General features: G+C 38.5%; 4 protein-coding genes and 2 pseudogenes across 7 annotated transcripts in view; 3 read left to right on the top strand and 3 right to left on the bottom strand.

Annotated features, from left to right (window-relative positions):
• The first annotated feature begins 14,426 nt into the window (after nt 1-14,426).
• Nucleotides 14,427-31,652, top strand: LOC111346602 (adhesion G protein-coupled receptor L4-like; annotated as a pseudogene). Its single transcript, XR_015997038.1, has 19 exons — nt 14,427-14,670; nt 19,469-19,501; nt 19,923-20,228; nt 22,481-22,533; nt 22,983-23,181; nt 24,319-24,423; nt 24,818-24,905; nt 24,975-25,065; nt 26,487-26,536; nt 26,750-26,879; nt 27,043-27,170; nt 27,596-27,698; nt 27,994-28,144; nt 28,771-28,852; nt 29,339-29,405; nt 30,029-30,111; nt 30,392-30,512; nt 31,037-31,078; nt 31,170-31,652. The product of XR_015997038.1 is annotated as an adhesion G protein-coupled receptor L4-like (transcript).
• Nucleotides 15,789-17,548, top strand: LOC111333002 (uncharacterized; annotated as a pseudogene).
• Nucleotides 31,653-34,772: 3,120 nt separating the features above from the next.
• Nucleotides 34,773-49,241, top strand: LOC111346600 (adhesion G protein-coupled receptor L4). The gene is made up of 17 exons (XM_088747074.1): nt 34,773-34,803; nt 38,482-38,547; nt 38,984-39,155; nt 39,690-39,803; nt 40,211-40,295; nt 40,637-40,730; nt 41,891-41,940; nt 42,088-42,232; nt 42,948-43,042; nt 43,897-43,999; nt 44,265-44,415; nt 44,860-44,941; nt 45,208-45,274; nt 45,794-45,876; nt 46,073-46,193; nt 46,671-46,712; nt 48,050-49,241. The coding sequence occupies exons 3-17, from the start codon at nt 38,996-38,998 to the stop codon at nt 48,170-48,172; spliced, it is 1,515 nt and encodes a 504-aa protein (XP_088603200.1). The 5' UTR covers nt 34,773-34,803; nt 38,482-38,547; nt 38,984-38,995; the 3' UTR covers nt 48,173-49,241.
• A 785-nt stretch (nt 49,242-50,026) lies between these two features.
• On the bottom strand, nt 50,027-54,701 carry LOC148736720 (skeletal aspartic acid-rich protein 2-like). Its single transcript, XM_088747085.1, has 4 exons — nt 54,349-54,701; nt 52,483-52,904; nt 51,346-51,570; nt 50,027-51,021 (listed from the first exon to the last, which is right to left on the bottom strand). Exons 1-4 carry the CDS (start codon nt 54,389-54,391, stop codon nt 50,695-50,697), a joined length of 1,017 nt encoding a protein of 338 aa, XP_088603211.1. The 5' UTR covers nt 54,392-54,701; the 3' UTR covers nt 50,027-50,694.
• A 548-nt stretch (nt 54,702-55,249) lies between these two features.
• On the bottom strand, nt 55,250-63,082 carry LOC148736719 (skeletal aspartic acid-rich protein 1-like). 2 transcript variants are annotated; one of them, XM_088747090.1, is made up of 4 exons: nt 62,926-63,082; nt 59,206-59,621; nt 57,567-57,779; nt 55,250-57,255 (listed from the first exon to the last, which is right to left on the bottom strand). In XM_088747090.1, exons 1-4 carry the CDS (start codon nt 62,972-62,974, stop codon nt 56,977-56,979), a joined length of 957 nt encoding a protein of 318 aa, XP_088603216.1. In that variant the 5' UTR covers nt 62,975-63,082; the 3' UTR covers nt 55,250-56,976. The 2 variants fall into 2 exon arrangements, with proteins under 2 accessions (XP_088603216.1, XP_088603217.1); XM_088747091.1 differs by lacking the exon at nt 62,926-63,082 and adding an exon at nt 62,101-62,278.
• Nucleotides 63,083-70,172: 7,090 nt separating this feature from the next.
• Nucleotides 70,173-71,386, bottom strand: part of LOC148736718 (uncharacterized) — a 3,390-nt gene continuing 2,176 nt past the window's right edge. For both annotated transcript variants that reach the window (XM_088748632.1, XM_088748633.1), the window contains exon 4: nt 70,173-70,853. In XM_088748632.1, the coding sequence (XP_088604758.1) occupies nt 70,683-70,853 (171 nt within the window). In that variant the 3' untranslated portion in view covers nt 70,173-70,682. The remainder of the gene's footprint in view (nt 70,854-71,386) is intronic.

Here is a 71,386-nt window from a genome sequence, read left to right as displayed (position 1 = left end):
GTCAATAATTTATCTCCTATAAACAAAATAACAGCATATTTTTGTGGCGTCCTACCTTCAACCTGAAAAGTGGCGTTCTGGCGTCTGCGACGTGACCACGCGAACGTCATGACATGCGCAGTATGTACATAGGTCCTCTAATGACTTCCGGCTGGCGTTCGAGACCTCAAGAACGTCTGGTGCTTAAGCTCTCTATTCTCCTCAAATTACAAACTTCACGCGCGTGTCGTGGGGCTGCTTAGAACCACGCTGGGGGTCCCAGTTGACTATTGACCCAGGCCTTAATTTACCTGAGCATATTTAATAGAGATATGAAAATCAACATACGAACAATGTGAAAAAAAAAAATTCGTTCACTTAGTAGAATAACAATACACTGAAAAAGAGCGCTGTGAACTGCATCAACCAGATGTTTAGGGTCAAGATTCAAAATGTCAACTACAAAATTTAAATCTCAAAAGAAAGGTACAGCTTGACGGTGCTTTAGGTGAAAAGAATTTTCTCATGATTATTGCAAAAACAAGTAAAAGAAACAAGATCCTATTTCGGATGACAATAAAACCATTGAATAAGCTTTTCCTTTAGATCAATCCGCTATTTGAATACGTCAAGCTTCGCAATTATGAAAATACTGATTCAATGCCAAGATGGCGAACATCTTGGATGTAAATAAAATATTGAAATTTGTGCAAGCTATATCATCGACGCAGTAGCTTTTTTTTCACGTTATCAGTTTAATGTTATTTTTTCGATATAAGAGCTTGGTACAAGAAAAAGATCAAATAAAGAATTATAATTCTAGGATACATGCTCGAGAGCGGAAGTCTCGATATACTCTCAGGTATTACTTTTATACTCATGAGTAAAAGAGGCAACTGATACTCAATAATTTTTTGTTTCTGAGACAACAGTGTTAAAAGCATGTTTATCAAACTGGAACCATAGGCTTCGCGTTAGTTCAGGGTAGCTCCGAATAAAAACTCTGAAACGAACAACTCGTTCCACTGCTGCATAAGTATGAAATTTACTGTTTCTACTTACTGTGCTAACTGTAAGCTTTATCGACCAATTATTTACTCTTTTTTTTTTATCCACAACTATCATCTTTGCTTTTATATTTATTGTGTTTGACGTAGCGGGTAGGCAAACTACCCGTGTCGCTTCTCTCTGGATGCCGTGCAGTTTCATGGTTTTGGCGCCATCTTAGACTCGCTGACCACTAGCTTCAATTTTATACGAAAGCTTTGAGTCCCGCGCGTTGGCTGAATAAATTGAAGTCCCCCGATTTGACTCTGTTCAATTTGGAACATATGTAAATTGTAACCAGTTAACCATACGAAATGAGTTACAGGAGGCTACTCAAGAGAAACAGTCACTTCACAAGCTTTACTTTTACTAGTTTATCAGGTTGGACGGCTAGGAATAGATTAACTGATTACAAGTATTTTTAAGTTGAGAGGAAATTGAATGTTTTGTTGTATTATAGTTTCTTATTTAGTTTGAAATGTGTCTTAGTATAATCATAAGTTGGCTAGATACTATTTTGTTAAGTACACGACCCACAAGCTTTTTAGCTTTAATTTTTATCGTGTATAAATAAAGATTCTACCACTACTACTACTACTTGGTGTGGATAGTGACTGTAAACATAAAGTATTATCGAGAAATTTCTAGAAAGTCGAGTCATCCTAAGTTGCTTATATGAATGATGTGATGAACGACATGTTCGTTCATCACATTATTCAAAATCAGACCCGAAAAAAATCAGGCCTTTTTTTCGGGTCTGATTTTCGCTATTGCTTAAATAGCGCTATCTACTGCGAGGATCGTGCATCATATGTATCTAATACCGCAGTACAAAATATATGAACTTCATCTATTTCATTGTATCTCATTTATCACTTTCACGGGTTTATTACGAATCAACTTAACGGCCTGCTCCCAGTTGGCTTGTTGGCTCAATTGGTAGAGCGCTGCACTAGTATCGCAGAGGTCAGTGGTTCGAATCCCGTACAGGCCTGATTTTTTTCAGGTCTGATCTTCGCTATTGCTTAAATAGCGCTATCTACTGCGAGGATCGTGCATCACATGTAAAGCCACCTTAGTTTCGTTTAAAACTGTACTCCTTTGCTCGTCCTTATCACTCCGCGAGACGAGGGAGGGTCTTCAGGTAATGGTTTCGAAACGAGCGACGCGCTCGTTTTGAAACACGCAATTTAAAAATTGAATACCAAATTTTGATAGAAATAAGAAAATCAACATACGAATTATTTGATGAAAAATAGTTTTAGAAGCGGTCGATATAATTTTTCGTTCGCTTTTTAGAATAACAATAAACTGAAGGAAAGCGCTTTGAACTGTATCAACCAGTTGTTTAGGTTCGAGCTTTAAAACGTCAACTAAAAAATGTCAAACTTGAATTAGGGTACAGTTTAACGAAGCGTTAGGTAGAAAAAATTTCCTAGTGATGAAGAGAAAAAAAGGCAGAGAACAACATTTCCTTTTCGCATGGCAATAAACCAACGAATGAGCTCTATGCTTAATATAAATCCGCTATTTAAAAACGCGGAACTTGGTGGAATTCTAAATCTAATTCATTGCAAGATGGCAGGCCTCTTGAATGTAATCAAAAACTGAAATATGCGCAAACTATAAGATTTACGCATCAACTATTTTTTCATGTCATCAACTGGATCCTATTTTTTGATAAAAGTGTTTCTTTCGGAAAAAGATAGAAACCAAGAATTATTATTCTAGGATATATGCTCTAAGCCTTGATATAGATATCTTCAGGTATAACGTATATTTTTATGAGTAAAAGAGGTAATTGATATTCAATACTAACTCTCATATATCAAACCGGGTTAGAGCGCCGGACTGTTGTGCGTGAGGTCGAGGGTTCGAGCCCCAGCCGGACCAACGATATCCGCCGCTTTCGCCCCCTATCGAGTTCGCCCCTTCGAGTTCGCCCCCTACTTATACAGTGATCGCCCCTACACTTTTCGAGTTCGACCCCACTAAGTCGAGTTCGCCCCCAGATTAAGTATTGTCTACTTTTTTTTCCAAAATTGCAAACAAGTTAAAACCAATGAATAAAGGCTGATAGTTTCTAAAGAAACTGTTTAGGGCTGCGTCGATAGGGGTAACGAAATAATTTGGATATATCAACAAAGTTGAAATGGTAAATTGGCCACCGTACGATTCTAAAAGCTGACGTTACGAGCGTTGGCCCTTCGTCGGAGCGAATAGAGGAATTTTGGGCTGTGTGTGGGTTGTGGGTTGTGTGTGGGTTGTGGTGGGAACATGACAACGAGAAAAACACAAGTAATTTAATGGAATGAAAAGCGCTCGTTGATCCCTGTTGGATTTAGACTGCCGGTTTGAAAGATGAGCTTTTGTTCAAGAGTTTTACGGCTTTCCGTGCTACCTAAGTGTAAGGAAAGACCGCAGATTGGCTTGGTAATCCAAAAACCACGACTAACTTTACACTGTTTCGGCCTTCTGGGCCTCATCAGTGCAGTGCTGATGCTAGGATGGGGGAGAACCGATATGGATCTCTAAACGAACCCACACTTGGGCTATCGTCTAAGCCATGCCAGAGTGCTCAGACTAAAAGAGTCTAGTGAGCTATGCAGAATGCTAGCGGCGATGACTTGTCCCACAGTGCTCAATTTGGACATGAAAGCAGAGCTCTTTGGCATTACAAAGCTCTGCTTTTATGTTCAAATCGAGCACTCTACTAGGATGAGTCATGTCGTGCAATTGTGCGAAGCTCACTAGTTTTTAGTTTGAGCACTTTGGCAAGGCTTAAATGGTACCACAAATGTGGAATCATTTGAAGTGGCGTTATAGCTTCACCCCATCCTATGATCAGCAATCCACTGATGAGGCCCAGAAGGCCGAAACAATGTAAAGTTGGTCGTGGTTTTGGATTACCAAGGCAATCTTCTAACAAGAGGTTAGTTTTCCCTTTGGGCCTTCATTTACTTGCTTTTGATTATGGAATCTACTGCGAATTTAGAAGGGATTATCGAAGAAATTTTGAACGCCGCGGATGAAAATGCCGGAAACTCGTCTATTATCAATGGGGAATCCTATGCGTCAAGAGCTGCCCGTACTTTTGGCACAAGTTCCATGATTAGAGAACAACACGTGTAGCCTGTAGAGAATAACATGCCACAGCGGCCGAGAACCGCTTTCTTTACTCCAAAAAAATTAACGACTTGCCGCTCTGTATTCGACGCGCTGGCACTTTCGAGGGTCGACCCGACTGACATCCAATGTTTGCAAAGAAAACTCAACGGCGAAGTGGTTGTTACTTTTAAGTCCATAACTGCCAAGGTAAACTTCCTTCGTTTAAATTCCCTGCACATTAATACGGAAAATTGCACCCTTCAAGATGTGGACAAGCTCTTAACTTTCCTGACGATTTACGATGCACCGTTTGAGCTGTCAGATTTGGCTATAATCAAACGACTGTCACCTCACAGCGAAGTGCTACATTACCGCCGTGATAAACATTCCTACACCCCTAATATCTATAACGGCCTACGTCATTATCGTGTGCGTGTGTGCAAGCCCATCCCGAGTTTTCTTCGCTTCGGCAAATTTCAAATCTTTGTCAAGTACAGCAGCCAGATTCCTAACTGCCGTAAATGCAATTGCCCCGGTCATTTTGCTAATGTATGCCCGAATAAAATATGCTTCGATTGCGATGTTACCGGACACGAAGCGCGGGAGTGCCCAAGCCCAACTATTTGTGGTATTTGCAAGCAAGAAGGACACTATGGTGTTAATTGCCGATGCTCATGGGTCTCTCCAGCGGTCCATGGCTTCGCAACGGATGAATTGGAAGACGTACACATCGACACGTCTGATAACCAACGATCAATTGATGAAAATCTTCCACTCGCTTCCGCTCTTCTGCCCAGGAAATCCAGTAGCGAAAATGTTACGCTCGAAAATCCACCGACGAAAATTTTACGCCCGAAAATCTTCCATCCAGCGACGAAAATCTTGCGTCCGAAAATCTTCCATCCACCTACGAGAATCTTACGCCTGAAAATCTACCATCCACCGGTCACCCTTACCTACTGACAAAAACCTTCCGTTCGACCAATCCACCGATTCTTTGCCTGCCTCCTCAGAATTATCGCCAACACCACCTATTTCCTCTAATTCGCCGATCCTGGACCCTCAAGGCCTTAGTACCTCAACTAAACCCTCTAAACCGCCATCTCGCCGTACAGCTGCCCGTCTCTCGCCTGTTCCAGAAAACCAACTACTCCGACTCTTGTCACCGGAAAACCTTGCTCTGCGATACCTGTCCCAACCTCAACATCTATCTCTTCTTTAGACACCCATGAAAACGACATGGAAACTACACACGACCTGAAGCGAAAATCCTCCGACCTCTCTCCGTTTTGCAAAGAAACCCCTACCCCTGGAAAGAAAAAAGGAAAAAATTGAAACTCAAAGAAATCAAAGTAGGTCCTTTAATTTTTTTTCTTAAGTGAGTCTTTCTTCCTAAACATCTTCCAAATTATTAACTATCAATGCGAGGGGCATGGGGAATCCCCTCACCCACAACTATTTATTTGATTTAGTTGAAAAGATGTCTTGTGATTTTTGCTTTGTAGAAGAGACGTTTATTAGTTCTGAGTCTCTGATCAAGGCCTTGTCTCATCGATGGTTGGGACGTAGTTTCTGGTCCCCTGCCATCGGCCGACAAGGCGGAGTAGCAACTTTGTTTTCCCCTAGAATTTCAGATGAAGTCATATTTTGGAAGAAAGACTCGCACGGTCGTATCGTCAGTATCCTGATCATGACCAACGATGTTGATCTGAACTTAGTAAATATTTGCGCTCCCACCAATCCATCTTAACGAAAAGTGTTTTTCGACTCTCCATATGACTTTTTTATTCCATCCTCGGCGACTATTGGCGGGGATTTTAACTGTTATGATGACGCTCTAGACAAATTTGAGGGCAACATCTCTATTCATAAAGATTACGAGTCATCAAAAAGTGTTTTCACTCTTATCGATGTATGACGTAAATTGCACCCTAATCAAAGGCAATTTACGTGGTTCAATTCCACCTCAACAATTGCGAGCAGACTCGATAAACTTCTCATCTCCAAGGATTTGCTCTCCCCTGAGACGAAGTGTGATATCTTTCCTTGTTCATTTTCTGATCATGACTTTGTCTCCCTTGTTTATGAGTTTCCTAGTAGCATAAAACGGTGTATGGGATTTTAACAACTCCCTTTCGAAAGACAAAGATTTCGTTTGCATCCAGGATTGGTGGGAGGTTCTAAAACGATCCGTTAAGGAAGAAGCGATCTCCTTTTACCGTAAGAAACGGAGACGGTTACATAGAGATGAGGTTTTCTTAACCAATAAATTAACTCCACTTCGGCAACGTCTAGTTAATTGTGACACAACCGTCTCCGATTCTATATCCAATGCGGAATGTCGCCTGAAAGCTGTCCGTACCAAAACAGTAGAAGGAATTATGATTCGTAGTCGTGCCAAATGGTTAGAAGAGGGCGAATGCCCTAGCCGATATTTCTTTAATTTACAGCAACGTAAAGCGCAAAGATCGCACATCTCTTCAGTGTACGATTCAGACGGCAATGAGGTCTTCTCTCAAGAGGAAATTGCGAAAGCGCATGTAGATTTTTACTCTCGACTCTTCTCTGAAGAGCCGGTAGATGTCGCGATGCAAACCGATCTTTTATCTTCCTTGTCTCGTCAACTCACGTCCGATCAGGCATCCTCTTGTGAAGGTGACTTGACGCTCGAGGAAATCACTGTCGCTCTGAATAAAACTACCACAAACAAAGCTCTCGACCCTGAGGGCCTTTCAGTCGAGTTTTACTCGAGCTTTTTGGACCGTTTGGGTCCACATCTGTGCCAGGTATTCAATGCATGCTCCCAAGCTGGAGAGATGTGCGAGTCTATGAAAACAAGTAATACTCGAGTCATTTTCAAGAAAGGGGATCGAAAAGATCTTAAGAATTGGAGACAAATTTCCTTACTAAATGTCGATTATAAGATATGTTCTAAGTCTCTTTCTCTCCGTCTCTCTAGAGTTTTACAGTTTATCGTTGATCCTGATCAAACCTGCTCTGTGCCCGGTCGAAAAATTACGTCAAACCTACACCTATTGCGGGATATTTTAGACCATATTAAGCGCACTAACGAAATTGGCATTCTACTCAACCTCGATCAAGAGAAAGCCTTCGATCGAGTTAATCGCACCTTTTTATTGAATCTCTTAAACCGTTTTGGCTTTGTTTCATCATTCTGCCACTGAGTTAGCACACTACATAATGGTGCTAACATGCAAGTCATCGTTAATGAATGGTTAACTGAAGCGATACCTTTGTCTCGCGGAGTGAGACAGGGGGATTCCCCATCACCTTTGTTGTATATTTTATGTGTTGAAACTCTCGCCAGTAAAATCCGAAACAATCCTGCCATAGAAGGCTTTCTCTTACCCGGCGCAAGCGAAATAAGATATAAAGTTAGGGTATATACTGATGATACGACCTGTATTGTTAAATCTACTCATTCGCCGGGATCTCTCTTTCATACCATTAATATTTATGAGCGCGGTTCTGGAGCGCGCCTAAATGTCGCAAAACGGAGGCCATGTGGTTGGGCGCGTGGCGTACAAGGAGCGATCAACCATATGGCCTCAGGTGGTTGACCAAGATAAAAATCTTAGGGGGTGTTTTCGGCAATGATACTGAAGTGGATAATTGGCAACCAAAACTTGAGAAGTTGGAAAAACATCTCAATCTCGGCAAATCTCGTTCTCTCTCGCTCATTGGCAAATCTCTTTTGGTCAGTGTCTTAGGAATCAGTAAACTACTCTATCTGTCTTCGGTTCTGTGCGTCCCTCGATGGGTTATTTGTAAAGTAAATTCGCTAATTTGGCCTTTTGTTTGGGGCTCTCGCATTGAGACAGTAAGTCGAATGACGTGCCACCAGCCCTTTAACAAAGGTAGCCTTGGAATTTTCAATTTCCAAATCAAAGGTGACTCCTTAAAGTTAGCCTCTCTAGTGTCAAATCTCTCTAACCCCGAATCAAAGTCCTTTTACATAACCAAATACTTACTAGGATTTAGACTTGCTTCTTTTCGGCCGGGGTGGCATTCTCTTCGCGACAATTCCACTCCGAGTTCGTATGACTCCACACCATATTACGAGAAATTTTTTTCGGCGCTTGCCACTCTTCGCGGGATTTTGTCCCGCAAAGAGTGGTAATACTTTGATTTTACCTCTTAGAAATGCTATCAGGCCCTGTTAATAGAGAATTCTGCTTCCCCGATTCTTCACTGTCTTTGGTCCCCCTTTCTTCCTTTCGATTTCAAACTTGACAATATCTGGAAATTGGTTCGAGATTACTTTTCTGAAAACTACAAGAGTGATGTGTTGTGGTCAGTTGTTTTTCGGGCCATTAAAGTCCGCGATTCCCTAAAGCATTGGTGCTATATTGATTCTGATAAATGTGCCTACTGCTCTCGGAAAGAAACAATTGCTCACTGTTTTCTAAATTGTTCCCGTGCTAAAAAAGTGTGGTCGTATTTTTCTCCTGTGATCTCCTCTCTCCTTGGTAATTTCTCCCCCTCTTGTAATTCTGTTTTCTTTTTTCAGTGGGCTCTAGCCAGCCCAAAAAATACGCGATTGGCCCGTTTTCTTATCAAAACGATCTTGTATGGCATTTGGAAGTTTCGTAATAATGCTACTTTTCGCAATGGAAAGGGAAATCATGAGGGTATAATCCGTTATATCCTCAATGATATCAAGAAGAGAATTCTCTGTGACCACTTTCGTCTCTGTTTATCTGACTTTAAAAATTTGTGGAAAGCTCCAGCACTGTGTCAAGTAGGCAATACTACTATTAAAATTCTCGGTAAATAATTAATAGTTGATTTAGTAACTATATTAATAAATAGATTAATTGTTAGTTACTTTTAGGTTTCTTTAAATTATCCCTAGATCAATGTTAGCGTTATTTGAATTACATTTATTCGTAACTTAGAACTATCTTAGGAGTATAAATATAAGACTATCTTTAGTTATATCATTATTCTTCGCAATTTACGCCTTTTTTTATTAGTTCAACTTAGAATTATCATTCCTTGTAGCTAAGAATTATCCTACTTTAAATTACCACTCCCTTTAGATATATAAACTTTATCTTCGGACTTTGAATACTTTTGCGTCCTAGTATTTAGTTAGGGCCAAGCCCATGTGCTGTCTCCACTTTTATTCTGTAATTAGTGATTTATTGAAAATAAATCCTTTTCAAAACTTAAAAAAAATTGTCTGCAGTTATATATATATATATATTGTGGGAGGAAAAAGACAAGTAAACGACAAGTTCATCCCTACAAGCCTGTTTCGTGGTCGCCCACTCATCAGGCGATTTAACGAGAATAAACTTTACCATTGCTTAAATACAATATAATTTGTATGATCTAACTAGTCTAATTTATGCAGCGCGAAATTGACAGTTTAGTTGTTGCGTAGGAGGGCTTTGCTTCTGTGGCGGCATGAAGACACGAGTTCATTACGTTTGTTTAGTGTTGATAGTTCGGACCGGCAGATGATTAGGAATTTTTCTTTGAGGCAGAGGTTACATCTTTTAGTTGAGCTGTTATACGGTGAGTGCGATGAGAGAATGCGCCAGGAAATAAAGTGATCGATGTTGTTGTCTTTGAGGGTCCAGATGTGCTTGCTGAGTTGGGTAGAGTTTCTGTGTTTAACGTGGCGGAATGATGCGGTGTGGTTTCTGTATCTTGTTTTGAAGTCATTCTCTGTGAGTCCGATGTACGTTTCTGTCGAGTTGTTGTCTTTGCGTGTAACGGAGGCTTGGTAGATTAATGATGGTTGCAGGCAGTTTCCGTCGAGCGGGCATGTGTTCTTTTGTCGGCAGTTGCATGTCTTGTTATTATCAGTGGTAGTGGCGGTGGCGGCGGCGCCCACAAAGCAAAAGCGATTGATCACGACAGGCTACGAAACACCCTATGTTAATAGGAATTACGCCACTTGCGCTTGATTAACGAAAGCTTTTCGTGTTTTGTGAAATATATGGCTTATTACAACCTTTAGGTAAAATCTGAAACAGCATTAATATGTCTAGACAAATTGTTGCTAGCTTCACAACAACTCTTAATTCAGTCTAGTAACAGTTTAGCTTTACGCAAACTTTAAACTAAACGCAGATCTGGCTCTTCAGCTTCACGAGAGCTTTACGAGAGCATTACGCGTCTTTACGAACATTCTAAAACTAGCTTAAAGTTACTTAACGAACTTTACGCAGATTTAAGCAACTTTAATTTTGCGTCAATCTCCTTTTTCATGTTGTGCATCACCTCCAGCATTATGTCCAAAATATTTATAAGTATTTATAACTTTCAATTTAAACTTAGATTTTTATTCTTCCTTCATTTCCGCTGGAGGGGAAAGAGATAAGAATTCAGAAGAAAGCCTTTGTCATTTGGTCTATTACAGGCTGGGCATCCGTGCATGCGTCGTGTTAGCTCCGTTGGTCGGTGTCACATGGCTGATTGGCTTCCTTTTGCTACCATGACAGGACGGAAAATGCGTGCACTGTAGGTACCTCCTGTTTTCCCACACTAAGCTTTAGAAAAGTTTTCTAAGGCTTTGCTTGGAACAACGAGAGGTACTTACAGTGCACGCTTTTTCCAACCTGTCATGAAACATAGCCTGCTCCTACCTTTTTGTAATCCTTAACTCTACTCAGGCAAAGTACTATAAAGCTTTATAGCAGTTTGCTTTTCACTGGATGAGATAAGGGGGTCCTTCTGATAAGATGAGCGTCAGAAATACTTAAAAGCGTCTCCATATCTAAGGATAACTCAGATTCACTTTTAGACATCAGGCCCACCCTTGAATGAATGAAAGCCTTTATTTAAAGAGGGTAGCCCTTAATAGCCGGAGGCTAATGAACTTGTGGCCCTCACAGATTACACAACTATATAGAATCAGATAAATACGTAAGCTAAAATATGTAAACATTTAAAATAAGCATTTAAAATAAGACAATCCCGAAAAGACTATCTCAGACGTCCTTTCGCACTTCTCTTTTTATCTTCAAAGCCTTATCTCTGCAATAATAACGGAGTCATCGTGAATCTGTTAAGTATGACGGATAGGGTTGTATTCTGAAAAATAACCCTTAGGCGAGCGAACGATCGGAGACAGAAAGAGAGAAAAGAAGATCTTTGGCTAAGCTGTTAGGACACAACCCTACATTCGCTGCGAAAAATAAGGTGTAATGCTCTTGGTTGCTACCATACGATAAAAGCGACGTCCTCGGCTTTTTTTATTTGTGCATCTATTTGTTTATTTTTTTATTTATAAACTGATAAAGTTAAATCTCTAGTGTTTTCTTTTTTGAGGGAATCTCTGCTTTCTTCTTTCACAGCTTGAGAAACAGTGAGGTACATGTAAATTTTGATTTTTCGTGATAAATATCCAGAAAAACTGGTAGCAAAGATGGGTACCTCTAGTTTCCTTATACTTCCCTTCTAGATAAAAGGGCCTTTCAAAAGGAGATTCCGAAGAATCCACCCAAGTACATTATGTAACCGCTGAATCGATCGGTTAATTTTAGAGTCTTTTAATCCAGGTTCATCGAAATAGAAGGCATACAAATATGTTTCTGAAAGTAGAATTACACAATCGAAACTTGCAAACGCGAAGCAAAATAAAGACAAAATGAAAGTATACAAAGCCCAAAGAAACCAAAATATCAAACACTTACAAACAATCTGAGGGTTCCTTCTCATAATAACTGAAAAATGCTCGTCGAAATCGATAGGATGAAAACGATTCACATTCACAATCTTCAGAAAAAAATCCTCATACACATGGCCGAACAAGATCACTCGCTCGGCCTGGTAACAACTAGGAGTTGTGTCATGTTAAAATCATGAAATGTCCGTTCGGAACCTACGCATTAAACCATATGCATGGGCAAGCTGACAACACAAAGAAGTCTTAGACCCATTAGAGTCACGCTAACGCTGGGATTCTTTAGGAGGATCGAGAGTACACTTTCAACTCATACCTTCTTTTCCTGGGCGAAAAACTCGAGGGTGGTAACCGTCATTTTGAGAATTTCTCAGTTTGACACTCAATTTTATTCGGGTATATGAGAAGCATAAGAAAGATTATTGATGGGTTTCGAAATGAGCAGACTTAGGAGTCTGGCCTTAAGCGTGAATCGTATCAAAGATGGCGGACCGACTGTTAAATATTCAGATCAGTTGAAGAGGACTCTTGTGAGCTGAAGGCTAAAATCTGTCTTCTGGAATCAAAATATCATGCCTTTTAGTACAATCCTTTTATATTACCTTGTGCACAGTTTATCCACCAGTTTTTTTAACTACTGGTAATTCTGATTCCGTTGTCGGCGATCTCTTTGAGTCCGCCGAATGGTCTTCTTTGGAGGAACTTCGTCTTACTCAATTTTTTTTTTTCCTTTTTTTCGTAAAGGAGAGTTGATTTTATACTCAGTAATTTTTTTGTAAAACTATGTTTGTAAAGTTAAAGGATATCCTGAAAGATCAATTCGCACTACGTTTCGATTTCCACCGGTACCAAGCTTGTTAGCATGCGGTATATTATTGCAAAGTTACCAACTGATCCCTTTCGGGACAGACAGGTAATGCGGATTTTTTCTTCGAAACACGCGGATGCATTACTTCGTTACCTATACTTCGTTGGGAACGAAAAGTAATTTAAATTCACTGCCCAATATTGTTTAAGCGCCATGAGATCAGGATGGCACTGAAAAAATAAACAGCTGGCGATATCTGGCGGCAAATGAAAATTTACCTTCTGCATTGACGAAACATGGCTTGAAGAAAAACTATCATCTCAAGGTTGGGTGTACATATATCCCAAGCTTTAAATTACGAAAAACCTTTCTTATACGTTGGCAGTTGGTGCAGTTTAGTTCATGACAGTCATTTCAGGTGAGGGGGATATCATTCTTTCATTTGACTTATTTAATTACTTAATTCAAGCCCATAGCTAACAGTCTATTGACAAGAAGCTGCTCCTTTAGGTTAAAAACCCCCTCAAAACCACAAAAAAAATTAATAAACGTATAAAATGGATGACCTGTGGCATTAAACATGCGTATTTCCAGCAGTTTTTCTTAGAGAACAAGTTTACTTTTTTCCGTACGTATTCCCTAGGTGTAAAAAGCAGTATTTTTAGAACGATTTCACTAAAAAATAAAAGTCAGCAGACTAGATCGGGTTATTACTACCTTTGGGATAAAAGAAATCTGTAACACCGATCTCTGTTGTAGGCACTTGAACGTAAGGGTATACGACATGGCAAATATTGCACAAAACTCAATGACATCAATCTCTGAGCAAGATAAGTGTTATTCTTCACAAGAATTTCCATCTACATGACAATGTATATGACCTTTTACGAAACAGCCACTAAACGGATCGCATTGCATTTTCGTCATAATAGCTCGAACTCTTTTCAAGCTGGAGGCACCGCTTAAAGCGGTCCAAAATAGAAGAATCAGATGAATTAGACAATAAGAATAAAACTTTAACACGATGTATCTTTTTGATCTGTAATTATATATGGCAGACCCCGTTATATGTGGCAGACCCTTGCCATTTAAGTTGACCTTTATTTTACCTCTGCGACAAAGGTACAAAGTACTTTATTTCAACGGGTAACTGTCTAAGACTTGAACATAACAATTAATTTAGGATTACGTCGCGTTGCGGCGTAAGAAGTTGCCGGAGTTGCATAATTTTTCATTATTTCACGTAGAGGGGAGGGGGCAGTTGCCATCTAGCTGTATTTTGAGCTTTTCGATTTTTCGGAGAAAGCAAAGCACGATGTATTATTATGGTTTTTAGGAGTAGTCTATAGAAATTTTTAGTCAAATTAGTATTATAAACATAAGTTTCACTGTTACGATTATAATCATTATCATTATTATTTATTCGACTCTGTATTTTTTAATATTTTTAATAAGCATTTACTCGATAGCTATCTATAGCAAAGTTTAATATTATTTGATTTTGAAATACAACATTAGTTGACTTGAGAGGCTTGTAGAAAAGTAAGCTCTAACTGAAAATAACAAAACAATGCAGCAAGGAAAAACCTGAAGGATTCTGGTAATTGTAGCCATATGCTGCTATCTTGCAGATGACATAATACGACTGTTACCCCTCAGGCGGCTTTTTTTTTTTCTTTGAACCATCTAGCTTGCACCAGACTATATCCCTAAGTCTTTCTGCTCTTAAACTCTTAAACAAAAACTCATTAATAAGTCAATGGGTCACTAATGACAAACTGTATTTAAAATATTAAGTAATGCATTGCGTGCTAAATTGTAGAGCAGGTGATAACCAGTAACATAACTGGGATGACATATGGATAAAAACACACTGGATGAATCATTAGCTCCTCGAGTGAATACATATATATATATATAGTTTCGTCATATTTGATTCATTGGGAGTGGATCAATTGAGAGGAGTTTCATCTATTGATAGAGTCTTTTCATCGAGTGCAAACAGGAGGGATAATCAAAATGCTATCTGGTTTGGCGAGCACATTTAAGGCTGCGACGTTCATTCTAGGTGAGTAACGTCATACGCTGATCAAAATTATCACGAGAGGCAACTTGCCTTGTCATTAGAACGTCAAAGAAAAACCCCAAAAAAGTCTTTACTTTCTTAATACCTTTGTCAAATTTTGTCACTTACCGACAGAAACCGTATTCTAATTTCAATTAAAGTCTCTTTAACTAAAAAAATTAAATATACAGATATACTAGGAAAACTATGTTTTTATGGGTCAGTAATTCCCTTAAGAATCAATTAATGGCGAAAGGCACTGTCAAAATATTTTAAAAAGTGATGGCAGTTTTTTTTTTGCGATCATGATCAAAGCGGAAATGCTATCAAAACGGAACTTGCAGCAGTTTATCAAAACACCCCTTCAAACAAAAAAGTTAAAATGTGTTTTAGTTTTGCGACTTATTTCTAATTGAATAATGATTGGCCTATACCAGAATTTTTATAAAAGGATACAACGCCATCTTCATATTGCTTCAAAGTGTATTCAGATAATCGCCTTTCTCGCTCCGATTTCCTTCGATTTGAAACACGCGCTTCCATATTTGATAGAAACAAGAAAATCAACATGCAACTTATTTGAAAAAAATTTAACTCGTTCGCTTATTAGAATAACAATACACTGAAAAATAGCGCTACGAAATACATCAAACCAGATGTTTAGGGTCGAGCTTCAAAACGTCAACTAAAAAATTTAAAAGAGAAAGGTAGAGCCTAACGGTGCTTTAAGTCAAAAGAATTTCCTCGTGATTATTACGAAAAAAGTGATAGAAAAAAGATCCTATTTCGGATGCCAATAAAAGCGACGAATAAGCTTTTTGCTCTAGATCAATGCACTATTTACATACGTCATCCTTCGCAATTTTAAATTTGATTCAATAAGATAAGGTACATCTTGAATGTGAATATTCAAAGATTGAAACTTGCACAAACTACACCATTAGCGCGTCAGCTTTTTTTCACGGGATCAAGTTAATGCTACATTTTTTAACAGAAAAGTTCAGTTAAAAAAAATGTATAGATATAAAGCTAAGAATCATAATTGTAGGATATATGCTAGAAAGCGGAAGTCTCCGTCGATATATTTTCGGGTATTGAATTTATTCTCAGGAGTAAAAGAGCCCATGGCGTCGCGCACTATTTCTAAAAATAGATTTCGTCTTCTGAGACCCCCGCGTGACTCAGACAAACATTGCGATCCGCCATAAGCGAATGTATGCCGGTTGGCGACAGTATGTGAACAAAAATTGTTAAAAGTCGAGCAAATCGCGGTCTGTACTTCCTCGGAGGAAGAAAAATGGTTGGTACAAAGGATTGCCGTTGGGGTAATTGCAAAACCGACTCAAGGTACCCGGAGAAATAGCCAAAATCGCTCAAAGAGTTGGAGGAGTCCGGAAAGAAAGCTTTCATCCCATTTCCTAAACCGACTCAAAATATCGAGAGGTGCAGAAGATGGTTAGTGGCTTGTTCGAGGGAATTCTCTAACGAAAAGAATATCTCAAGAAATACGAACATTTGTGCCCTTCGTTAACTCGGCGAAAAAGGCCCCACAGAGGAACATCCTGATCCTCGAAAGGGAAATCTAAAGCCAGCAGAAGCCAGTCGTGCACGTGCTCGAAAGCGAAAGGCACCAAAACCAAGATCAGAGCCAGTAAGAAAGAAAGAATTGCTTCTTGAGGATAAGTGTGAAAAGTAATTAGACGTTTCTTTGCCGATCGACGAACTAGAGGAAACTAAGTATTCTATCACGCCTGTAACCGATTCAACAGTAGTAACTAAAGATAATGTCTGTGTTCACGTGTATGCAAACCCTGTGACTGGAAGTTTGGTCGCTGATCAAGGCTCACAGACTGCATGTTCCAAGTACATTCTTTCTGCCAAGGTTGACACAATAATTTTGAAGAACGAAGTCGCCCTGAAGAGACCACATTATCAGGCTCCCAAGATCGTAAGTAGTCTGTCTTACGAAAACATTGTGAAAAATTTATCCCTCATGAAACATTTCGTTGGCCTCACATCTTCACAGTTTAAAGCTCTCCATATTTTCTTTGACCATGTTTCTCCGTTAAATAAGTTTGTAAGGCTTCCTCTGCGATGGAAAAGCAAACAAGGGTCCAAATTGCCAGCTTTCAACAAGAGAGCAACTATTTATGTGCCTAGTAAGACTGAGGAGAGGTTTTTCTCTCAGGAATTTGGCAGTTCTTCTCAGCACTCCGGACAGGGATATAGAGCAAACCCAGCTGCGAAAGATATTCATTACACTCAGCTGATGTCTAAAACATTTAGAGACATGCACAGTGATATGTTTCCGCAGAGATCACAACTCAGGAAGTTCCTGCCTAAGGTTTTCAAAATTAGGGAGAACATAAGGTGTGCTGTGGAATGTACAGAATTTTCAGTTGAATGTTCCAGAAACTTTGCCAGGCAGGGTAACACCTTCTCTTCGTACAAAAACACCAACATATTCAAATGTCTCATCGCAGTGACCCCAGATGGTGGTGCCTGCTTTCTGTCTGATTTGTTTGAAGGGGATATTGATGATGTCCAAATCTTCAAGGAAGAGTGGTATCACGAGGTACCTGAAACCTAATGACTTAGGGTTGGCTGATCGTGGTTTCACAGTGCGTGAGCTCCTGAATCCTGTACAAGTGGAACTGAAAATCCCTCCATTTTTGAAAGGGAGGAAAAGTCTCAGTGTTGCAGAAAAACTGGAAACCCGTCGGATTGCCAAAGCTAGAATTCATGTGTAACGATTTAATCAGCGCCTTAAGGAGTTCAAACTTGTAGGCAGGAAAATTCCTTTAAATTCGGCCTCTCTTGCTACCCAGATGGTATTAGTTGCTGCCGCCTAGTTAACTTTCAGGAAACCCTTTGTAAGTAAACTCTTACACCGAATTAGGGAGGTTTTGCACCCAATCATATTTGCACTCCACATTTTGAGTACACTCCAAGATGTAGGATATAAGGGAAAATCTTGCGTCGTGTCTGAAGAAAAAAGAAATAGTCAATCTTTTCATTCTCTGGTAGTTCAGGATATGTTTTTATTACATAAAGATACTTAGAGGGGGAAGTGAACTCACTCAAACCTAGGGGTGAAATCGATTTACCTCAGAAAACTTTGGTAACAGCTCATTCCAAATCGGGTGGGTGCAAAGCCTGCCATTAACATTATTCCAGGTTAGTAGATGTAACACTGATAAAGGTTTTAACTCAACTACTTCCTTATAGGACCCTGTAATTAACAGGCATTGAGTGCTGTATGTATATTCCAAACCCAATGTATATTTCACTTTTCAGAGAGAACAAATAGTTTAACCTTGCTCTTTATCAGTTTTATATTGGGGGTAGGCTCAGCTCTCTACAATGTCTCAATAACACCTGAACAATGACATCTAATTCTGAAAAATGTTGGGATGGGACTGTAAGAAGCTGTGTGCTAACTGAAGTCTTGCGGTGGTTCACTTCTGCTGTTAGGTTCATTTTGTATACCACAATCATCAAATTAATTGAGTCCGACTTAACGAGAACGCATTCTATCCGTGTTGCTTCTTTCTGGATACGGTGGAATTTCAGGGTTTGGGTGTCATCTTGGACTCGCTTACCACTAGCCTCTATTTTATGCGATAACTTTGAGTCCCGCGTGCTTTTTAGATGAAGTCCTGCGATTTGACTCTATTAATCTGGATACCATGGGACAATATGCAAATAAATTGTAACTATTTAACCATATGAAATGAGTTACCAGTCGTGGATAGTGACTGTATAAATAAGTATCTAGAAATTCTTAGAATGCCGAGTCATGCTGACTGACATACATAAACTTTCCATGGAGCTTTCTGGAACAGTTGTATCAAATTATGTAGCTACGATATAATACTACCAAACTAGTTGTGTCATAAGCTTCTGGAATGTTCTGAAATATTTTGTAAAGATATATTAGGACTCGGTCGTGTAGCAGGAGTTGTTTGCCGTTGTCGGGAGGGACCAACTGTTTGGAATGCTATACCAAGAGAGAGCTATTATAGAAGATCTTTCATTTTAAGGAAATTTGCAGACAACTGTTTGTGAATAAAGGCTGATAGTTTCGAAAAAATCTGTTTGGGGCTGCGTCGGTGGAAGTAAGGAGATAATTGGATATATCAACAAAGTTGAAATGGTAAATTGGTCACCGCAATGATTACAAAAGCTGACGTTTCGAGCGTTAGCCCTTCGTCGGAGTGAATAGAGGAATTGTGGGTTGTGTGTGCTTTTAAAGGCCGAAAATGGAGCTACGTTATTGGTGGGAGCATGGCACACACAGTCCACATATTCCTCTATTCGCTCCGACGAAGGGCTAACGCTCGAAACGTCAGCTTTTGTAATCGTTACGGTGGCCAATTTACCATTTCAACTTTGTTGATATATCCAAACTGTATGTGAATGTGTGTCAGTAGTCAGCTAAGTATAAAGTGTAGTAGGCATAAGTAAGTTTAATTAGGATAGTTGCTGTAATGCGTTTTGGAGTAGCTCCATGGTAATAGTGTTACAAGTCTTTTAAAAGAGTAGTTGAGTTCGTGGAAGTAGCATTTCTCTGTCGGTTTGAATTATACTGTAACATACTACAAATTGGAACTGTGCGTTTCACAACCATTGAATATTCGTGGGCTTAACTACACCCTGGAGTTTTGTAACGCCGCGACAAAAATCCCACTCCTAAGCTAGATCGATGGTTATATAGTTAACAATAATTATTGCTTTGGTTGTTATTAGAATTATTTTCTTTTAAAAACACGGTTCCTTTCTCTTTATTTTTAACCCGCAGTTGTGCAAAGCTGCTTGACAAGAGCGGAACAAAGTAAGTAATTTATTATCAGCTAACTTAGCAAAGTTAAAACAAGATGAATGAACAGAAAACAACCTCTAGATAATTAATACAGTTCCTATATGAGAATGATCCCCAGAAATTTGATTTTGCTCAAACTATGCGATGCACTGATGTGTAATCAATTCTCACGCTTCCAACTTTTATCCATCAAGAAACGAATCCAGACAGTCATGCAATAACAATGAGCGTCAATGGTAACTTTTCAATAAAAAAAAAACAGAATTATACTTACGTATTCTCTTTTACTAAAAATACAATGCAATTGAAGAACAATTTTTTTCTTATATTCTCAAAATTGATTAAAGTTCTATTACCATTCATTTCATGCCACTTTGTCTGAGAGATGATTGATTATCTGTTTTCTTTTGCTGCAATTTTTGTTGTACTGCAGATGATAAGTGTGCGACTGACCCATCATTGAAGCAAAGTGAATGTAATGGATTGAGCTGTGGAGGATTTCTCATGGAAACATGGCGCAAGATAAAATGCCTTCCGTCTTCCTCAAGCGGTAGCAGAGGCTTAAGGTGCGATGGAATTAACTCCTTTTTTCTTGGAGGAGGGACATGGAATCTGTCTTGCTTTGAAGTGTTTAAAAGTTCTTCAAATCAAATCTGTAACCCGAGCAGCACCGAGAATTCAATCTTTGAAGTAGAACACTGCAAATGTTTTGAAATTGTCATTGGAGTGAAATACCCAAGTACGTTTATTTACGAAAGAAAAAATCTCTGTTTTTTTCTTTTGACTTTTCTTCTCTTCTTCTTCCTCTTGTAATTGTTGTTATTATATTGTTGTGTTCTTTTCATTATTATGATCATCGCAGTATACACTTCTGAATGCTTCAGATTACAAATAAAATTGATATAGGGTGCCAAAGGCGTAGCCTATTCAATTTTCACTACTACATAGATAAAGCTAAACTTAAAAAAAAAAATTGATTTCCTAAAAGGAAATAAATGTTCCATCAGCCTTTTAAAACTATGCTTGAACCTAATGTCGTTTAAGGAACTTAGTCCCATAGGACCTTACAGGTCCAGACAAAGAAATTCTAAAATGTTATACCCATAGACCCTAAAATGGAGATAAATGCTTTAAAAACTATACTTAAAACTGACGTCGTTGGAAGAACTTAGTCCGATAGGACTTTGAAAGTCCTAGCAATTTCAAGGGAGCTAGAGACTACCGCTTTCTGAATGTTCCTTAGCACTGAGTGACATCGGCCACTTCAACCAGTTGGCGTATGCTTTCCTTGACCCTTCGCGAGCTCCCTCCAAGTGCGTCTATCATGATGCTATGCTGCTCAATCTTGTACTCTGGGCATCTCCTTCGTAATTCGTGCCGCAGTGGGGCGTAGTTGTTCGTCTTCTCAGCACATTTGATCTCTCTATTACTGACCCATGGACAGCTCATTTCAAGTAACACGACTTTCTTCCTCTCCTTGTCTATAACCGTACAGTCTATCCTGTTGTTTCCCACCTCCGCGTGCTCTGCATATATTGTTATTATTATGCAGTAAAAACGGCTGTATGCAATATACAATAAATGCAACATGAGGCGCCGCAGCGTAGCCCATGAGCTAATCAGTGAATAAAATAGAAGCAAAATCTAACATTATAACTAAAAACTAACACCATCGTTATAAAACCTATTATAACCGATAATATGTATATATATATATATATACATAAGTTGAAGAATCAAACAGGACGCATCGATTCTCTGTTACTCTGAGTTTCGCGCCGAAGCACTCGTCAGACAGAATTATTCTGTCTGACGAGCGCTTCGGCGCGAAACTCAGAGTAACAGAGAATCGATGCGTCCTCTTTGATTCCTCAACTAATGTACATATATATATATAAATTCTGTATACGAGGGAAACCCTGACCCTGTACACCCCAAATAATCATACTTAAATACAATAAATGTTAGAAAAGAAAATTTACCCTGAGCGGGATTTAAACCCACGTCCCCCTGTTAAATATATTAGATTTTCCTTCTTTCCAGAGTTCGCCTACGAGTTAAATTATCACTTTAAAAGTGCGCGCAGTATTTAGAGTTCCTGATAGACACGCCTTCTGCATCTTCTTAAGCACACCTTTAGCTCTGCTACCTACTAGCTTCTGTAGAGTGATATCCAAGTCCTTGGACCATCCCCAGAGTACATCTAAGATGATATTGCACTGGTTGATCTCGTACCCTGGGTATCTCTGCTTTAATTCCCATCTGAATGGCACATACTTCATGGTCTTCTCAGAAGTCTTCTTGTCGCGGTTGCTCATCCAGGGGGCAACTCATCTCCAAGGCTATCACTTGCTTATCTCTGTTGTTAACGATCCTAGCGTCCACTCTATTTGCTCTGAACTCTTAGTACTCTTCACATACCGAAACATCCCAATACGCCCGTACGTTTGCTGTTTCAAAGACTGACTGTGGCTTGATAGGTGAATACCACGGTCAAAAATGATCTCGAAGAACAGGACCTTCAAGACGGCGTCATGTCTCGCAAGGTACTTGGTTTGTGCAAGCGCAGGGCAGGCAGATAAGATGGGATTGTTATTTTTGTTATTATTATTATTGTTATTATTATTATTAGTTATTACTATTATCATTCTTACTATTATTATGATTATTTGGTAACTTATTTATAGATTTCCGCATTGAGATAAAATAGGGTGAAATAAGCTAGTAAAAGTACCAATTCCGCTCTCCTTCAGCACATTATAACTGTTCAGCGATGCTAGTAGTGTAACGTGTTTTTGCAACATGTTATTATTCGAGAGAAGCCATGAAGACAGCAAACTATTCTATGGTCCACTGTCTCTGTGCAATTTCCGCTGAACTGGGTAGACTTGGGTAAACCTCTGATATATAATAGGCATAATACTTAAATTCAAAACTATCGTATGAGATAATTGTAATTGTGCGCTTTTTATCTTCTTGGCTTTGGTTTAGATGGCAGCTGGCTCAGCAGACATACAGGGCGTCCAACCAAAATTAGTATTGAGGTAAGATGTTCAATGAATAGTCAATATATATACTTAACTCTGATGATGACGTCCGCACAGGTTGTCGAAACGTCAGTCACCACCGTCGACAACTCTCCTTCTCAGGGCTACTCTCACCCGGACGATCGCACCACACTTTTACATGTTACCCCCGGGTTCAAACCATCTACTGTATTACGTAGTCGTGTTTTACGTGGTGGGTCTGTCAATTTGCAAGTTTGCTATCCTAAGTTTTTGACAGTGGGAATGTTTGCTCATTTTTTTGGGCTGTTCTCTCTTACTCTGTGTGTCTTAAATGCGACAATGGCGACAAGCCAATATATGTAAGTTAACCAGAAAAATCGTGTATCAAACGGGTAGTGTTGTTCCCATCACTCTCCGAAAAGGTAACTTACATGTACCATTAGCTACTTTTCAAAACTCATTTAATAGTACCTCTTCTCGTCAAGGACGCAAAAAAACAATTTAGAGCTTCAATCCGAAGTACATGGGTCAGCAGTTCACCAAGGGACTTTGATTCATCAAAGGATCAAAAACTGGCGGATACCATTTTTGCTGCGTTTATCTTTGAAGACACTTTATTAAGCTTTGGCAGAAATGAGCTGGAGGCGACACGTCCCAAATTAATTGACATCGATGAAGATCTGAGTAAGTGCAGTATAGTCTCTCTTCCCTTTTTTGGAAAAGAGCTTTATCCTGTATAAGTTCTGGCGAGCATTTCGTGTACACTGATTTAGAGCCAGCATCACTATTCTTTATGCATCAACTAAAGAAAATTCTAACTTATTTTCGTTGGCAAGATCGAAAGCATTGACTGTTATTTGCAATTGTAGAATTCGGGAAATTATCGGCGTGCGAAGTCATAAATTTGGGGAGGTACGACTGGATAAAATTTAATTTGAATTTATCAACAAAGTTGAAATGGTAAATTGGCCACAGTTACGATTATAAAAGCTGACGTTTCGAGCGTTAGCCCTTCGTCGGAGCAAATAGAGGAATTGTGGGTTGTGTGTGCTTTTAAAGGCAGAAAATGGAGCTACGTTATTGGTGGGAACATGGCAACAAGAAAAACACGAATAAATTTGTGGAATGAAAAGCGTTCGTTAATACCTGGGGGATTTAGACTGCCGCCTTGCAAGATGAGCTTTTGTTCAAGAGTTTTACGGCTTTCCGTGCTACCTAAGTGCAAGGAAAGACCGCAGATTGCCATATGTTGCTTAGAATGATTAGTTAAATTAAAATGTCTAGCAACTGGTTTCGATGTGTCCTTGTCATTCCTCTCCACGTCGCGAAGGTGTTCTCGGAATCGGTTACCTAGTCTTCTGCCTGTTTCGCCGATGTAAATCTTTTTGCAATAAGTGCAAGTTATGCAATAGATTAAATTGGCGTAGGTGCAGTGAAGTGATCGGTGATCTTAATGGATCGTTTGGATCCCGATATTTTCTCAGTGTTGTGAATAAAAGGACACGTTTTGCATCGCGTACGAGCGCATTTGAAGGTGCCTGGTTGGTCATTAGTCTGAAAATAACTTCTGACCAAAAAATTGCCTATGTTTTTGTCGCGTTTGAATGAAATGAGCGGAGGCTGCGAAAAGATAGTGCTTGTCTCTGGATCGTTTTGAAGTAATTTAAAGTTTTTAAGAATGATGGATTTAATTATTAATGATGTATAAAAATTTAGTTGTGCAGGTCGTAGAGTATTCTAGGTACACACATGCCGTTAGACTGTTTAGACGGGTGAAAATGTATGTCGGTACTGCACCACTTTTTATATTTATCAATCTAGGTTTTCAAGTCAGATACAATGTCCTCGAGAAAGGAAATGACTTTTTGTTTAATGGAAGCAATGGGGAGAACTTTATCAACATTTCCCAAGCTAATATGGATCCATGTAAGTACCTTTATTTGTTTTGAATATTTGCTTTCAAGACAATTGTCCTCCATTTCCTGGCCAATTCGTCAGTGTATCTGTTCTCCAAATTTGCAATTAATATGCAGGTAGTTTACACTTAATACAGTGAGTTTTTCTTTTTCTTTTTCCCTCCTTAGTCTGAATCGGTTTTCGTTTTGGAATTTCTCGACTCTCTCTTTATTGTTGGGCGTCACAATATGAAGAAACTTTATGCTTTTTCAATAGTACTAGATATTGTACTTTTCCATTAATCACCTGCCTGTAATGACACCAAGGCCCTGATTATTTATGAGTGATAATCGTATTTCCAAAAACTAAAACTCAAAATTTTGGAAACCAAAACCAATGCAGTTCTCGTTTCCTTGTTAAACAGACACGGTAGTACTTGGAGTGGCATATAACAAGCTATATGACTTTATATCAAACTACTCAGCTGAAACTGAGGAGGATAAAGAAACAAGGTACGTGTATTTGGTTTGAATAGCTGAGGATAGACTGGTTTTGCGATGATATAATTTGTTTTATTTCAGGATACTTGACAGTATAATTATGTCCGCCGTGATTGACCCTCAGCCTAAACTTCTAACAGAAAATGTCACATTGGTTTTTAAGAACATGAAGGTATCTATGTCGATCTTTCGTTGTGTGCGCACTCTTTTTTTAATTTAGTTGGATTTTGCTTGTTTTTTTGTTTGTTTTAAAAAAGGGGGACACCAACAGTTTATTCATCCTTCTTGTGAGCGAACATTATGTCGCCTTTTACCCCAATTCAAATTGAGATTTGATAACCAGCCCATAATTTTAAGATTTTCCAAGACCTGAAATGTAAATCAGCATTGCATCCCATTAGGCACTGCGACATTTACAAATTTTGTCATCTTAAACCTCTCACAAAGGGGGAGAGTATTAGATACCGGGGGCTTTCCACAATTTCACATCCGAGACTTTTCTGAATTAGAATTATTAAAAACGAAACATCTGGCGAAAACAAATTCGCTCTTTCTGAATAACAAACTAAAACTTCATTAATGGAGAAGTTCCAGAAACCTTCATGTCGAGGGTTACTACATGATCTAATTTGGAGGGTTACACTGATATCCTATAACTATGACGCCTTTACTAGTCTGCTACTAGTAAGGCATCACTAAGGCGAGCACTGAAGCCCTGATATATTATTCCTTCAATCATAACCATTATAACCTCCTCAAATGTGTTTTGTGCATTAGCTGCTTTATTCTGTAGAGTTGTAATCGGACAGTTTCATCGAACAGTTGGATATAATCGGACACTTTTAATCAGACGGTTAAAGCAGCCAATCATACCAAGTCCACTCAACTAAATTTATGGATTAATTAATTAATTAATTAGCAACCATCACAACTGGGAAACTTCCAAAATGGAGGAATTAGGTAATTGGGACCTTGTCTCTATTTTTCCCTAATGTATTTTTTTTTCTTTCTGGAAAATTATAATGGTTATGATTAAGAGCCACTGACCATAAATATCGAGAATCCGCCGACAGTTGCAAAATGCCTTAATTCATTTGATTTTTCCTAAAGGACGACCCTTTTGATGGAACGTTCTCAAAAATTATATCAAAGTTCCATCCCGCTATTCTTTCTCCGGAAAATCGAAAGTTCAAAATACACCTGAATAGCTGCCCCCCCCCCCCCGTCCCACTCGCAAATCAATGAAAAACTATGCAAATTCAGCAACTTCGTACACCACAACGCGATGTAGTCCCGCTTTTAAATTTCCTTTTGTGTGCTAGCATATGGTTCTTTTATCCCTTTGAAAATACAAGTTTCTTGTTATTTTGTTACGTTTAACTCTGAATAGTGACCCGTTGAAATAAAGTAACCAAATTTTGCAACTGTCGGCGGATTCTCGATATCTATGGTCAGTGGCTCTTAATTGGTAACAGAACGGTCTGTAGTCATACTCGTAATTAACAAACCGACTTGTTGACTACAGACCAAGTTGGACTCCACACGGTCCCATCACCGTCATGAATCACCATAATTGATTATTTTTTCTCCTAGGTGAATCGTAAAAAAAGAATATGTGTATTCTGGAACTTCTCCGAAGACAAGTAAGTACCATAGTTACAAAACTGTTGTTAACGTGAATTGTTACAGCTCTCATAGGAGCCAAAACTATCTGAATGGAAGCTTAAAGTATCAGAAAGCCCGTTTGAGAAATAAGTGGAATGCGTTGAACACTTTTCCATTATAGGGGGAAAGGGTTTGCAATAGAATAAGTAATTTTGAATCCTGTCTGTCCTTGTCTCTTCCTTTTTTTACAGCTGTGGGAGTTGGTCAAGTGAAGGATGTCAAACAAACATGATATCAGATAAACAAACGGAATGCGTTTGCAATCACTTGACCCACTTCGCTGTGCTCATGGACTTTACCGACAATAGTGCTAACGGAAAGGTGAATATACATACATATATTTTTCTTCCAAAAAATAAAATCATATAAATCTCAAAAGCCACATATGGTTATAACAGGTATTGCAATTGCCTATATTTATTGTTATAGACAATGTAATAGACAACATTTTCTTTGATCCAAATCAAATTATTATCGATATCACTTTTTCAATCAAGATGAAACTCGTTCGTCAGATGAACATGACAAAATACTGACAATCCTCACTCAAGTAGGGATGATGTTATCTCTCACTGGAGTCGTACTCACAATTATCAGCTATATTCAGCTCACGTAAGTAAATTCAATAAACACGCAGTGATATCTAACTGAATTCTGGGGGGTTATCGCCGTTTATCAAGTTATCAGACTAGTTCCTTGGCGCGTCTGGAAAAGAAATTGGACCTTCTGAGACTAATTTTCTTTGAAAAAAATTCGCCAAGGAGTTAAAATAGCTTCAAACAAATTGTTAGTAAAAGAAAAACCTCCTCGTAAATATGCTTGTATACAATCGTTATTTACCAAATAATTTATTTAAAAAAAAAGGATAGTCTCAGCACACGTATGTCTTTTTTTTGCTTGATTATTTACCGTTGTATTTCTGATGATTTCCTTCCCAATTCATTGGCCTAAGTTTTGTATTTGTCTTGCCGCTTAATCAGTCTCATTAAGTTGCTATTTAACGACTTGTTTGTTTTTATTTATTCTGTGCCCTTCAGAGACAGACATTCACCTTTGTGTCACATTCGGGTTAGTCTGACCTCCTGCATTGGAGCAGGACATATCATATTTTTTGCTGGAATAGATGCCACAGAAAACAAGGTGACTTGTTAAACTCTTCCTTCTTGTTGCTTATTTAGTTGTTCTTGTGCTTGTTTGTTTAATTGTTTTTCTATTTGGTTTAGCTTCTTATTATTTGACTGATTGATTTCAGACTGAGTGATCGATCGAGTAATTCTCTTTTCCAGTTTGTTTGTCCGTTTGCATGTTTTCTATTTTGTAGTTTTCATTTGTTTGTTCTGTTTTGTTGCCTTTCTCTTTTTTTAATTCGTGTTCGGATTATTATCTCGAAAAATGGCAAATTATTACATTTTTATGGATTATCTATTCCCTGCAGGCTGGTTGTGTAGCTGGAGCAGCTCTTTTGCAGTATTTCCTGATGGCCTCCTGTTGCTGGATGCTTGTCGAGGGCATTTATATCTACTTATTTGTTGTAAAGGTGTACAACATCACCGATAAAATTTATCTTTATCATGGCTTTTGCTGGGGTAAGGTGCACTACCAGTCACAGATGGGATTGTACCTATAAAATTAATGTACTTAGCAGGATATCTTGATTCTGATTGGCTTAAAACCAATGCAGAAGTAGGTATTAGAGTTAAAATAGAGGTTATAAGCGTGAAAAGATAGTTGCCATGAAAACATTGAGAGAACTCTAAATTTGAACACACTTTCTTGTAATGGCCATATCTTTTACGTCTTCAAATGAATACGCGTGCTGTTTGAAAATCATTGGATCGTCTTGATTGATAACTAAAGAGGGCGTATAGTATTTTTGGAGCCAGTTAGACTTGGTTTTATGCAGAATGTCACCGGCGTTGATCTTAATGGCCAAAAAACGAAGCAGTTTTGTAATTAGATGCGTTTTAGTAACGTTATACCCACAAACAAAAGGTTTCAAGGATGAACAATATAAAAATCACATTGAAACTTCATATTTTCGCAGATAACAAAGAGGCGTCGGTTTATTCAAATCCTCAACTTGTACAGTCATTGGCTGAGGCGGATGTAATAGCCCTAGATCTCGGTTATTCTTGCTGTCTTGTCCTACATAAACCAGTAGCTTTTAATTACTGATCTAAAATGGCGTTTTCTATTGTTTGTTTTGCTTCAGGACTTCCTACAATCATAGTTACTGCATCTCTAGGTATTGCCGCAGGAAAAGATGGAAAAGAAACTTATGTCACCGATAAAAGGTGAAGTTTGAATGTTTTCTAATTTTATCAACCGTTTAAAAAGTAGAGAGGGCCTGGAAATGTGAACCTGAAAAAGACAAGGGGCGAGGGTGTCAATTTCCCCTTTACCTGCCTCCTGATATTGGTAAATCATTATCAAGGACTCAGGGAAGACAAGAACGGGTACTAATTTTTACGAAACTTGATACCAGCAGCCCCCCCTCCCTGGCCTTCTAAAATGGCCTTTACCCCACCCTTTTCACTAGGTACCTCCTTCTTTCAAACTGTGGATCAGTCTCTTCGTGTGCTAGACCAGGAAGCTATTTAAGTTATCATCCAGAATGATGTTTTTCGTAATTTTGCAAAGTAATATAAAGGCATCGTGCTGCCCCATCCTTTGGGTTTTCATTTCACATTCTGACATGAAATATCCCCTAATTCTTTTATTTAAACGGACAAAACGAAATTGAAAGCTAGACCTGTGCACTTTATTGTTTTGATTATAAGATGCTGGATGTCCTCCTCTAACAATATCATCTGGATATTTGTTTCCTTTGTTAGACTAATCACAATTGTAAGTTGCCATAGATTGAATTTTCTCAATGAATATGGGCTCAGTCATCTAGATACATTTGTTTTAACATTGATTTCAACAGTATTTTGACAGCCATAAATTTTCTTAATGGATCTTTGAAAGTCCTCTTCCCAAAACTTATGGCAGAAGCTAGAGAGAAGAAAACATCGATCGTTCTTTTTTTTCTCTTTTCTTACTTTGGTCACAGTGAATATATGAAGTTCATATATTTGAACTGGGGTTGTAGATACGTATGATGCACGATCCTCGCAGTAGAAAGCGCTATTTATGTAATAGCGAGAATCAGAACTGAAAAAAATCAGGCCTGTACGGGATTCGAACCACTGACCTATATATGAACTTCATATATTCATTGTATCTGATTTATCATCACGGGTTTAATTCGAATCAACTTAATGGCCTGCTCCCAGTTGGCTTGTTAGCTCAACTGGTAGAGCACTGCACTAGTATCGCAGAGGTCAGTGGTTCGAATCCCGTACAGGCCTGATTTTTTTCAGGTCTGATTTTCGCTATTACATAAATAGCGCTTTCTACTGCGAGGATCGTGCATCATACGTACTTTTCTTACTTTATTTTTATTTTTTCCTTTTAAATCCCTGAAGATGAACATGGTAATCCTTGTGCGAGTTATCAAGGAAATGACAACAATCCAACAGGTGAAGGATAACCAGACTGAGCAGATCAGGTGGGATGATAAGAGATGTGTCTCCCTGTAATGTCTTTATAAAGCTAATTATTTTAGTGGAGAGGTAAGACTTCAAATAGTCTCGCATAATACCTTGTTGTTTATAAATTGCGTTTTCGATGGACAGCCTTCAAACTGCTTCTTGTGTCGCCCCCACCATTATGTCCAGTGTATTTATAACTTTCAGTTTAAACTTAGATTGTTAGTCTTCCATTATTTCCGCTGAAGGGGAAAAAGATAAGAATTCAGATGAAAACCTATGTCATTTGGTCTATTACAGGCTGGGCATCCGTGCATGCGTCGTGTTAGCTCCGTTGCTGGGTGTTACATGGCTGATTGGCCTTCTTTTGCCACTACACATCGCCTTCTCCTACATTTTTGTAATCCTTAACTCTACTCAGGTAAAGTGCTATTAAGCTTTAAGGCAGTTTGCTTTTCACTGGATAAAATAAGGGCGTACTTCTGATAAGATGAGCCTTAGAAATACTTTAAGTGTCTCCATATCTAAGGATGACTCAGATTCACTTTTAGACACCAGACCCACCATTCCATTCTGAAAAGATTATCTAAGACGCCCTTTCGCACTTTTATTTTTATCTCCAAAGCCTTAGCTCTGCTAAACATTAATAATGGGGTCACAATGAGTCTATTAAATCTGAAGGATAGAGATGTATTCTGAAAAATAACTCTTAGGCGAGTGAACGATAGAAGACATTTAAGAAACAATAGAAGAGCTCTGGCTGAGTTGTTAGGACACAGCCCTACATTCGTGACAAAAAAAAAGTGTAATGCTTTTGGTTGCTACCATACGATAAAAGGACCAAGCCGATTTAAGCTTTTTTTTTTATTTTTGCATCTATTTGTTTATTTGTATATTTATAAACTGATCGATTTAAATCTCCACTGCTTTTTTTTTTTTCTGAAGGGACTCTCTATTTTCTTCTTTCACTGCCTGAGAAATAGTGAGGTATATATGAGTTTTGAATCTTCGTGATCTATATCCAGAAAAACCGGTAACAAAGATGGGTACCTCTAATTTCCTTATACCTCTTTTCTAGATAAAAGGGAGTTTTAAAAGAAGATTCCAAGAATATCAACCCAAGTGCATCAAATCATAGGCAAGCTGACAACACAAAGAACTCTCAGACCCATCAGAGTCACGCTAACGCTGGGATTCCTCAGGAGGATCGAGAGTAGACTTTGAACTTATATCTTCCCCTAGAATTGAGCGAATACTGTATGCATTTATTACCAGTTTCACTTATGTTGCTTAGACTATAGCTTATGAGCTCTATAGCAAATTGAAACATTTTTGTCCAGCTGCTGGGTAACCTCCTTAACCACAGATTTAGGTTATATGATCAAGTGGAATCATTTCTTAGAATCAAATTGCCAGAGAAGACCGCTTTAAAATATATCATGATGAATCATTTAAAATGTAATCAGTCAGTATCTAAATGAATTAATCTTGGCGCAATTGATATTGATAATTAGAAAAAAGTTTGTAGTAGACTTCAAATAAAGACATAATGGAAACTTTATTAGACTACAACACTTCATAGCCGATGAAGGGAACATTGTTCAAACCAACCAGAACGCGACAGTTACTACGCGATACCGCGTGGTATTATGGTAGCTATTCCATCATGATGAGGTCGCACAATCTATCTAAACCAAGATAGACTTGAAAATTTAATCTCAATATACCCTAGTTAAAATTTGCGAAGTGCACGCCCCCTTTCCACCTCTTTACCATTTACCACAGGTGCCAAAGAGAAAGCTGGTTCGTCATTATCGTTCTCGTCTTCACCATTTTCATTCCTGTCACTGTTTGATCAAACTCGACGCTTTGCTAAAAGTTAGCGAGCGCTCGGAATGCAAGCGTATATGTAATTTCCACTTTCGAGAGCCTTGCTACTACTCTAAGAGTTGGTGAATTTGAAAAATAAAAGGAAAGATCATTTAAATTCATCCTTATTGTTTTTCGGTTCCCTTGTCTCCACCCTTCCTCTGGTTTTCTCTCCCCTGCCAATCCTTACACCTTTACAACACTTTGATTATAGCTATATTTGACAGCGTAACTAAAGCTGGTAAAAAATTTCTTCTCATGGACAAAACTTTCAACCTTGTAAACCACCATTTTGAGAATTGCTCATAAACGATAACGCATCTTTTTGTTCACGGATATGAGACGCATAAGCAAGAGCAATGATGGGATGCGAATTAAAAATTTCGTAGCGTTCAGAGCAGCCTTAGAACTCTGGAGCAAGCATGGGTCTTATTAAAGATGGCGGACCCTTTCCTAAATATGTCGGATCTATTGGGGAGGACTCTTGTGGGTTGACGGCTTACATCTACCTCTGAAATAAAATGATAATGGATTTTATTACATGTACAATCACTGTATATTCTAATTACATTGCGCACAGTTTATCCACGGGTTCACCATGTACAGTTAAGGTCATTTTGATTCCGTTCTCGGCGATCCATTTGAGTCCACAGGTAATATGTGGACCTTGCATTGTGCCTCCCTTTCTCTAGATTTGTTGAAATATATAGGTTTTTTTTTTTCAAGAGGCGAGTAGATGTTCTTCTTATTAAATCTTGGGTACTACCATGGTATGTAAAGTTAAAGAATTTACTAACAGATGATTTTTGCATTATGATTTGATTTCCATCGGCAGTATGCTTCTTAGCATGTGGTATCATAAGGAGAAGTTGGAAATTGATTCTTTCCCGGACTCTAAAATCCCAAACGTAGGCAGAAAAGGTACTCCGCTTTTTTTCTTCGAGGCACCCGGATGTATTACCACGTTAACCATTCTTTGTTCAAGACGTAAAATTCACTGGCCAATGGTCTGTCAGCTGAGAGATAAAATACACAGCTGGCAATATCTGGCGTTAATTAAAAAAGGATCTACTTCCTCCATCGTTGAATTTAAAGTGGATTTAGGAATAGAAAACTCCACAGTGTATCTCAAGCTTGGAATGATGAAAGCGTTTTCTTATGCGCCCGCATTTGGCGCAGTTTACTTGATGACAGTCATTCTAGGTGAGTTGCATATCATCTTTAATGTTACATCTCTAAATACATGGTTGCTCCTAAGAGTTAAAACGGATGACATGTTTCATTAGATATGCGTATTCCCTGCAGAATTTTCGTATGCAAGTTAATTTTTTCGTCCATATTCCTTAGGTGGAAAACGCTATACGGACAACTTTGGAAAAAAAAACACACACACAAACAAAGCATAATGATACTAAAATAGTAAAATTTTATTTGAAAGAAACAGCAGATTATAGTGGATTATTGCTACCACGATCTCTGTGATACTATAGATACTTGGGAGTGACGATATACGACAGGGCAAATATTTCATAAAACTCATGCCAAATTATTTTGCATTTTAGAATTCCCGTCTCATTAGTTACGTCGTGTATACTGCTGAATTCAAACTGGCTTTGTTTCACAACTATTTAAATTGTCAGATGGGTTCTTTCAACCTGGTTTGAGATATACAGCTATTGCTGTCGATTAATCATCAATAAACAGAAAAACATTTCCTAAATTTTTCGACCTCTCGTGGTGGCTCACTTTTATTAAATCACAAAGAAAGAAAATGCGCTTTAAGTTAGAAATATACTATTTTTTTCAAAATATGCAAACACCGTGACCAAATGTCCGTGGCAGGTTTCGATTTTGAAGGAAAATCATCGCTCTCTCGCCTCTGTTTTATCAGAAAAGAATTGCGCTGGCATGGATATGAGGAACTTGTAACTTTATGTTTGATTTACCAAGAAATTTGTTCTAAAAATATACTGAAAATCGGTGGTAACTTTATTGTAAAATTGGCATCTCGTAATGGTCTCGAAATATTGCAACGTTTGCCGGCGCGCTGCGGAAGCGGTTTCGTGTGACCTGAACATGCGTGTAAATGGGATCTAGTAAGAACAGCTGCTTCAGCTCTTTGAACAGTTTCGTTTTCAGGGCACAGTTAAATCTGGCATAGCAAGAGGGAGGATGTTAACAAATAGAAGCTTGGTGTGTCACAAAAAACAAACACTTGATTTTCAGCTTTTCAAAACAGACAACCTTGCTTCAGCTTCATCCATCCACTCCTTCTGGTGAGATAAAAGAGATCTATCAGGAAGCTTTTTTCGTCACTATTTTTTTTTCTTTTTTTTTTTTCTTGTTGTTTATAGCTCTCCAGAGTCAAAAAACGCAGGGTGAGTTCATTTCCATTCTGACTGAAGCAGTAGAAGCAATTCCGTGGTGTTGTCATTTTAGATGTCCAAAAAGAGCTCTGCTTTTCTCTTTGCACTGAGACCTACCACTTCTATATGCTTATTTTGCAGAGGCCGGATACAAATGTACCCACTTTACAGAGCTCGGACTCGAGATAGAGACAGAGTGTGAGAAACTGATAAGAAATGACTTTCTAAGCCGGTGGAATTGGATATCTTGTGGCCCCTCTTATGGTATTGCTACTTGCTCCTCCTCCTCCTGTAAAGAGTTTGAGCGGTGTTTTGAACTAAAATTTTTCAATGAAACAAATTGTTGTGAAAGTTGTGAACGGCATCAATGCTTTACAGTTAAGAACAAAACAGGGATATGGAGCATTGATATCATACCCTGCCTAGGTACCCCAGAAGTGAATTTCCTGTTTACCGTCAAGCCACTTACAAATCAAGGTAGGTAAGCGAAATCTTAAAATTTTAAACCGTCTATAACTTTCTGCAGACATTAGTCCTCAGTGGTCGTGCCGAGATGCACAGTTAATCAGCTTGATTTGAGCTAAGTACATGGTGCCCACTCCTTCGCTTTCAGAAATGAAAACAATATCTAAGCAAAACAAAAAATGAAGAAAAGAAAATAAACGAAACGAATCGACGAAAAAACATCTTTTATTTAGAATATCATTTCCCTTCCTTTTATCATTTTCGCAGGAACGTACGAAACAGGAGAGAGAAAGGCAAGAGATCTGTAGTTAGAACATGCGAATAACAATTACAGTATATATATCTCTATATATAGAAATATGTATATAACTGCAGACAGTGCTGTTTCGGCCTTCTGGGCTTCATCAGTGCAGTGCTGAATCTAGGATGGAGGTGAAGCTATAGAGCCACCCCAAATGATTCCACACTTGTGGTGCCATTTTGTTAGGAATTACAGCAAATGCTGCTGGAAAATGTTTAATACACATGTGTAGAGCGAAATACAGTTCAAAATGGCTAAAATCAAACACGCATGATTCCCTGTAACTCTGAGTTTCGTGTTTACGCACTCGTCAGACAGATTTAATGAAAAACATTATTGTAGGCTAATTTATAAATATATGTATATACATATATAACCATAAATAATTAGCTGTTGATTACGATAGGTTGTTGATAATTAATGGGTGATAGGAGGCAAAAATTACAAGGACAATAAGCCAGTAGGTGTGAATGTGTTGACAAAAGTCTATTGTAGCGGGGAAGCGTCAGATGTTCTTTAGATAAAACTTGTTTTCGTGGCAGCATTTGGATATAAGTTCGGATCTTTTATTCAGTAAGTTGATGCTGTTGGACTTAAGAATCATGAGTTTTTCGGTCAGGCAAAGGACGCATCTTTTCGTCGTGTTGTTCTAGGACCTAACTCTTGCAATAATGGACCATTTTATGTTGAAGTTTACAGAGTTGTCCTTCAGTTGCCAGATGTATTTCAATAGTTCAGTGCTGTTAGTGTATTTTCTGAGTCGGAATGTGACCTTGTGTTGATTAAATCTTTGTTTAGAAGTTCCTTTAGTCAGTCCGAAGTAGTTCTTAGGAGTCGCTTTGTTACCTGTAGTGGTGATTAGTCCGTTGTAGATAATGCTGGAGGACAGGCAATTGTTGTTGAGCGGGCACGGCTCTTTAGATCTGCAGTTGCAAAGGCTTTCGTTGTTGTCGGGGTTGTTGTTGTCAGATAGCACTTTTTTGTTGTGTTTGCTAGTCGGATCGATCCCACGTTCTCTGCACAACTGTACCTGACCTTTACGTTGTTCTTGTTGAATAAACTATGGTATTTGTGATGCTTTGGAAAATGCTTTGATACCAGACTGAGAAATTTTCTGCCGATGTTTGTTTGTATGTTACTAAAAGGATGGTTGTACCAGATAATATTTCTTTGTCGGGTTCTTCTGAGTCGGGTGGTCTGTCTGTGCTTGATGAAGGTTAGGGTTTTCGTATGCCCGCTGGATTTGAGGGCAGTGTCGTATTCCGTTTCGGCTTTGTTGAATTCGTCCTCGTTGCAGGAGTTATCAGATATTCTGCGGCTGATGGAGTCAGGTAATTGCTTGATTATGTTGGGAGGGTGGTTTGACTTTGCATTGTTCAGTTTGCTAAACGCTGTTATCCACAATGAAACAAACAATATTCAATTACTCAATGAAGAACATTCCTGTACCTACAAAAAAATCCTACCTAAAGAAACTCATCGAAAAAACCGAAAGCGTAATTAAACGGATGCGATGGAAAGCCTTCTTCCTCCAACAAAACGAGGACAAAGACAGCAAAAGCGACGATATAAACGAAAACAACAACTTCGGATTCAAGTCAAGAAAATGCCAGCCTCAAAATGGAGACCTAAACAACTTTGAGTCTGACGTGCACGACATGATCAAAAACATTCAATTCGAAGCATTTTCCAAAACATCACAAATACCATAGTTTATTCAACAAGAACAACGCAAAGGTCCGCTACAGTTGTATGGAGAACATGGGATCGGTGATTAACAAAAACAACAAAAAGGTACTATCTAACAACAACAACAACCCCGACAACAACAATAACCTTTGCAACTGCAGTTCTAAAGAGCAGTGCCCGCTAAACAGTAATTGCCTGTCTTTCAGCATTATCTACAACGTACAACTCACCACTACAGATAACAAAGAAACTTCTAAGAACTACATCGGACTGACTGAAGAAACTTTTAAACAAAGATTTAATCAACACAAGGTCACATTCCGACACAGAAAACACACTAACAGCACTGAACTATTCAAATACATCTGGCAACTGAAGGACAACTCTGTAAACTTCAGCATAAAATGGTCCATTATTGCAAGATCTAGGCCCTACAACAACACGACGAAAAGACTCGCCCTTTGCCTGACCGAGAAACTCATAATTATTAAGTCCAACAGCAAAGACTTATTGAATAAAAGATCCGGAACTTATATCCAAATACCGCCACGAAAACAAGTTTTTTTCTAAAGAACAGCTGACGCTTCCCCGCTACAATGGACACCCACTGTCTTATTGTCCTTTTGTAATTTTCGCTTCCTCTCACCCATTATATATCAACAGCCTATCGTAATCAGCAGTTACTTTTTATGGATATATATATATATAAATGAGCCTACAAGAATGTTTTTCATTAAATCTGTCTGATGAGTGCGTAAGCACGAAACTCAGAGTTACAGGGAATAATGCGTGTTTCATTTTAGTCATTTTGAACTATATATATATATACCTATACATATATGTATATGTATGTGTAAATAAATATGTATATATATATATATATATATATATATATATATATATAGGAAGTCTGCAAGTCGATTTTCGCGTGGAACAGTGCTCAATACGTTGAAGCAGAGCAGAATAAATATTATGAGAGGAAAAAAGGACGTAACTACATTTCCCGACAAGCCTGTTTCGTGAATCGCTTCACTCTTCAGGAGTTTAATCGATTCACGATTAGGGTTTTAAGCGATTCACGAAACAGGCTTGTCGGGAAATGTAGTTACGTCCTTTTTTCCTCTCATAATATTTATATATATATATATATAACTGCAGACAGTACTGTTTCGGCCTTCTGGGCCTCATCAGTGCAGTGCGAATGCTAGGATGGGGGAGAACCGAGACGGTCACCCCAAACGACCCAACCTTTGTGGTATCGTCTAAGCCATGCCAGAGTGCTCAAACTAGAGTATATATATATAGACAGGCTAGACGAAATCGTGGCTGTGAGAAACTGCTCGATGCGGGTTGCAGAGAGTTCCAATAGTGGATATGAAAACCGTCTAACGATCACAGCGCAAGCTGCGTGAAACTCAGAGTAACGATGAAACGATCTTCCTGTCATTAATTTATAACCGCTATATATATAGAGAGATATATATATATATATAAAGTGCTCGGGTCTAAACTAGATAGCCTATGTTGCATTGCGACGACAGTTTCAAATCATAACTGACATGAATAGCTGACTGACAGAGAGATCTGGTAGATTAGCGAACTGACAAATAGATCTGGTAGATTGACCGAGCGATTGACCTACTTGACTGTTTGACTGATTTATTGATTAATCCATTAATTTATTGATTTATTTCGTTTAGAGAGAGAATTGTCATGGTCTGGAATCTTTAGGAAATCTTAACCCTAAAAAGATTAACGCCGAGAAGGTAGTACTGTTTGACATTGATATTGTTTTTGAAGCATTGATGATATGAAAACTGAACGGAATTGTGCTGCAGCCAATAGAGAAACAATACATCATTACAAACCAGATCTAGAGATACATTTCTTTAGGGTTTTTTTGGTAAAGGGTCTATACATTGGCAAGTTCACCCAGTATAGATAACAAAGGCCACAAGGCATTAGAGAACTTAACAGATAAAAAACAACAAGAGTGCAGGCCATGCAGAGTATCTGTAGATTTCCATCCGTTGCAAATTTGCCCCTCCCACTCTCGGCAAGTTTTCCCCGTCGAGAATTAAGAGTTCGCTCCACCTTTACAAGTTCAATGGCTAAATTAATTAAAATGGTGAGGATAAAATCATATACTTTTGTTCTCTCTTGCTATCTTACCATTTACTTTCCTCCGATTTTCGTAATCAGGATGCAGTATCCATGCTTGAGAATGCAACTATCTTTAGCCCTAAGAAAAAGAACCTAACTAAGGGGGATGTGATGTTCATCGCACTGGTATTTGAAGACTTTCTATATAGACTGGCTCTATCACATTTGAACGCTACAACTACCAATTTCTCCCTCTTCAGAAATAATTCAGGTAGGTTTTGCATGTAACTGAAGATATTCTTGTGAAGATTAACTAAGTATGAACAAACACGGACTGTAAGGTGCAAATGATGACATATCACGGACTCCGAATGAATTATTGAAATGAAAACAAGTAAATTATCCAAAGTGCAAAAATAAATAATCCTGTTTCGACATGGAATAGGGCCGCAGACTTCTTTATCTTCTATCTTTTTTATTTCTTGCTTTTATTTGTTATTATTACCATTATTATTATCATTATTATCATTATTGTTTTTTCTTTTGTTTTGTTGTTGTTGTGTGTCTGTGTCTTTTTTTTTTTTTCTTCATTTTCGTATTTTTTTTTTCAACTGGGGCATAAAAGTTGTTAGGGAATGTCTCTGGATAATCAGCACTTTACGCTAGAGCAAGATCCATCGCGCTCAAATAAATTTATTTAATGAGTTGTACGGCTTGAAAATATTTTATCGGGCCTTACGCCACATTACAAACACTTAGAAATAAATAATATTGAAAACACATGGCCTTTTTTTCTAATTCGCAGTCGTAGATTATCTTGCTACTCGCACATTCAAGCACAGTGGCGATGAAATTATTTTTACTGATCCTGGAAAGGAAAACTTCATGGAAATTCCATCAGGAAACTCCCACGAGAACGGTGGGTATACTAAGAAGTACATGTAATCTCAATAAGAAATTTCTGAACCCCTGATCTATAATTAACATTGTATATTTAGTAGACAAGCTTTCCAGTAAAATCATGAGAGGTATCATGAGAAGTAAACCGATAAATATTGGTTAAAAACAAAAAACAACGAAAAGAAAAAACAGACTAATCTTTGAAATTGAGGCGCAAAGAGCTCTAGGATGGATTTATGCCAAATGTAAAATGAGAGAAAGCAAAAGAAATCATCCTCGATCAACATGGGCGCAGATACTAACTTTAAGTTTTACCCAGGAGGGGACTTGGGCTGTATCTAAGACTCGGGCACAGATTTTTCGAGTAGGGAACTCCTGCTTGGCGAATAAAATATGTATCTTTTCGTTCGAATTACCTCCATATAGGGTCAGTGGTTGTAGCAGCTATGTATAAAAATCTAACCGAGTTCTTCATATCGGACAACAACATCAACGGAACAAACAAAACCAGGTTTGCATGTCAAGCGTTAGCTTGTGTATTTCCTTGTACTTCATTAAACTCGTATCTTCATTCAAAGTTTCGAGAAGATGAAATAAGCTAAGTTCAGGGCGAGACCTGATTTAAAAGAAAACAAAGGAAAAACATCTTTAACGTGGATAGCTAACATGATATATCCAAACCTATCCCGTGGTTCTAAATTGATAAGGTTTCTCCAAAGTAAGGTCCAGAGCTACAGGTGAGTAATAATATTCAATTTAACAAGAGATTCTGATGGAGACTATACAAACGTTTTCGTTTCTTTATTGTATGCCATCTAACATTGTTATCTCTTTTTTTTATGTTATTACAAGGAAGCTGAACACTATAATCATGTCCGCTGAAATATATCCTGAGCTTGATAAATTGCAGGAAAACATTACCCTGGTTTTTAAAAACATGAAAAAGGTATCCTCATCACCTTTTGTACCGAATTTAGTCTTTTGTCTTCTCCATCTTGCCTAGCAGCTTATGTTTAAGTAAGGAAGCATTAGGAATTTTTTAGGGGACGTCAAATTGTCATTGTCTTCAATGTAAAAGCTTTCCTTCTTTGAATTTTCCAGATTATCGGATGAAGTGGGTGAATCGAATTAATCAAAGATAATAATTAATGACAATGACGATGGTGAAAGCAATGATCGTGATGATCAATGATCTTAGGGTCTACTTTAATGAATCTGGCATTTCAGTAAAAAATGCCCCTGTTTTGTATTCTCGTATCTGTAATATTTGAGGGAGGGGGGAAGTTTCTAGAAACCGTGGTGCTGCGTTCGCGTGGAGTATAGTAAGATAAAGAAGTCTGTCAAGTGAGTTGATAATGTGAATTGGCCACTGTAGAGAGATTAAAAAGCTGACGTATCGAGCGTAAAGCGTTCGTCGGGGCTCTGATAAAGGGGTGATGCTGGAAACATCAGCTTTATAATGTCTCTGCGCAGGCGAATTTTCATTATCAACTCCCTCGATAAAACATAATAATAACAATAATAATTCAATAATAATTTAATATTTATATTGCGCAAATTAACATGTGGATATGATCAAATGCGCATCACAACACTTTTCGGGAGACTTTGGCCGGACTGCATCAGCAGTCTACAAACAATCGAAGGAAACTTATATGAAAATGCCCCCTCCCCTTCAATTCCCAGTAAACAGGCCAGACCACATCACAGTAATCTCGTGAGGGGGTTCGTTAATGACCCCTGCCTAACCAAATTAACTAGTTAATAGATGCAGGAGACGGGACCTACGGTTTATTCGTCCTTATCCGAGAAGACTAGAATGTCTATCCATTTCTTGATATTATAGAAAGGTAGCGCATTGTCCTCAGTTATTTTAAGACCTTGAGTGTTGGTCCGGCCAGGGCTCGAACCATCGACCTTGACCTCCCGCACAACAGTCCAGCGCTCTAAAAGAAAGCTCCAAAAAACAAGCTAGAAACAAGCTCCATAAATTACGAGATAACTTCGTTATCTAGTAGTAATTGAGCTTGTGTCTAAAAGTTCAGTTTCCAAACTTAGCATTGTCCATAAACTGCTTCTTGACTTATTCTCTTGCAATACCTTCAGGCAAGTGGAGATAGAAGAGAGTGTGTATTCTGGAAGATGTTTGGAGAGGGGTAAGCCTCACAAGTGTTCCCACGAAACCTCCTTTCTTGCAAAACTCTACGAGATGTATTGTGTATGTCATTTAGAAAGCTGAATTAGATTGCATAGCCTGGAACTGCGGTCAACCACTTGAGAAGTTTCTTTTGTTTCTCACACAGCCCTGAGGGTTGGTCATCGCAAGGTTGTTTCACCAGAATCTTGAGCGAATCCCAAACGGAATGCAAGTGTAATCACTTAACCCACTTTGCTGTTCTGATGGATTTTACCAACGATGACGATGACAGCGTTGCACCGAATACAAAAGTAACACCTAAATTCATAGTTTTATTTGGTGTATAAGTTTCCCATCACGTATCCTGTACACTTTAAATTTCAGACGTCACACGCAACAAAGCAGATCCAGAAAACTTTAGTTGTACTGTGTGAGTTTAAAAAAGAACTTTGACAAAAATGTTACTGGAGTAGTACGACCTCAGAGAGCAAAATTGGAAATTGAGTCTAGTCCTCCATAGCAACCAACACTATAAACATAAAGCACCAGGTGTATTTTTATTTGGTTTAAACAACTTGTACACTTGACGCAGAAAGACGGAAAATATGAAGTGACTAGTTGGGATTACTGTGGCCAGAATCAAAGACTGCACCTAAAAATTAAAAGTGTGTTGGATTGAGTGCACTCAAATCTCTAGTTTCTATTACAATCGAGTTTCTATTACAATCATCAGCTATATTCTGCTTACGTAAGTCCCTTTCAGTTACATTTTATAATATGTGCATTTTAAAAGTGTGTTGGATTGAGTGCACTCAAATCTCGTATCCCAAAGGCGGGCAGTTTCATTTATTATCTCTCTCCTAAATGCAAGTTCATATAATGTCCTGATTCCTATGAACATTCAATATCTATTAAAACACTAGCTTATTTTAAGGTGCCCTTAAAGTTCAGAAGCTGAACTTCGGGGTATTAACTTTAAATACATAACAATTTTGGACCTTTAAAATGAATGTAATCAAATTTAAGGGAGATGACAGGATACTGACAGTTCTTACAATTGTGGGGATGGCTTTATCTCTGGCTGGAGTTTCTATTACAATCATCAGCTATATTCTGCTTACGTAAGTGCCTTTCAGTTACATTTTATAATATGTGCACTTTATCAGTTGAAATCTTCGCTAAGTTAGCATGGAGGAAGTGGTCTCTTTAGCCTGAAGGAAGTGGTCTCTTTAGCATGAAAGAAGTGGTCTCTTTAGCATAGAGGAAGTGGTCTCTTTGGCGTGAAGGAAGTGATCTCTTTAGCATGAAGGAAGTGATCTCTTTAGCATGAAGGAAGTGGTCCCTTTAACATGAAGGAAGTGGCCTCTTTAGCGTGGAGGAAGTGGTCTCTCTAGCATGAATAAAGTGGTCTCTTCAGCATGAATAAAGTGGTCTCTTTAGCATGAAGGAAGAGGTCTCTTTAGCATGAGGGAAATGGTCTCTAGCATGAAGGAAGAGGTCTCTTTAGCATGGAGGAAGTGGTCTCTTTAGCATGAAGGAGGTGGTCCCTTTAACATGAAGGAAGTGGCCTCTTTAGCATGGAGGAAGTGGTCTCTTTAGCATGAAGGAATTGAAGTCATCTCTTTGATCGTGTCGTCTCATAGTCCTGGCGAGATTAAAGAATACGCCTTAGATATGTCCTTCGTCTCGACAACCTGTGATAGCCTGGGGAGAGGATTACACTGGCGGAGGTTTCAGACTATTTTCGGCCAAAGTAATGCCTAAACTAAAACAAACAAGGTTACAAAAGTTACAAAAAAATCAGCTGCAACACGTGTAAAAAGCAGAGAAAGGGTTAAAAAGCGAAGGTCATTTGAAGAAAATTAGATTAATGAAAACGGTTCGGGCGTTAACATTTCTCTTACTTCACTTCCTTAGCTGAATTTTGGTCATTATATTTTGGTTTACAAATTTTTATTCATTTGGGCCTCTGTAGAGACAGGCATGCACCATTGTCCCATATTCGAGTAGGACTAACAGCCTGCATTGGAGCGGGACATATTGTCTTCCTTGCTGGAGTTGATGCCACAGGAAACAAGGTGAGAGGTTGGGACAGATTAAATTACGTCCTCTTCGTTGGCTGTCATTTTTATTCGATTCTTTTATACTATATTATATTTTTTTCTAGGTGCTTATACAGGTTTTTTTCCTGGTTCGTGTTGCAGTTGTTGTTATTTTTCTTTCTTTGTCAGTGCGCGTTTATTGTTCTTTAACCTGTGTGTATATGTTTGTGTTTCCTTGTACATTGCCTGATAATTTTTTGCTTACCCAATACATCAGCCAACCGATGATAATCTCTTGCAGGCTGTCTGTATTGCGGTAGCAGCTCTCATGCAGTATTCTCTGATGGCAGCATTCTGCTGGATGCTGGTCGAGGGCATTTATATCTACTTATTTGTTGTGAAGGTGTATAACATAAGTGATAAACTCCGTCGCTATCATGTCCTTTGTTGGGGTAAGGAAAACTACTTGTTAAGATGCGATAAAAGCTGAAATCATTATACGCGAGGGTGCTAAAGTAAGTTGAATTCAATAAAGCAAGTATCAACGAGAAAAAACGATTTGCTGTTGCAATGCACAACGTGTTAATTGTCAAATTCTGATTGGCTTTTGACACTTACCAGTCGGGATGTCATAACGAAAACAGTACCACGCAGTCAGAAATTAATATTTTTTGTGGGCAAACAGGGGTGGGAAGCAAGCATATAGAAGACTATTTTGAATTTTGTTGTCGCATCAAAGAGAGAAGTATAATCGCCTTGATTTTTCCTATTCCCCACAGCCGTTTGCTAGGTAACATAGCACGCACTTTGATAAGTCTCGCTTTCCTCTTTCATATTACCTCGTAATTGATAATTTTAAGCAATTACTCTTTTAATTATAGTGGCTTTTGTTGCAGGACTTCCAGCGGTGATTGTTGCTGCATCTCTAGGTATTGTTGCAAGAAAAGACGGAATCGAGAATTTTGTCAATGATCAGTAGTAAGTTTGAAAGTTTACCTATTTTATCTTCTGAAAGCATCACTGTAGATACATAAGTGAATAATGTTTCGACCACCTGAAGAGGTAAACCTAGGGAAAGGGAAATGAGTTTTCTCAATGCATTTATATCGAAACTGCGTCGTCTATCTTGATTTTCGCTGAAAAGATTGAAAATCTGGCCTATCGTACTTTTAAATTTTTAGTTTATCCCTCGTTTAACTAATATATTAATTTTTAATCTTTTATTTCCCTTTTTTAACTCCAAGCTGCTGGATATCTTCAAGAAACAAAATAATCTGGATATTTGTTTCCTTTGTTGGGCTAATCGAACTTGTATGTGGCGACATTACCTGTTTTAATAATACAACTCAACTTGAACCTATTTAAATTATTCTATTATCATATGTTCTATTTAAGTTATTCTGAGTTAAGTTATTTTTTATTTTTCCCTTTGGTCTAAGGCAAGCACCTTGCCTCTGCCAAAAATAAATATATTTGATAGAAGACAATGACGGGGCAGACAGGGAACATCCATTTTCCCATCCATTCCACTACAATCATTATAAAAGGTTTTCAGAAAAGACTCCACATCCACAAAGGGATGTAAAGGCGAACGGCTTTGGAATTTAGGCTACGTGACCGTTTTTTCAGAATCTTCTCTTGTTAATTTCAATTACTCTCAAGCTGCAAAATTTTTTACTGAAAGCCTTGTCTAGCGGGATCAATATTACTCTTAGCTGCCGCCCGCATTGTCCTCCCCTGTACTCTTTTCACTTTCTCATATTTCGCACCATTAGAGATCTACAAGTCAGTAAAGTTAGCCAACATTTCGTCTTGTCTTTGTTTGTAAAGACTAACATAGTAATCCTTGCGCGAGTCATCAAGGAAATTACCACAATCCAACAAGTGAAAGAAAACCAGACTGAACAGATCAGGTGAGATGATTATCTCTCTTTTATTTATATGTACTACACCCCACCTCTGTTCCCAGCAAAGTGCAGAACACTTGTCACATAGTGTTCTGGCTCTCTTTCGAGTTTTGTAGCTCTGTTGTAGAAAATCTGCGCGCGAAATCCGACGGTCCGAGGGTCGATTTCTCGAGGAAAATTTTATTTTTCTCTATCTTTATAGGGTCGGTCTCCGATCATGCGTGGTGTTGACTCCATTGCTAGGAGTCACTTGGCTGATTGGTTTCCTGTCGCCAATGCACATTGCTTTTTCCTACATGTTTGTGATCCTCAACTCTACTCAGGTAAAATGCAAAGTTTACAAAGGTTTGATCTTTGAGAGGGAGGTAAGGGTGTCATCACCACAAGATGATAATCATCGAAGTTTCGAAAGTAATTCTCAATAAGCAAGTATAACCCGGATTAGCTTTTAAGGTCAGAACCCTTTTTGAATTAATCTCACCCTTAAGCCCAAAGAGAAGGTTAGTGGAGAGAAGTAGTGAAAATCCTATCACGGGGGCTTGTTTCTAAAACTACAGATCAAGTGAAAATTTACATGTACAAAGAAATCTGTGCATGCGACCGGAAAAGAACGATTGATTTGGAGATAAGTACTTACTGGTACCTGTAGTTGTTGCGACACAGACCTTCGACCACAGTTAAAAAGGAGGTTAATGCTTCTTTGTCGCTTCCTTAATCTAAAAGTTCTCTTTTTTTTCATTCTCATTTATCTGGTCATTAGCTTATCTATTTTTTGTTCCATAATACCTTTCTTTTTTTAGGGCTTCTCGATTTTCTTCTTTCACTGCTTGAGAAATAGGGAGGTATGCATAATATACATATTTTCAACAGGAAGAATTATTTGTCAGCGAAAGGAAACCTTTGAAAAATAATAGTTTCACGCTTATTGTACGTAAATTATAGATGCACTTCGGAGGTTTGGAGAGCACGAGAGAGGCGTAAGAGTTGCTCAAGGTGCTAGAAGTATGAACCAATTCTTTTAAAACACAGTGGACACAATTTGTGCTTGAGGAAAGTTTAATTATTATTGCGTAGGGTTTACCAGATTATCGCGGTCGACACGAGAACTATGCATATAAAACAAGGCAAAAACCAGCAAAAAATATTTCGCGCCCAAATCTTTATTGAGAGAATTGTAGTTTGCTGATAAGATGCTAAATTCCAAAGGAATTCTTGCATGTACGAGACCGCGTGATAGAATCAGCATGCTTGAAGCGTTTACTAGAATTCATGGCCAGAAAATTGAGTTGGTTTGTGATGACAGTTCTAGCATTGTGTCATTTCAAAATTAAAATCCCCTTTTGAACAATACTTTTAAGCTTTTAGACATATCAACATTTAAAAAGAATATCCACAATCTGAAAAACTTACGATTTTCTCGCGTTTACGAGACCCGCGTGGTTGATTCACCATATTTGTTTTCTTGTTTACTAGAATTTACGACCAGAAAAACGCGAGGCTTGGAGTAAATTATGAAAATTGTTAAACCAAAATCTTCTATTGAACAGTACTTTTGGGATATTTTGACACTTTAAGATAATATCTACTGTTCTAAAGAATTTTCTCCAACGTCGCAAAGCCTCACTTAGAGTCAGAAAGATCACTTTGTTCTTTCCAAGTCATAATTCGCATCGCGTTTGGGAATTAAGTGTCAATAACTCTTTGGTTCCCAGAAGTGATCAACATGTAACTTCTCTCTATAATATCCATACACGATCCGGCAAATAGGCAATGAGAATCCCCAAACTTATCAGGAAGAAGTTGTTACCCTGATTGAACACCAAATTGTTCTAACCAATTTACAAGAAAACGTGTAGCAGCTAGAGGGGAGAATTAACAATAAGATCTTGGGAGTTTAAGGGCGAACTTCAACGCTAATTTCGTTGCTGGAAAGCTACACTCTCACTTTTTTTTTACAAATAAGTGTTTTTTAACTCAGGGTTGAGCGGAAAAGCAATATATTGAAAGGTTTGAGACCTCGCGGCTAAATTTCAGAGACGGGAACTTGCTATGAATGAACATGTCATGGATGCCCGGCCGGCCGTCCATACAGAGGGATTTTTTTTATATTTGCTCTTTAGGAATGAGGGAGGACTTGCTCCCTTGAAATGTTATAATTTATCTGATATTCCTCACTTAGATAAGACAACGTTTCAAAAGAAGAATTCACAGAGTCTATCCACGGGCAGAAAATCCACCTATGACTGAGAAAAGAGGAGACGATACAATCAGAGTTGAGTCTGAACCAAATCCGTCAGACTGATGATCAATGATCTTGCACATCCACAGTGGTTGCTGAACTTTTAATCAAAACTATGACGCAATTCACTATCGTATGATAGCGGCTCGATGTAAAACAGTGATAAGAGTGTAAACATTATGTTTGTAGTCGGTCGGTGTGACAGGATGGATTCCAATGGGAACTAGAGGGTCACTGCTGTTGCTGAGAAGTTTCTAGCCAAGTTAGCTTTTCACTCTTCTTAAGAATTGGTTCATGCTTTAGCGTGCACTATCGAGTTATGGAGCACGCGGGAAGTTTGAAGAGCACGAAAGAAGCGTAAGAGTTGCCCGAGGCGATAGCCGAGGGTAACTCTAGCTTCTTGAGTGCTCTACAAACTTCCCACGTGTTCCATAACTCGATAGTGCACAGCTGAAAGCATAAACCAGTTGTTTTAGAACATAGCCGGTGGAATTGTGCATCAAATCCGACGCGAAAAACGGACAACAATATCAGTTGAAGTGAATCGTGACGGCGCTGATACCAAGTCTCCTTTTCCGTTGTCTTTTTCTTTTTCTGCGTCATTTAAGAACTCTAACCCAAAGGAAAAGGTGGAAACATTGTCTTCGTTTTCGATCTAGTAGGCCGAGTTTCTATTTGTATCCATCATTGTCGCGAAAAATATTATTTTTTCCCGCGCAAACAGTGGCCGCTCGCGTAAAAAAAAAAAAATTCTGGCGAAGCGATTTGCTGACGCTGTCAGCGTGCACTATCGGTATTTTGAGCACGCTTACGTATATTGAATTTGATTGCGCGGTTCTGCTAGCTATGTTCTAATATTTTTTAAGGTCCTTGGTTCGTGATATGTTACGACATTTATACTATTCTCTAATTAGGAAGTCAAGATTTATTTCTAAGAATGAGATTTCGGAAAAGCCCTCGAGTTTTCAAGGATATGTAAATCTTAGTATATGAAAACAGCCATTAAGCATTTAATTACAATAATATTTGGTGCAAGTGATTTTAATGGGTAAAACAAATATAATAACAATTCCATTAAGCTGTTGCACTTTGAAAAAGATAATAAAAACGTTACGCAAGCATGCAGGTGCAACTTTTGGGTGTTCATCGTTATTTTCATAAACACAATGCTTATGCAAATAATCTTAAAGAGGAAATAAACAGCATGTTCGGGAAGCGAAGGGGCAGCCGATTCGCCTTTAATCTACCGCTTATAAGCGAATCTAATTATTCTCAAATTACCGCATACATGCTGATAAAGTAGGACCTGTTTACCTACCGAGATTAGATTACCGAGAACAAAACAAAGGCCAAAACAAAACAAAACAAAGGAAAACAAAACAAAGGAAATGATTTCAGAATGTTTTTCTGTTCTTCAGTAATCTTCACGCGTGGAATTTTATCCATGATCTCTTTTTACCAGATGTAAAAGCGATGAATTTTCCTCTTTCGCTTGAACCTTGCCACATGTCAAGTGCGACTGCGATACCGAAGACATTCTGAAATCATTTCCTTTGTTTTGTTTTCCTTTGTTTTGTTTTGTTTTGGCCTTTGTTTTGTTCTCGGTAATCTAATCTCGGTAGGTAAATAGGTCCTACTTTATCAGCATGTATGCGGTAATTTGAGAATAATTAGATTCGCTTATAAGCGGTAGATTAAAGGCGAATCGGGTGGAAGGGGAGCCCAAGAAAACGAGAAAAGACTGGAAACAACACTTAGGCAGCGCAGTAGCCCCACCATCTTTGTTTCTTCTCCCGCTGCCTTTTAAAATTACACACCACAATTGGCGGTAATTTCACAATCTGATCGGCCAATTTTCGGTTGTCGATAAGAGTACAGACAATGGCTGCACGCGTCAACATGTCACGCAACTTGCCATGCACTGAAAGAATCGTTTTATTTGGCGTCGATATTGTGGTAAAAACAAATCGACAGGGGTTCATTGCGGTTTTACGGATTCACCTGGCTGCGCCTCGTTAGTCTACGACATTTTGACCTCTGTGATGACGAAGAGTTTTGTCCATAAGAGTACAGACCATGCCGAAAACACTGTTGATTTGTTAAATATCTTTTAACATCAGTATTTCTGGAGATGGGATTTTTTAATATAGGCAAATGGAAACAGATTGCGACAAGAGGGAGGGAGAGGTAGTACTTTTCAAAATATCCCGACGCCAACTTTAAGTTTGGTTTTGAAATATTCTGCTACAAATCAAATAATTTTGGTTTATAACAAGTTAGTGTATTTTGTACAGGAAACTTCAAAAGTTATGAAAACCTTTTCGAATGGCGGGAGCAATGATTAGGGTTTTCAAAATGGTTTCTAAGATAACCACGCTTTTGGGCTTGAATATAGCTCAAGGTAGGCTATAAAAAATGGAATATACTTCGCAAAGAGGTATACATGTACAATCAATGCATCGAGTGTCATTAGCAGGCACTTTCCCAGGGATAAGTTGAGTATCCCCTCCCCACCCCCTCCCCGTACATCAGATTAAAGCAGCGTGTATAAATTCTCAAAGGCCTAACGAAAAAACTTTTAGTCCTCAGTTTAACGTGAATATGGCTGCCAGTACCACAAAAAGCAGCGGGAGATTCAGCTGAACAGAAACCGCGTCGTCTTTGTTGTCTTTGTTGTCTTTATTGTCTTTGTTGTCTTTGTTGTCTTTGTTGTCGTTTTTGTCGCCTTTGTTGTCTACGTTTTCATCGTTTTCCTCAATTGTATCCCCCAATGTCACCCCTGGGTCAACTTCAATGGTTTTGCTGAACTGATCGGCGGGTACTCGGAAAACAAGTCTGTGCTTGTTGCCAGTCGTCTCGAGCTTTGGGTAATCACTGCTGCTAAAGTTGGCAAATTTTCCATTTATTTTGCACTAGAAAAAAAAAATTAAAAGAGAAAAAAAGGGACGTTAAATCTGTCGTAAGTTGAAAATAATAAAAAAGGTAGACCTTCCAGTTGCAGAATATATTGTGCGAACGCTCTCCAGGAGGTGGTTTTTTAAATTGACTTAACTAGAACACGAGAAAGAGAAAACAACAAAAACAACCCGAGAAACTGAAACGTTCTGCTGATCACCTACCAGTGATTCAAGGAATTTTTTCTGTTGTTTTTAATTTCATCCCACTCGGGTTGTTAGGCAGGTAAGCGGCTACAGAAAGTGTGGTATTTTGCATAAATATTCGCTTTAGAGTCATACCTTACTGGCAGCTGACATTTCGTCATCGTCCTTAGCTCCACTGCCAAAGCGGAAATGCTTGCCGCATTTACCCCCTTTCCGGCATGGCATATTTCGAGGAAGTTTCTTGGAGTTACCATCACTGCCTTTGATATCAATGTCTTTACTTGGTTTTTGACCTTTTCTTCCTTTGACAACAAGTCCCAGTTCGATTTCCTTCGCCTCACTCGAAGTATAGTTTTCAAGCTAAAGAAAACCTTATTATTTTAGTAAATTGAAGTAAGAAGTAGTTCGAGACTGCCACCGCGAGGATCTCTTTCGTACATTTCTTAAAAGCCGCAGCGCACATATAAGATTTTTATATATTCTTAGTCATTGATTCGTCATTTCACGGGTTTAATACGAACCAGCATAATGACCAGCTCCCTGTTAGCTTGCTCGCTGAATTGGTAGAGCACTGAACAGGTATCGCATAGGTCATGGGTTCAAGTCCCGTACAGGCCTAATTTTTTTTTCAGGCCTCACCTAAAATACTGCTTAAGGTAGTCTTCATTACTGCGAGGTTCTGTCGTACAGCTCGAGACTACGTTGAACTTTTCTTTCATTCATTCTGTGATTGTCTCGCGCCACCTTTTCAGCGAATGAAATTCAAATTTCAACATATCTGTGGTGGGGTGGATGCTATTGCTAGAAGATGTTGAAACCAAATCCAAAGCAAAAATTCAAACCTAGTTTTGATATTTTCTCTATCAGAGCAACTGTCTCTCTAGGGAAACTGATACAACGTAACTAAACACAAACAGGGAAATTCCTTTCAAAGCTAGAAGACTGATAAAACTGATTACGTTTTGGATGAGGTTTATCTGTGGAACAGCCTAGCCGATAGTTTACGTTTTCCTACGCAAGAATCAATTCCCTTTTTGCGTATCTATTTCAAAAAAATTTCTCTGACAGACTTCTGTACCCGTTTATATTTGAAAATCTACTGCATTCGGGCTATACCAGCCGAGTATCCTTCATTTATCACATGCAGCACCATCTCAAAATTAACAGTTCACGCTCGCGCTAAAATCTACACAATCATAGTTTCTATTCATAGAGATAACATTAAATCTAAAAGTTTAGTTTTTACATAATTAAAGAGAGATGAGGGTGCACCTTCACGAAGAATTTCAAGGAGCCATTTTTCATAGCTATTTCATCCTCGTCGAATTTAATTGTTCCGTTTTCGCAAATGACGTACAGGTCAACGTACAGGTTCGCCTTTTGAGCCCTAAGGTTGGCTGTGAGCGAGAGTTTCATCGCCTTGAGACCCTGCAATACGGCAGATTTGTTCAAAGTGCCCACGGTGAAATCTTGAGTTTTAAAGTTGCCAACGGACCGACCGCCTTTGATCTCCTTGCCATTCGCCCCATATTGCTTCATGTCATCCAACTCTACAGTGAAGGCATTGGCGAAACTCGTGTTATTTCGACAACGACGAAACAGAACCTTTCCAGACCTGCCAAGAACTTTAACACACATGCCGCCACAAGTTGCACCGTTGAAATCATTTGCTAAAGCCAACAAAATGTTGGCAGCTGAGGAAAAATGAAAATCAATAAATTTATAATTATTCAAACTTACAGTGCGATATAACACCCCGTTGACGGCGAGTTGATTTCAAGACAAAACATCGTGGTATCGTTCCAGTTCGCATGGCGATTTTTTGTTTTGAGCCCATTATGTCAAATTTGCACTTTGTTTTTAACATTGCCTGCAATCTACAAAAGCAGTGTGATGTGGAAATCGCAGAATCGACTTTTTGAAATTACATGCCCATATCTTGCATGCAAACTCTACAGAGGCTCCCCAAACGTAGGGAAAGGTTTTTTCAAATGCTTTCATATTTCCTGTGAAAATTGATTGGGAAGATTTTTATACTGAGCTCAACACCCTTGGGGGTGAAAGGAGGCACTGAGGGAGAAATTGTTTTATCAATTTTTACGTCTAAAGGATTAATCATTATAATTCCATTATGGCCCTCTTGCATCGGTGATTTGCAATTTTACATAGTTTGAACTCCAGCTAGAAGGGAGAATTAACAATCCCATCTTTGGGATAAAGGGTTGACGTAAAACTAACTAAATATCACAATCACTGAAATGACGGAACCATTCAAAATTTTAAAGCAGTGATCATGCGAGTCGTGTGAGGTGCAAAACAAACAGACGTTGTCATGGTGATGCAAAACATGTTTCTTGACTACTGAAAAATGCATTTTCTATTTGCGGTAAAATTAAAATACTTGCAGCAAATTTATTCATTTGATTTTTAATTCTTAAATTCCAGTGAGTAAAAGAGTTTTTTTCTTATTGGATTTATAACTGATTGAAATTATTTCCTTTGTGATGTTGACACAAATTCCTCTAGCTTCCAGAGCTTCTGCCCAATCAACTGGAGAGGCCAAGTTACACTCGGTCAAAGCAACGATGATTGCACGAAAGAGATGACCTCAAAGGCTTACAGTATGACATCTAATATCCAAGGATTTGAATCAAGAATAAACAAAAGCCCTGGCCAAAATCAACGACTCCCATACAATATTTGGGGGTAGAATTTTATCCTTTGGTACCAGAAGTTGTTAAATAATTGCTCTCCAGCAATTTGAAAATGGACACGAACGCATTGTTGCTATGTACACCCTTTAACATAACTTGTTTTCATCATCACGATAAATCACACTCTAAACCGTATTGTTAATTTCACTTCTAGAACATGTGAATATTCTGTCGTCCGCCATTTAACGAAAAAAATATATTTCTTACTGCGTGCTAGGTCTCACGCATTTATCAAAATAAGCCAATGCTACCAACTTCTTGTTGAATTGAACAAACACATACACGTCACCCATATCAAATAGACCCCTTATTTCCAAAGAAATGTAACAGCGATTTTAAGGGAACAAGAATGTGTTAACCGAGGTGAACCCTCTCCAATAATGAAGTCTTCAGTCGATGGCTAGTTTTGAAAAGCAAAACTTACCTGCAAAGGCAAGAAGAAACATACAGCTTGCTTGCAAAGTCATGTTCTTGAAGTTTTTCTTGCTTCAAGGAAATGTTCCTTTCGCAAAAAAGGACGCCTTACTTATGTATCATAAAAAGTTTAAAATAATCGTGGCACCTCCACGAATCAAATCAATAAAGCGAAAAACTTCTCGGATGATCGCTAATTTGCAACTGAAAGTAGGTGCGCCGCGGACTTGGCTCAATATTCAAAAGCTACGGAAGTAGTTAATTCTGCCCGCGATCTTTGAAGCATACCTTTAACCCTACCCTATTTCACTTCATTGAATTCCCGAACTGTTTTGGTTCATTGATAGACTAGCCAGAAAAATGAAATGTTAATAGAAAAATGAAATTAATTTCTGATCGCGAGAAAATACCAGAATTTATGAGTAAGGTTTAAAAATGTTGCGTGACATGGCTAGTACTCGAACAAATCACGTCCACGCAAACATTTTGGGTCTTCGACAAGCGACCACTCAATGCAGGGTGACAGCCTTATACGGTGCAGTTTAACAGGTTCTACTGCACTCCGATTCCCAGGGCAGAGTAAGGAAAGATAATCGAGATTGTAAGGCTGCTTCTTAGCAATTTCGCCCCAAAATCTCATCAGCAATTCTCCTTACCGTCCTCTATCCAATTCTTATGATGTAATTTTGGAGAATTTGGTATTAGATCAACTGATTATCTTTTAATTGATATTTTCTTTTTTCGTCATTTGTCTGCTTGATATTGTATTGATATTGTAAGGAGAAATGTTGTCTTTGTCGCTCGTGGGAGTTCAGGGTTAAACTGGGCTCGAGAAGCTCAAATAAATTTAAGTTTTTGGCCGATTTAGGGTCCTCAGTGTTTGCACACAGCCATTGACCATATAAACGAACTTTGGTGCAAACGATTTATTAAGTTCAATAATCAGGTCAGACTGTAGAGTGTTACATACACATGATAATAATATTTTTTATCAACGTATTACACTTCGAGACAGACAAATATTACACCTGTCACGCAATCATTGCTTTGTCGTGGACACCTCACTTGTGCAAATAATCTTAAAGACAAAATATCTCAGGTTATCTAACATGCTGGCGCAGCGAAGAGGGTCGAGAAAGGGAGGAGAGACTGGAAACAGGTCTCAGGCCCCCCAGCTAGCATCTCAATGATGATTCCGTATTTCTCGTAATTTTTCAAGTCGTGAGTAATTGTTTCAAAGTCTACAACCATGACCACTGTTTGTTATTTCGTGGTTTCATGGTTTCTGTATTCCCATCATAACCTCGCTAAAAGCCATTATGTGTACGTATATAAATCAAACTATTTTTGATAATCGAATATATTGATTCATTATTACGTGCAGTGAAAACGATTTTGAAAGAATTATGCCGCCTTTCTCCTTCTCTTTCAAATTTTCTTTTATGGACGGAAGGCCCCAGTACCAATGGTGTAGATAACTCAGCTTTTTCGGGAGTTTCACCCATCGCAATTAATGTTACTCAAATTCTACAAGCTCAATACTAAATTACCAGAGGTTCAAAACTAAAATTTGCACAAACTGAATGCCGGATAACTGAAATTACGTTTGCATCTAAATTTGAGTATCTTGGAAAGTATATCAATATTTAAATGAAGTACATATCTATAATTGGAGACGAAATTGTTGACATATTGACCCGATTAACACCGTATTACTTCAGTTTTATCTCTTTTTCCCATGTTAAGTTAAATTATTTGTCTCCCCCTCTTGGAAAACGAAAAGAGAGTTTTATTGTGACTCGATGAATTTTTAGCCACATACGGGCGATATTGAATAAGGAAGGGGGAGTCCCGTCTATGATTTTGGGTGTAGTAGAAACAGGAGCGTTGGATGTATTCTACACATGACTGGTACTCTCCAGACATAATGTGTCAACTAATTTTGAAGCTGATTGTAGATTTGTGGAAACGAGTTATCTCGCATCACTAATACTGCAGTTACACTGAGCTCGTTATTGCAAGAGACATCTTAATAGACCTCATTCTTACAGTGATTTTACAGAAACCTGGATTTGGAATCGAGAAATTTCCTGGCTGTTATTGTTTCTTAAACAGCTCTCACGTCTTATCGAAAAAAAAAGAAAAGCTGCCGAAGAGGATAAACAAAGAAAAAAAACCTTTTAGCTAAGACCAGGGTTTTATTCAAATTTGGAATGAAGGAGTTTAAGAAACACAATCCGAGGAAAGGGAGAGAGGGAAAGAGTGGTACTCCATTCGTTTCTCATTATTAGCCATGCAGAACGTTCTATGTACCACCGTTTAGTGTCTTTGGAATCAGTTTTGAAGCAATCTGCTCTGCGTGTAAGACCAGAAATCGAGTTTTATGGTCTAGAACAAGGTGCTACATTTTGCAGAGGGAGCTTAAAAAGTTAAATTAGGTGTTTCATAAAGAATGGGTAAGGGTTAGTCAAGTCCCAAAATGCCTCACGACCAGTTCTAAGAAATGCCTCCAGTGTTATTTGCACGCACTCTCCCAAAAAGAAGCCGAATACCACTCTTCCCGTCCCTATGCGTCCCTACATCGGGTTAAAAGCGGCATAATTTCTCAAAAGCGTATAACGTACTAACTCTACTGTTCTCACTTGAAAGCGAAAACAGATGCCAGCATCACGAAAAACAACATCAGGTTGAGCTGAGCGGCAGTTACTGCATCACTGTCATCGCTGCCATCGCTGCCATCGCTGCCATCGCTGCCATTGTTGTCAGTTTCATCCCCCAATGTCACTCCAGGATCGATTTCGATGCTTTTGGTGCCATTGCCGGGTACCCGGAACACAATTCTATGCTTGCCACCATTCGACATGAGTTTGGGATAGTCGCTTTTGCTGAAGTTGGCAAGCCTACCATTGATTTTGCACTAACAGAACGGAAAAAAAGGAAAAGGAACTAAATAAAAAATTAAATGAGACGTAGATCATGAAAAGATGCGCAAATTTCCAGCAGTAGAATTTATTCTGTACATAAGCTCACCAGTAGGAGGTTTTCAGACTGTGCTAATCTAAAGCATGGCAAGATATGAAAACAACAACAACAAATCTAATGCCGAAACGCGAAGGTATTGCTTATCAGTGACTGATAATTCCCAACATCTTTCCACTTGGAGTTGTTGCGCAGTTCAACCAAGCGAAAGGCTGAATTGTTGCTTAATGATTTCGTTCAGAGTCCTACCTTACTGGCAGCTGACATTTCATCATCGTCCTTAGCTCCACTGCCAAAGCGGAAACGCTTGCCGCATTTACCCACTTTCCGGCATGGCATGAGTTTCTGGCGTATGTCACTCTCGTTGATGTCCTCGTCTTTACGTGGTCCTCGGTTTTTTCTTCCTTTGACAATGAGTCCCAACTCAATATCCTTCGTCTCACTCGAAGTATAGTTTTCAAGCTACAGGAAAACAATGAAATTTTGAACTTACTTGGTGAATTAAGTGAAAATGAAACAATATTTAATTCAATACCGAAATTATTTGTCTTTGCGCTGTTGTATCTTTAAAAGTTTGTTCTTGTTGTTGTTTTTGTTTTTTTTTTTTGGTTCTGTCTTGTTTTTGTTTTGTTTTTTTACTTCACTTTGCGACTTTCTCGCTCCGCCGTCTCAATCAGTCTGCTTCAAATTTTTTTACAAATCCATAGTAGGTGGACCCAGAACGTTTCTCGAAAGGTGCTTGGCACCATTCTGAGGTTAAAAGTCAAACTATTGACATCCTCGATCCATTAGAGCGCATCTGTCTTTAGCAACGTATCTATGCCTAGATTAGCCTAACGAAAGATATCCTTTACAAAGCTAAAGGTCGGCACACACGTGGGGAGTAGTCCCTGTGGCTAGTCCCAGCGACCAGTTTCATGCGACTAGTCCCTTCGTGTGAACTACACATTTCTGTGGTCGCAGGGACCAAACTTTGGTCCCTGCGACTGGTCGCACGAATTCAAACTGGTTTCAATTCGTGCGACCAGTCGCAGGGACTTGTCGCATTAAACTAATGTTTGTCCCTTCGTGTGAACTGTTTGTGCGACCATTCCCTGCGACTAAACGGTAAATAAGCTGATCACGAGTCAGTACATGATTTGTAAACATTGCAGTTTCTATGAATTTTCCCTGAATTCTAGATTTCTACAAGTGAAGAATAAAAAACTATTTCTAGTTTTGTAAACATATACAGATGTCTTGGAGCCGTTTTGATGGAATTTTTACCCTATTTGACACCGTGTCTGTTAAAAAAAACAAAAACAAAACAAAAACGGAACACGTAAAAGCATGAATAATCCGACTAGATAATTGTAGTTCATTTGCGTTCATGTTTAATAGTGCTACAATGAAAAGTTACCAAATTTTCATTGTTTTCGTGTAACGCCCCAGACTGAGAAAAATCTTTTGCCTCTTAATTTTCCTTTGTTCTTGTGCAATTGAGTGCCCGCGTGTTGAACGCCTTAAGGGACTAGTCCCTGCTACCGGTTCCCTCGTGTAAACCCTTCAAAGACTTGTCGCATGGACTTGTCGCAGGGACTAGTCCCCTCGTGTGTGCCGACCTTAAAGGACTAGCAGATCATTTACGTTTTTCCATACTAGTATCAATTTCTTCATTGCAACTTTAACTCAACCTTTTCCCTGAAAGGGGCATAGTTCGGAAAAACAGACTATTGTTTGAAACCGAAGAAATAAATCTAGTCAAGTCAAATTAAAATAGACACGTCTTTCAAATCGTCTCATTCAGTACCATCCCGTAAGTTGATCACGCTCCTGCTAAGCCCTACGGGATTATAATGTCACAACATTACATGTAAAAGCTTAATTTTCGGGGAAAATAAGAGTGTACCCTCAAGTAGAATTTCAGTGACCCATTCCTCATTTCCATTTCATCATCACCGAATTTGATCGTTCCGTTTTGGCAAAGAATGTAGAGGTCCACGTGCAGGTATGCCATGTGCCCTTCGAGATTTGCCTTGACGGAGAGCTTCATCGCCTTCAGATTTTGCAATGTGGCAGCTTTATTTAAACTACCGTGGATGAAATCTCTAGTTTTAAAGGCGGACCGACGCCCTCCGATCTCACTGCCATTTGCCCTCAGTTGCTTGGCGTCATCCAGTTCTATGGTGAAGGCATTAGCGAAATTCTTGTTGTTACGACAACGACGAAACAGAACCATTCCAGACCTGCGAAGAACTTTCATGCACATACCGCCACAGGTTTCCTTGTTGAAATCAGCCGAAAAAGCTGAGAAAAGATTGGCAGCTGTGAAGAGAAAAGAAAAACAGTCATTGTCCTTCTTTTATACTCAAACATCACCTCGGCCGGCGGTTTACAAGGTGATTTTATATTTCGGTGGAGAGCTCTGCCATATATTTACTGTGCAAATATGAAGGGCGAATTTCTCAGCCCATTACAGCAATGTTTAGGTGGTTGCTATCTTGAAAAGAAAATCGACCGAATCACTACACAGCCTTGTGATCAGCATCAAAAATGTGGGAATGGGCGCAAATGTAGATGAATTTGGTCACCTGTCATAACAATGGGCAAGAATCTCCATCGCTGCAGCGGACACACTAGGGAATTTTCCCCAATCATAGTTGTTGGAGTATTAAATCAATCGCGATGTACATCACAATGAAAACTCTAGCTAACACAGTCATTGAATTAAGGAAACTTCGACAGTCTGAAATATTTTACTGACTCCATACCCGGTCCATTCAAAACCCACCCACCACCAGTTTCTTTCCTTGCAGCTTTCGTTCGAATTCTAATTTACTAATTTACTCCGTTTTCACTGCATTAATTTTTGCAGTGGGGAAGGACTAGAAAGGAACATAGGAACCATTCGTGCTAATCCACCCTCCCACCCATCCCATTCCAGGGGAGGACATACATCACGCAGTATACTCGTGTGTGGGAAATTAACGTCTCCAACCCCTAACCCTGCAGTAGACGGGATCTCCATTTATTCGTCCCTATCTGAGAAGACTAGAATATCTAACCATTTTTTGATGTTATAGAAAGGTAGAAAATTCTTCTCAATTATTTTAAGACCCTGAGTGTTGGTACGGCCGGGGCTCGAACCCTCGACCTCCCGCCCAACAGTCCGGCGTTCTATCCATTGAGCTAGTTAGTTCGAATTATTTCAACGATCGAACCACCGGTTTGCGATAGCCTAAATACGTTTTATAAAGAAATACCACAACGTAAAACTGAGACAAAGAAAATCTGAAAGAACTGAAAGAAATAAACCGCTAAGAATTTAAAATCAGTGATCAGGTAGGCTGTGTTTGGTGCAACAAACCGAAGTCGTTATGGTAAGGCAAAACATGTTTCTTGCCCACCAAAAATTTGACTTGTCTTTTTTTCTACTGCTTTCTCTTAACAATGGTTTGTTCAAGATTGCTGAAAGAGCTGCATGATAGATATTTCATGGCGAAACTGAAACGGTTGTCTTTTCGTATTTCGTATCAATTTATGTTGATGTCGCTATGTAAGGTGTGGTAAATTGATGAATTTGAGACTTGTTCGAAACGCCAAATCCTTGTTTGAACATATGTAAACTTGAAAAACAATATTTACCAAGTAACAGCTTCTATATTGCGAAATCTGCTAACGAAAGCAATATTGAGACTTTCGTTGCTCCCATCGACGACTTCTAGCTGAGGCTGCCTTTTGATAGAGACTGAGAGTTTAAGACCATCATATGCGAGATCTGCATTATAGAAGACACTATGTGACCCCGTTTGCCATAGTAACGGCAATTTTTAATTCAACATTTGCCTCCAGTAAAAGGATCAAGCACAATGAATATTTCTTTCAACAAAGGGAAATGATAAACGTTCTCCCCTAAGTTATGAAAACTCGATTGATAAACGAAAATGATATTAAGGTGACTTTCGAAGCGGGACTTTGCCCGTACAGCGGGAAGTAAAAATGGAAATTTACTTCAATTTTATTGTCACTTGCAATTAAAAATGGTGGACACTGAAGATAATGGATTCCCTTTGTCTAACAAAGTTTCCTGGCAAAAATAGAATACTTATCAGCAAATCTAGGTAACTGCGATTTTCAGTTTTTAAAATCTTGAAAATACGTTTGGAATACTGTTGATATTATTTATATCGTGATACTGCCATGACGGTCTATAAAGTTTCAACTCAACAACTGGATAGACCAAATTAGTCACCTAAGTTTCGACCTATGATATTGCACTTTATTAAACCAAAACTTGTTGAAACGAATTGCATCAAATATAGCAAATGGGATCCGCAAAGATATGTAAAACCTCACAAAGATAACCGATGTCTTCCTTTGCTTTGTTTTAGAACATAAGAAGGAAATAGCTGATAAAAGAGAATATTGCTGTCTGTTTATATTGACTCGTATACATCGATATCGCGCAAACCAACAAAGTTTAAACTTCTAAAATGCGAACTACTATATCAGCAATAAATCACAAAGCAAATTGTCTCATTGATCGAACGGTTTGAAAATGTGATCATTCTTCATTTTCTCTCCGTTAAAAGAAGAATTCGAGGTAAAATAACAGAACGAAGTGCTTCGTACTTTGATGTGTTGAGTGGAACAGACAAAAACACGTGAAATATGATTCAAAATTTTCATTCCCAGAGACTAGAATCAACAGTTACGGGACTCCTATGAAAATTTAAAGAAATATAAGCCCTCTGCATTCTAAATATTGCTTCGGTCGATGAGCTAGATTCAAATGAAAACTTACTTGCAAAGGCGAGAAGAAAAAAGAAGCTTGTCCGAATAGCCATGTTTCCTTCGCTCTGCAAGCTTCCTGCACAAAGATGCCCGCCCTATACTGAGTAAGAGTTATAAATTTTGGTGATATTTCGCACAAACCAACGATGTGAAAGAAGCAGTGAATAATAGCTCATTTGCAACTGAAAGAAACGGGGCTGGCTTAAGTATCACCTTCCCTAGCAACGGTCAAACAAGCCTATTGTCTCACAGACAGGAGGGACAACAAATTAATCAGACGCTGTGAGCGATAGTAGTGAAAGCTATGATTTTACACTTATTTCGCTTAATATAATCGCCGTGCGGACTGATTTTGGCTCAATTATCAAGTAAAACAGAACGCCTTTGGCCGAACGAATTTATTTCGCGTCACCAATCATTGGTTTCGAGGTGTCATTTAACATGATTACTTTCTCTATCTCTCTCTATCCTTTATGGTTATTGCACACATCAAAACAACTTTAATTAAAAATAATTTTTAGCATGGAGCAGTTCTAAAGCGACCTCGTTGCTACTGGCTACTACATGCAAACAAATCAGCTTTGCTGAAGCAGGTTCTGTCCTCGTGTACCGGTTCACGAGAGCCGATACAAAAGACCGAACAATACACAACAGCTAATCAATGACTCCTAAACAAAGAAAGAACAATGGTAATTCCCTTGTGAACCGGTACACCAGGACAGAACCCTGAAGCAGATCCAATTTCCAAAGACATTGACCGCTGATATAAATAGCATACTGGGTTCATCGAAAATGATGCAAATTCATCCTGTTTGAAGAAAAAGCAAGAACTCACCGGTAAATGCGACAAGAAATACGAGACTTGCGCGAATGTTCGTCCCCATTTTAGTTTGCTGGCTTCAAAAGCGTGATTCTTGCACCAAACCTGCAGGCACGGGATTAATAAACTTCACACCTGACTAGAAAAAGGTATGACAATTCATGTGAACAGACAAAAAAGGAAGCATGACGAGCTACAGCTAATTTGCAACTGAAAAGAAATTGTCATGGAAACTGTTATGAACACAAAAACAGAATTGACACCTGCAAATCTGATGATCCGTAGTGGCTCGCTGTTTAGTAAGTACATTGACTTCCATTCGAACGCTTTGTGAAAGGTAACTCTGCATTTATTTATTCTCAACGAACGTTGGGTTTGATTCCGTTCTAACAATAGGTATCATGAGAGCATTGTGTATATTGAACTAATATAATAAACTGACTCAAGAAAAAAATCTACTCTTTTGTGGTTGTCTTTTCGCAGCTGACGATAGTTTCGTTAATCTGGGATACATTTATACGCTTGGATTTAAATATAGTTGCATTCTTGATTCGAGCTTGCTTACTACATATATGAATATATGTACATGAGAAATACAGGACTTCTTTCCGAAACCACTAACACTTGATATGTAGATTTCCCTGTGATGTACAATTTGCTTAAGATACGGGATTTTTTTTTTCTTTTTTGCTGTTTTTCAGATGGTTGGATTCGATTTACTCTTTTATATTCTTATGCCTACCCATTCAAAACAAATGAAGGATCCAGTGAAAGGACGCAACAATTGTGTAAATTTCACAGGCGGTTTCATTCACACAATTAATCTTAGTAGGTTGCAAACATCGATGAAATCCGTCTAATCAAATACATATATCTTATTAGACGTTTTGTTATGTAGTATCGCTAAGTATTTTTACAAGCTGTGTCGTATTTGATATAATAATAATAAAAATAATAGTGATAACGGTTTATTATAATAATAATATTAATAATAATAATCAATAATAATAATTATAATAATTTAATATTTATATTGCGCAAATTAACATGTGGATATGATCAAATGCGCAACACTTTTTTGGGGACTTTGGCCGGACTGCATCAGCAGTTTACAAACAATCGAAAGGAAACTTATTTGAAGATGCCCCCTTCCCCCACTTCCCAGTAAACAGGCCAGACCACATCACAGTAATCTCGTGAGTGGGTTCTTTAACGTCCCCTGCCTAACCAAATTAACTAATTAATAGATGCAGGAGACGGGACCTACGGTTTATTCATCCTTATCCGAGAAGACTAGAATGTCTATCCATTTCTTATTGAAGACTGAGTTGACCGCCATTGAGCTATCCGCTCTATCCATTGAGCTAACCGCCTCCCGGTTAGCTCAATGGATAGAGCGCTGGACTGTTGTGCGGGAGGTCGAGGGTTCGAGCCCCAGCCCGACCAACACTCAGGGTCTTAAAATATTTGAGAAGAATTTGCTACCTTTCTATAACATCAAGAAATGGTTAGATATTCTAGTCTTCTCGGATAGGGACGAATAAATGGAGGTCCCGTCTCCTGCAGGGTTGGGGTACGAGACGTAAATTTCCCACGCACGAGATTACTGTGTGATGGATGTCCTCCCCTGGGGTGGGATGGGCGGGTGTCTTAGAGGGTCACTAGGGAGAATACTTTCAAAGTAATTGGTGTCACGCTCTTAAAATAAAAGGTTATTTAAGAAAGGTAGTGCATTCTCCTTAGTTATATTAAGACCTTGAGTGTTGGTCAGGCCGGGACTCCAACCATCGACCTCGACCTCCCGCACAACAGTCCAGCGCTCTAACCAACTGAGCTAACCGGGAGGCGGTTATTCACAGTATATCCACATAAAAATTGTGCCTCTTCATCTGTGAAGGCCCACGATACTAATATTTAATATAAAAACTAAATTATAATGACTAACATGAAAACTGAAGATGAACGATAGACCGAGTAAATTCATCGTGTCTTTAAATTTGACAACAATTGAACAGAAAACCAAGATGTTAAGTGACAGTTATATTTCGGTATAAACTATACCATCATCAGACTGAAAATACATACAAAACTAGGCGCTTAAATAGATACAAAAGGTATACTCAAGAGAACAGGCAAAGTTCTCTGCTGGATTTTAATCCACTATTAAGTGGTGGTGAATGGCGCCTAATGTGGAAGGCCTCTTTGTATAGTAACAGGTTCCAATTATCGTCATAATGTAACATTGTGGCGTTATTCTGAACTACATTGATTGCGTATTCATTATTGCCGGAAACAGTTGGTGTGATGATGTTATTTAAAGTATCCGGTAAATGAAATAAATTATGTATAAATGTTAAATGTTCGCAAGTGCGTAGATGTTTGTAAATCGCACTCTCTTTATCAGTTAAAGCATGTTCACGTGTTCTGATGAGAAGGGTTCTATCAGTTTTGCAAATGTAGGATGACTGACAGCCGGGACAACTGAATTTGTAGACGAAGTGTGATTTGTTTACAAGAGGTACTTTGTTTAGAAGAGGTCACAAAATTTCTTGGATCAGAGCACTAGTCGACCGCATCCATAGAATCTGCTCATCCAATATGGTTATATTTGAACTAAAACATCTCAAAAAGTTCACCTCATGGAACGGCTTTCCGTCTCGTATTGCTCGTGCGCTTATTCGCCGCTTCTCGTACAACGCCCTCAATAAGAGCCACACTACAGCCACCAACCCCGAAAACAAAGATGAGCCCGTCACCATTTGGCTTTCTATTTCCTACATTGGCGAGAAAACATCACAACTTTTACGTTCCTTCAAACGAAAGCTGCGAAGACACTTAAAAAACCCTAACACCCAGATTATAATTCGCGAGAAAACCACAAAACTATGCTTCTTCACCAACAACAAAAACAAAGTACCTCTTCTAAACAAATCACACGTCGTCTACAAATTCAGTTGTCCCGGCTGTCAGTCATCCTACATTGGCAAAACTGATACAACCCTTCTCATCTGTAGAACCCTTCTCATCAGAACACGTGAACATGCTTTAATTTACCGGATACTTTAAATAACATCATCACACCAACTGTTTCCGGCAACAATGAATACGCAATCAATGTAGTTCAGAATAACGCCACAATGTTACATTATGACGATAATTGAAACCTGTTATTATACAAAGAGGCCTTCCACATTAGGCGCCATTCACCACCACTTAACAGTGGATTAAAATCCAGCAGAGAACTTTGCCTGTTCTCTTGAGTATACCTTTTGTAACTATTTAAGCTCCTAATTTTGTATGTATTTTCAGTCTGAGAATGGTATAGTTTATACCGAAATATAACTGTCACTTAACATCTTGGTTTTCTGTTCAATTGTTGTCAAATTTAAAGACACGATGAATTTACTCGGTCTGTCGTTCATCTTTTATGTTCTCAAATTATCATCTAGTTCTGGCTTTTATAATGACTAAATTGTAATAAAAACTATACATGAAAGTAAATATGTAGAATATATTGGTTGGTGGTGGTGGTTGTTTCTATATCCATACAAGGAAGACAAAGCGCGCGCCTTTAAGAACGCCTTGCAGAGCCTGCAGTATTCTTTTAAATCTGTGCAATTCCTGTATTTGCTGGCAATTCATTAAAAATCATGGCTGCTGAATGCTGAAAGGTGCCTTGTACAAATGGAACATAAAGGCTTGGAGCAACACTGGAACGGAGATGCCTAACGGGTTTAACGACGTGCAAATTTAAATGAGTAGTCCAGTGGTCAGTGCGCTGGACTCTGGGTTAAACGGCCCGGGTTCAAGTCCTGGCTGGGGCTTCACGTTGAGTCCTTAAGCAAGACACTTCAATCACATTGTTTCGTCTTCTCGGATAGGACGTAAAGCCGGAGGTCCCGTCTCTTACAGGGTAAGGGGTAAAAGACGTTAATTTCCCACGCACGAGATTCCTGTGTGCTGGATGTCCTCCCCTGGGGTGGGTTGGCTGGGAAAACAGCAGGTCCACATCAGCTTATACAGTTGCCAATAAATTCAACCTGCTTGAACAAATAAACATGATGATGATGATGATGATGATGATGATGATGATGGGAGGGCCACTTATCAGAATACAGTGCTTTAAAAATAGTCTTTAGTAGCGAGTAGTCCCTTAGATCCAGGATAGGTAGCCAGCCAAGATCTAAAGTGCCTGTTTACATATTTACAAGTGACGAAACTAGGCATAGCGAACTGGAGCCTTTGTAGTCTAGCTGAGAAGAACTTTGGTAGTGGACAAAAAACAATGTCACAGTAGCTTATTTTAGACAGAATTAATGTCTCTACCAAATGTTTCCGCAGTTTAAAAATTTAGTAAAAGTTCCTTATTTTTCTTAAGTTTCTCAGAGTCGCATAACAAGAGTTGAGAATAGAACTGATATGAAATTCCAATTTAAGATTCGAGTCAATGTGTACTCCCAGGAGTTTTGTAACATTTATATGTTCCAGTGGTTTACCGGAGATTTCTAATCGCACTTCCAGATTTCCGAGAGAATGTACATGAGCCATCTGTGGAGTTGAGATAAGAATGGCCTTGGTTTTCTTAGAATTCAGGGCCAGGTTTGAATCATTTGACCAGGCGCCGAGCGAGGCCTACCAGGGTCGCATTCATGCTTTCCGCTTGAGATGTGATCTGCGGTGAAGAACAGCTAGAATCACAGGACGAATGTTCTTATTTCAGTGCCTTTAGGCAAAATCTAAAGCAGTCTTAAAGGTTGAGTAAAGCTTTAATCGTCTTTAATTGTCAAATAAAATATCCGAAAGCTAACTCTAACCTTTAATGAATCTTTAATTGAACATAAGTTTAACTTTAGTAGCGCAAATCTTTCAGTATCCTTTAAGTGGTTTCTTTTTTGGCACAAAAGAGGGTGTTTCATTAAAATGCATTTAATTTGACTTTAAGGTGAGATTTAAATGAGTATAGCTGTTCTGACATCTTTAACTCATGCATTAAAGATAGTCTCATTGTAATCTGAACTGTCAACAGAAAATTCATCACAAATCAGCTAACACTTACACTGATGAGCCAGAAGGGCAAATTTTGTTCTACGTGCAGCAACGTGAGCTCACAATTCTTTCTGGGGTTGAAACATCTTATTGAAAGCGACGGTTTCACTCCTTGCATGGAGTGCGATGACAAGAAAGGAAATGTTTTCTGCGCGCGCTTTAATGGCTGCGAATCACGTTCAACTTTCGAAAGGCATAAGCGGAAAGGTAACGGAAAGAAATTAACAGATACTTTCGTGGCGACTTCAAATTCCCGTGATTTCACGAAATTTCAAGTTCACCCGACTATGAACGTCAGTTAATTTGAATATAAAAAAAGTCATGTGTATGTATTTATACATATCTACATATATCTTTACGTCTTTAATTATTACATGAGAACATAACTACTATTGAACGTTGCTTGAGACGATTAACATTGAAACTTCCTCGCACTCAATCCCTGAAGATTTTTTTGAGGTCGGAGTTGTATACTGCCTGTGGGCATGGACGCCCCTTTGAGAAAGTACCTTCGTAGACTATTGCGGCAAGTTTGTATTGTTTCTGGTTCATATTATTCGCCTTTGTTTTCTTTTGTCGTGTGACTTATTTCTTTCTCCGTATTAAATGTAAGGCTTACAATCTTTCTCCTTTCCAGGAATATTGATTGAAAAGCCCGAGGTTTAAATCCTCACATGCGTCTACCCAGAAGTTTGTCTTTCTGCTCTGCTATAAGAACGTTTGGTAGCGATGTTAAATAAATTGAGGTTTGAATCATCACAAAGGTCCACCCAAATTTCTTCCTCTGCCCAGCTGATAGAGCAGATGTTCCTTATGAATATTGACCCAGCTCTCACTTTTTTTTGTCTTCCAGCTGATATGGTGATGCGCAATTTTTCTGAGATAATTGATTTTTGACTGATATGATATAAACAATTAGTTCTCGTGGCCCCTCTCAAGTTAAGCTCCAGTCACCATTCCGTTCTGCAAATGCCATAATTTTTTAATGTTGTTCAGTTAAAAAGCAGATACTCTCCAACCTGGCTTTAGTCTTTTTGTATTCCTTTGACTTTGAATGTCAAGGGTGCCGGAGAAAAGAGAAAAGTAAATCCCCGCTTGAACACAGACACAGTCCTCTGGTGGTTACAGCCGAGAACCGACTTGTCTAGCATCCGGGTTTGAGACCTTTTTAACGGCTCAGTGCTCGTATCAATCAATGAAAATAAAAAAATCATAAAGCATAAAAATAAAAACGATAAGGGGAAATCATTGCCGAGGTACCAGAGGGTAAGAACAAAGTATGGGCAATCTGCACTGCAGCTCTCCTCGAGACGCGAAAATAGACAAGCACTGAGAGGAGCGCACGAAACTCTCCTCCCAGCTGGGATCACCTTCTCTGGGCTGACTGCAGGAGGTTCAAATCCTCGCAAGGGACACAGATTGTAATGGTTTTCCTTTCACTATCCTATATATGATACCATTAGCTTTCTGTAATCCACCTTGTCTGCTGGGAATGAAATGTCTTCTCCTGAAACACTATCCTCAAGCTGAAAAAGAAGTGTGCTTGAACAAAATTTGCAATAGCTATAAACTGAAGCTAAACTCAAGTATTTGTTCCTGACAAAATTCCATGCAAATGTGACGTAAATTTCACATTTGCTTTACATTTACCTTGCTTATTGAGCAAAGCTGTTCATTTGCTATAAGTTTTCGTTGGGATCTAACAAAAAAAGAAATAAAAACCCTTATTTAGTGGCCATTTGCCAGTTCCCTGAGGGTGGCCCAATTTTACTGGGTTCAACTGTATTCAGAATAAAATTTAATGTAAATGAAACTGGAATTAAATATGGTTGATCTATTTACCTTTGCTAGAAATCCGATGGAAATAATAATTCAGGCCACAGCCCTGCCAATCATCCACTTAGAGGCTGATTACATGAGTCAGACTGGCCTGCCCACATAATACCATCCTAGCAAACAGTGAACTCGGCTCATGTAATCCACCCTTACTAAAACAACTAATCGGACAAACAAAAGTGGCAGGCCTCTGCCTACCACAGACATAACATTTTATTGTTTTTGTAAACACTGCGAACATAATTATATTGCACAAAACTAACAAATTATTTTGACTTCAGCCAAACAAATATTATTGTCTACAATATAAATAATGTGTTCTATAGCTCATGTCTCCAAAAATCAAGTCACAATAAATCCTAAGAAACTGTCATTTACAATTAAACTGAATAAATAGCTTTATTAATCAAAACCATTGGTATGCAATTAAAGAATGGGTAAAAGAAAGACTTCTGTCATTTGAAAGCACTGATTTACAAGATGTGCCACTTTTTCACCTCCCAACTTACAAAATGCCATTGAGAAAGCTTTCTACACTCATGTTACTGTCACAATAAATGGGAATTTCAGAGAAATAATTCAAACAATAATAATGAATACGTGATAGTTTGTGTTTCTAGCACTCTACAAAGGCAACAAAAAATAACTGTCTGTATCAAGCATTACTATAATGAGGTTAGCACTTTTGGTTATTCTCTGTAGTTGGTCCTTTTCTTTCCTTTTTTTTTTTTTTTTCGTATATGTATTGTGAAATTTTTATTTTCATGGATCAGTGTAAATTTCGTTTCATATATACAAACAATGTTATTTGTGGAAATCTCCCTATGAAGCTAACAGACAGTATTGATTTTACAGAAATACATATTAATCTGTTGACTTCATCCAAAGCTTCAAATCATACAGGGTAACAATTTTACATACACATTGGCAGTACAACAAAAGCACTGACTGACAAGATGTGCCATCTCATCATCTGCCAACCTATGATGTACCATCGAGAAAGCTTTCAGTGCCCTTGTGGGAACAAGTCTTGGCAGAAAAAAGAGCAGATTCCTGACTCCCTGAAAAAAAAAATACAGAACCTAAGAAACAGTGAACAACTTCAACAGGATTTTATGTTAGTACACCTAAATTAATCACTTCATATGAAATTTTAATTGCACCTCTAGTTCATTAGGTATATCACTTAATTGTGGTCTTGACTCAAGATCACTAAGAATGCACTTTTTCCTCAAAGCACAAAGGAAGTGGCATTGGAGGTATGTACCAACTGCACAGATCACTCTTCCAAAAGAGAACACATCACTGGCATGCAAAGGTGGACTGGCATCACAGACAATTTCAGGAGCAATGTGACCATGCTTACTTTTGTAAATTTTGTGTTCTTCAGGTGTGAAATGTTTCACAAGGGAACCAACTGCTGTTAAAGCTACACATTTGCCAAAATCGATTGATATGGCACGATACTCATTGTTTACGTGCGAGATAATGACACTATCTACTTTGATATCCCTATGAATAAATCCTTGTTTATGTAATTAAGATATTGCTTGAGCCAACTGATTGATCAAGGTCAGCCAAATAACCAGTCATA

The sequence above is a fragment of the Stylophora pistillata genome, chromosome 2 (genome assembly GCF_964205215.1).
Source record: "Stylophora pistillata chromosome 2, jaStyPist1.2, whole genome shotgun sequence".
In the NCBI taxonomy this organism is placed as follows: domain Eukaryota; kingdom Metazoa; phylum Cnidaria; class Anthozoa; order Scleractinia; family Pocilloporidae; genus Stylophora; species Stylophora pistillata.
Note: the sequence above shows the minus strand (reverse complement) of the source record. Positions and strands in the feature narration are given on the sequence as shown.

Bases quoted from the DNA above. Each gene is read 5' to 3' on its own strand.
- LOC148736720 (XM_088747085.1), bottom strand. From the start codon at position 54,391: ATGACTTTGCAAGCAAGCTGTATGTTTCTTCTTGCCTTTGCAG. The intron at 52,905-54,348 runs GTAAGTTTTGCT...ATTTTTCCTCAG, and splicing joins GTTTCTTCTTGCCTTTGCAG to CTGCCAACATTTTGTTGGCT. The intron at 51,022-51,345 runs GTATGACTCTAA...TTTTTTTTCTAG, and splicing joins AAATGTCAGCTGCCAGTAAG to TGCAAAATAAATGGAAAATT.
- LOC148736719 (XM_088747090.1), bottom strand. From the start codon at position 62,974: ATGGGGACGAACATTCGCGCAAGTCTCGTATTTCTTGTCGCATTTACC. The intron at 59,622-62,925 runs GTGAGTTCTTGC...TTCTCTTCACAG, and splicing joins ATTTCTTGTCGCATTTACCG to CTGCCAATCTTTTCTCAGCT. The intron at 57,256-57,566 runs GTAGGACTCTGA...CCGTTCTGTTAG, and splicing joins AAATGTCAGCTGCCAGTAAG to TGCAAAATCAATGGTAGGCT.
- LOC111346600 (XM_088747074.1), top strand. From the start codon at position 38,996: ATGCTTGAGAATGCAACTATCTTTAGCCCTAAGAAAAAGAACCTAACT. The intron at 41,941-42,087 runs GTAAGCCTCACA...TTTCTCACACAG, and splicing joins TGGAAGATGTTTGGAGAGGG to CCCTGAGGGTTGGTCATCGC. The intron at 44,942-45,207 runs GTAAGTTTGAAA...TTTAACTCCAAG, and splicing joins AATTTTGTCAATGATCAGTA to CTGCTGGATATCTTCAAGAA.